Source organism: Triticum dicoccoides, chromosome 2A (genome assembly GCF_002162155.2).
Source record: "Triticum dicoccoides isolate Atlit2015 ecotype Zavitan chromosome 2A, WEW_v2.0, whole genome shotgun sequence".
Lineage (NCBI taxonomy): Eukaryota > Viridiplantae > Streptophyta > Magnoliopsida > Poales > Poaceae > Triticum > Triticum dicoccoides.
In genome coordinates, this window is record NC_041382.1 from 318,692,619 (window position 1) to 318,764,707 (window position 72,089).

General features: G+C 50.0%; 1 protein-coding gene and 1 long non-coding RNA gene across 4 annotated transcripts; one reads left to right on the forward strand and one right to left on the reverse strand.

Moving 5' to 3' along the window:
* The first annotated feature begins 21,005 nt into the window (after positions 1-21,005).
* LOC119354462 lies at positions 21,006-26,281 on the forward strand. Of its 3 annotated transcripts, none has more exons than XM_037621189.1 (5): positions 21,006-21,121; positions 21,371-21,544; positions 24,431-25,102; positions 25,484-25,643; positions 25,726-26,281. In XM_037621189.1, the coding sequence occupies exons 3-5, from the start codon at positions 24,854-24,856 to the stop codon at positions 26,268-26,270; spliced, it is 954 nt and encodes a 317-aa protein (XP_037477086.1). In that variant the 5' UTR covers positions 21,006-21,121; positions 21,371-21,544; positions 24,431-24,853; the 3' UTR covers positions 26,271-26,281. The 3 variants fall into 3 exon arrangements, with proteins under 3 accessions (XP_037477086.1, XP_037477088.1, XP_037477087.1); XM_037621191.1 differs by having other exon boundaries at positions 25,729-26,281; XM_037621190.1 differs by lacking the exons at positions 21,006-21,121; positions 21,371-21,544 and adding an exon at positions 22,492-22,616.
* On the reverse strand, positions 24,112-25,785 carry LOC119354464. The gene is made up of 3 exons (XR_005170948.1): positions 25,760-25,785; positions 24,356-24,513; positions 24,112-24,250 (listed from the first exon to the last, which is right to left on the reverse strand). It is a non-coding gene; the product is annotated as an uncharacterized LOC119354464 (long non-coding RNA).
* Positions 26,282-72,089: the final 45,808 nt, after the last annotated feature.

Here is a 72,089-nt window from a genome sequence, read left to right on the forward strand (position 1 = left end):
ATTGGTCGACGGTTGATTTCCAGCGTCTGGGGAGGGATGAAGAAGTGCCCACACCAACTGACCCTCAACCATCAAACCATCCAGACGAAGCGTCTTAAACCGGTCGACGGTTTACTGGCTACTGTGTGCCGACTTTGTGAAAAACAATTATGCCATTGGAGCCGCTTTGAAAACTTCTTATAATAAGATAGCCAAAACTCCGTTATTTGCCATGCCATCGAGCATGTTTTGTAATGCCTCATGACGACTTTTTCCACCTTTTGAGATATATTTATACATAACCCATGATGAATTGTGTTCCTGGGTACAACAACTCAAAAGTAGCTAGCGGTTTACCGCTAGACGGGTCATAATGTCCAGGAAGTGTATAAGACATAGATGAAATAATCAAAGTGTTTGTACAAAAAAGCAATATACATAACATACCTCATTGGCTGACCAATGGTGTATATGGAAAAGGTGTTAATACCAATCCGGAACGTTGATAACCCCATCCTTGTAATGCCGGTCTATATACTAAACCGGACCGGGATAACTACCGGGTTTTCTTTATAACACTGGTGATCTAGTCAAACAAGACCGGGTCAACAAACACCGGTTTGTAATTGATCATGTGCCGACAACTTGTAGTTGAAAAGCAAGCCGGGTCAAGGACGTCGGTTTATCAAAAAATACTAATGAACTTCAACAAATAAAACTCAAAGAGGAAAATATGCAAGGCTTTTTACGAGTTGCCAGGCTCCAAATCGAGGCTTTTCATGGGCTGCCAGGCCATTGAGTTAAACCATTTAACAAAGCCTTTTAAGATGGGCCTCCAATTAACCAATCATCATTTTAACTTTGACAAGTTCAGGGTCTATAAAAGATTGACATGTCAAACGTTCAATGGGTCATACCAGGATTATCTTGACAGGAGTGGCTTACTTGATGAAGGCAGGTTAACCCGTGTTTTTAGGTGAATACACCAGGCTTCCAAGCCGTGGCTTTATAGCCAATTACAAGGGTCCTTTCAAACTCTTTGTTGCTTTGCAAAAAGAGCCCCCAAGTAACTTTGTGAGCTGTGCTCAGTGTGTGCCCATGTTTGAGTCTATGCTTTGTGCGACACTCTCTTTGGCTCCACATATTTTTCCTTTGTGGCCTAAATGCCTATCAAGAGGTTTAGCTATGGTGTGATAACAACCAAGCCCCCTAGTGATATCCCTTCGTGGCTTCAAAACCGATCAAGAGGTGTAGCTGTAGTTCAAATATGACCAAGCCCCCTAATGATATTCTTTATATCCGTGCAACTGCTAAGACCGGATTAATAAAACTCCGCTTTGTCAGTTTACTTGTATAACACACATAGGATGTAAAAAGAACAAATACCCCGCTTATAACGGAGGCTCCAATTTATTATATGATATATACACTATCATAAATATGTATAGATGAAGAGCCTATGGCTTCAAGTATAGTAAGGCCGAAGGAGAGCTATGTTCCATGGCCGCTTGGTCTCCTCCTCCGATTGACTTGAGTCTTTATGCTCTCGAACATCAATGAGGTAGTAAGATCCGTTGTGCAGATTTTTGCTGACCACAAAGGGTCCTTCCCAAGGTGGGGATAACTTGTGCATATCAGTCTGATCCTGGATGAGCCGGAGCACCAAATTGCCTTCTTGAAAAGTTATGGTTTTAACCCGGTGGCTGTGATAACGTCGGAGATCTTGTTAATAAATTGCCGATCGTGCTGCTGCAAGATCACGCTCTTCATCCAATAGGTCCAGAGAATCCTGACATGGCTTCTCATTCTCAGCTTCAGCACAAGCTGTCACACGAGGCAAGTCGTGACGGATGTCACTAGGAAGAACGACCTCCGCTCCATAAACCATGAAGAAAGGTGTGTAACCCGTAGACCTATTGGGTGTGGTGTTGATGCTCCATAACATAGAAGGTAGATCCTCAACCCAACAACCCGATGTCCGCTTCAAGGGAACCATCAGCCTGGGTTTGATACCTCGTAAAATTGCTTGATTTGCCCTTTCTGCTTGACCATTAAACTGGGGGTGAGCCACCGACGCTAGATTGAGCTGGATGTGCTCACGTTGACAAAATTCTTCCATCTCCCCCTTTGACAGGTTAGTACCATTATCTGTTATAATGCTATGTGGAAAACCAAAACGGAATATCACCTTTTTGATGAATTGAACCGTCATGGCTGCATCACACTTGCTGACTAGCTCTGCCTCCACCTATTTGGTGAATTTATCAACTGCTAGTAACAGGTGGGTCTTTTTGTCTTTAGATCGCTTGAAGGGTCCAACCATATCAAGCCCCCAAGTTGCAAACGGCCATGTAATTGGAATCATCCGCAACTCTTGAGCCGGAATGTGCGCACGGCGGGCAAATTTTTGACACCAGTCACACCTCTTGACTAAATCTTCCGCATCAGCATGCACCGTCAACCAGTAAAAACCGTGGCGAAAAGCTTTAGCAACCAAAGACTTTGAACCGGCGTGGAGACCGCAGTCCCCTTCATGGATTTCTCGCAAAATCTCACAACCTTCTTGAGGAGAAACACAATGCTGAATTGCTCCTGAAACGTTGTAGCGATGTAACTCCCCGTTGAGTATGGTCATGGACTTGGAACGCCGGATTATCTGTCGGGCCAATGTTTCATCGTTTGGTAACTCGCCCCGGTTCATGTAAGCCAGATATGGGATTGTCCAATCCGGTATGGCATGCAGAGCTGCCACCAACTAAGCCTCCGGATCAGGAATAGCCAAATCTTCTTCGGTTGGCATCTTGACTGACGGATTATGCAACACATCAAGAAAGACATTGGGCGGGACCGGTTTACGCTGGGAACCAAGACGACTTAAAGTGTCCGCCGCTTCATTCTTCCACCGGTCTATATGGTCCACCTGATAACCCTTAAAGTGACCAGCCACTTTGTCCACCTCTCGCCGATATGCAGCCATGAGTGGGTCCTTAGAATCCCAAGTGCCAGACACCTGCTGAGCCACTAGATCTGAATCTCCAAAGCACTTAACCTGGCTCAAATTCATCTCCTTAGCCATCCGAAGACCGTAGAGCAAAGCCTCATATTCAGCTGCATTGTTAGTACAAGGGAACAATAAATGAAGGACATAACAATACATGTCACCTCGTGGGGAAGTTAGTATGACTCAAGCCCCCGAGCCCTCCAATTGTCTGGATCCATCAAAATGAATGTCCAATATGTATTGTCTGGTTTCTCTTCAGGTGCCTGTAACTCCATCCAATCATTGATGAAGTCCATGAGTGCCTGGGATTTGATTGCTGTGCGGGGTATATATTTGAGCCCATGAGGTCCAAGCTCAATAGCCCACTTAGCAATCCGGCCAGTTGCTTCTCTGTTTTGAATGATATCGCTCAGAGGAGCTGAACTGACCACTGCGATGGGATGGCCCTGAAAATAATGTTTAAGCTTCCGGCTTGCCATAAACACTCCGTACACCAGCTTCTGCCAATGCGGATACCTCTGCTTTGACTCAATGAGCACCTCGCTGATATAATAAACCGGTCGTTGAACCGGATATTCCTTGCCAAGCTCCTTGCGCTCTACCACAATAGCTACGCTAACAGCCCAAGCATTAGCAACCACATATAGTAATAATGGCTCCTTATCGATCGACGCTGCAAGCACGGGCGGTTCAGCTAGCTCCCTCTTCAGATCCTCGAATGCTTTATCAGCTACCTCGCTCCACACAAAGTTATCTGTTTTCTTGAGCATCTAATATAAAGGGATGGGATTTTCTCCAAGGCGACTGATAAATTGGCTCAAGGCTGTAATCCGGCCGGCCATACGTTGAACATCGTTGATACACGCCGGTTTAGCCAAGGATGTAATTGCCGCAATCTTTTCCGGATTAGCCTCAATGCCTCTTTTTGACACCAGAAAACCCAAGAGCTTGCCTGCCGGGACACCAAAGACACACTTCTCCGGATTGAGCATCATCTTGTAAACCCGGAGATTGTCAAAGGTTTCTCTCAAATCATCTATCAATGTCTCCTCCTTTCTAGACTTTACGACAATATCATCCACATATGCATGAACATTGCGCCCAATTTGCTTATGAAGGAAATTCTGAACACATCGCTGGTAAGTTGCCTGGGCACTCTTGAGTCCAAAAGGCATGGAAACATAGCAGAAGGCTCCAAAGGGAGTTATGAAAGCTATCTTCTCCTGTTCCTTAACTGCCATCTTGATCTGATGATAACCAGAATAAGCATCCAGAAAACACAAACAGTCACAACCTGCAGTCGCGTCAATTTATCTGATCAATGTGAGGGAGGGCAAAGGGGTCTGCAGGGCAAGCTTTGTTTAAATCTGTGTAATCCACACACATATGCCAAGTGCTGTTTTTCTTAAGAACCAGCACCGGATTAGCCAACCACTCTGGATGAAAGACCTCTACAATAAACCCTGCGGCCAACAGATGGGCTACCTCTTCACCTATAGCCTTACGTCCTTCTTCATTGAAGCAGCGGAGAAACTACCGAACCGGTTTAAACTTAGGATCAATGTTGAGTGTGTGCTCAGCGAGTTCCCTCGGTACACCTGGCATGTTAGAAGGTTTCCATGCAAAGATGTCCCGATTGTCATGGATGAACTCAATGAGTATTTGGGATCCAGGTTCGCGCTGATGCTGAACTGTTTGGATGATTCGCTAGGAACAAAGTCAACCATCTTAGTATCTGTGGCCGATTTAAACTTCAATGCTGGATCGTGTTCCGTAGTTGGCTTTTTCAAAGAAGTCATGTCTGCCGGATCAACTTGCTCCTTATAGAATTTCAGCTCCTCTGTGGCACAAACCGACTCAGCATAAGCCGCATCACCTTCCTCACATTCCAAAGCGATCTTTCTGCTTCCATGTATTGTGATAGTCCCCTTATGACCTGGCATTTTAAGCTGTAAATAAACATAGCATGGCCTTGCCATGAAATTAGCATAAGCTGGCCGTCCAAACAAGGCGTGGTACGGACTTTTGATCTTTACCACCTCCAACATCAATGTTTCTGACCTTGAATCATAATCATCTCCAAAAGCTACCTCTAAGGCTATCTTGCTAACAGGATATGCGGACTTACCAGGCACCACCCCATGAAAGACCGTATTTGATGGTTTAAGATTCTTATCTGTCAACCCCATACGGCGGAATGTGTCATAATATAGAATGTTGATACTGCTTCCCCCATCCATGAGCACTTTAGTAAACTTGTAACCCCCAACTTGCGGGGCTACCACCAGGGCCAATTGACTCGGATTATCCACCCAGGGTGGGTGATCTTCTCTACTCCATAAAATGGGTTGCTCAGACCAGCGTAAATACTAAGGTACTGCCGGTTCAACAGAGTTTACCGCCCTTTTGTGAAGCTTCTGATCACGCTTACACAAACTAGTAGTGAAAACATGATATTGCCCGCTATTTAGCTGCTTGGGATTGCTCTGGTAACCCGACTGTTGCTGTTGCTGATGATTCGCCTGATGGTTGTAACCTCCCTGGTTGCCTTGGTGCCCTTGATTGATGTGTCTGGTTTGGTTGCCTTGAAACCCTGAACCGGAACCACCACTGCCGTAACCCAGCCCGTGGAAACCACCTCCTGAACCGCCGGGCAGGCCATTATCATACTGGAACATATTGGAATTCTTGAAATCCCGCATGATATAGCAGTCCTTCCAAAGATGCGATGCTGGCTTCTCCTTTGATCCATGCTTTCGACATGCGCTCCAAATTGGGGCCTGAACCTCCACCCCTCTAGGGCTGCTTGCCATTACGGTGCTGGCCATTCTCCTGAGCATTGGTATTAGCCACAAAGTCCAAGCTGCTGTCGGCCTTACGCTTACCATTGTTCCCATGGCCTGCCGGATTATGCTGCTGACCCTTGGCTTTGCCATTCTTCTTCCTTTTCTCCGGTTTGTCCTCCTCTGAATCCGGGTCCTTGGTATTATCTGAATCGGCGTATTTAACCAAAGCGGCCATGAGCGTTGACATATCGTCACAGTGACGTTTGAGCCTTCCTAATTTCTGTTTGAGTGGCTTGAAACGGCAATTGCCCTCTAATGTTAACACTGCGGTGCCTGCATTGATATGATCTGATGAGTGCAAAATTGCTGAGACCCATTTAACCCAATGGGTCGTGGACTCCCCTTCCTCTTGGACACAAGCGGCCAGATCCACGATTAACATTGGCTGCTTACAAGTATCTTTTGAAATTCTGGATAAACCGGTGCTTCAATTCGGCCCATGATCCGACAGAGTTAGTTGGCAAGCTCTTCAACCAAGTATGAGATGTTCCTTACAACATCATGGTGAAATATTTAGCACATACTGCCTCATCCACATCTAACATCTCCATTGCCATCTCATAGCTCTCCACCCATGCCTCTGGTTGCAAATCGGCGGTGTAATTTGGTACCTTACGAGGTCCCTTGAAGTCCTTGGGTAGTCTCACATTACGCAAAGCGAGGGTGAGACACGGCACCCCTAAGGAACTGAACACCACACCTGGCTCTATTGAAGCCGTAGGGTGAACCGGAGTATGTTCTCGTGCTCCGTGTCGAGCTGCCAACTCGGCCTCCCGACATGCACGACCGTGGTCCACAACATTCTGCGCATTAGCGCCTCCCCCTGCCGGGTTGTTTCCTCGCGGTGAATTTCGGCGACGTGCACTGTTGGACATAGCCGGTTTGTCCTCCACGTGTCTGCTATAGCTTCGGCTTGGACGGGGAGTGGAATGAATCCTCTCATGACTGTGCGAATATGCCTACTGTTGATTTAGCGCTGTTTGAACGAGATCCCTGGCTCGACATGCTTCCACCGCAACTGCTGACTCGCCGTCGGTTGGGAGGGCTGCCAGGCGTGAAGCGGCGGCCACAATATTGTCCAATGGGTTGGAATAATGCCCGGGAGGTGTTGGTACATACTATGGCACAACGTTGTTCTGGCGAGGCGGGTCCATCGTGCGCGGTTGAACCAGCGCTCCTGTTCCCGGTGCCTCCGCCTGGTTTAGCATGTGTTGGTTACCAGCTCCTGCTCCTGGTGTGTTGAAGAGATTCTGCGGCTCATGAACCGATGGGAGACGCGATCGATACCTTCTTCTCATGAATTCCTCTGAAGCATTCTGATCCACCCTAATCCGGTAGGCCTGTGATTCCAATTCAGCCCGCTCCGTAGCCATCCAAGTGTTCTCTGTCGCCAGGTCCGCTTTAGCCTGAGCTATCTGATCTTTCACCTTTGCAATCTCCACATTGTTTTGATCCCTGGCTGCTGCATCCACCTCTGTGGCCATCAATGTTGCCAAAGCGTCGAACAAATCAGACAGGACTCGGGCTGGAGGCGGCGCAGAACTTCCTGCCCCTGCCGGTGTAGCTGTTGTTGAACCGGAGAGTATTGCTGCGGCGGTCGATGAATGAGGTGCTGATTGTGTGCCGGCCATGAAGATGGTGGCCCGGTTTGGCAGATCAGGGGAATCCGTAATACTGTTGCCCTCGGATCCTCCATTAATCCGGGCGTCCTGCTACTGATAAAGCGATTCGGTCTCTCCAGAAGACTCTCATCAGAATAGACCACGGTCTCTCCATCGGACACCGGCCCGTCCTCGTATCTCGATCCATGGATGAAACCTACGAAGACATGCCTTGCCTCGGGCTGAACCGACGAAGAACTTGCACGCCGAGCCGTTTCGATGATGTCGGTGCAGATGACCGGCTCAGGGGCCGGTTCGCCGATCTTGCTGATAAAGACGTGAATCCCACCGAAGGGGACCCGGTACCCATACTCGATTGAATCGTCCTTGGGACCCCATCCTGCATTGTCGATGTAGAGCTTGCCGCGACGACTCTTCGTCATCCAGCCCACATCGTATCACTTAAGTCCTTCAAAGCTGCCCTTCAAGAACTCAAAACCATCGTGCGATAGCCCCACGGTGGGCGCCAACTGTCATGGGTTTGTCATGGCAGATGTCCTTGTGAAAGGACTTAGTTGTGGAGCCATCGCTACAGGTTAGCTCAAAGGGGTTAAACCGGACAAGGGGACACGGGGATTTTATACTAGTTCGGCCCCTTCAAGGAAGGTAAATGCGTACGTATAGTTGTGATTGGTATTGCTAGGGTTTCGAAGGCCAGGGAGCGAATCCGCTTTGTCTGGCTCTTGAGTTGTTGTCTGTCCCTAAACTGCGGCCGGGTCGTCCCTTTATATACATAGGTTGACGCCCGCCGGGCTACAGAGTCCCGAAGCCGGATCATAAACGTATCATGTTCGGTCTCTATCCTTCCTATCTTATAATACAAGTTACATGACTAGGTCGGTTTACATTTACAGGCTTTAACTCGCCGTTTGGGCCTTGGGCCTTCGTGAAGCGCCATCATGCTTGCATCTTCAAGGAGTTAACCTGGCTACACAAGGCCGGTTTACATCTAGTAGTAATATCCCCAACAAGTCCCTTGTACGTTGCTAGGAGAGTCGCAAGTCGGTGGCGAGGTTGTCGATGCGGTCACTCATGGCTTGTTGTTCTTGATGCAAAGCACGTTGTGCACCAAAGAGGTGACTCCTAGTGACGAAGGAGTTCATGTCATCGTATTGCTCCGTGACGAGTGGGTTGGTAGAAGTACTTGGCCTATCCATCATTCCAAGACAAATGGGAGTGGTAGAAAGAGAAGAACAAATACCAAATGTACCTTGACCGAAGTTGAAAGTGGATCGATGATCACTCCAATGTAGGACAAGGAAATAGCACAATTGGTACCAATTCTTGTCGGTTTCTCACACCTACACAAGTAAAAGCTTATGGTGGAGCTTGGTTACGATGGTGGCACAAAATTTGATGCAATTTGTAAGTGAGCTTCAATAATGTTGGAAAAGATTCGCAAGATGCAATATAACAAGTAGACCAAGCATATAAGGTACACAGAAACACACATGCAAATAGATAAGTGGGGTTGGGCAACCAAGGATGAGCCAAAATGTTGAATCCACAAAAACGCTCTTGTTGCACAACACTAGAAAGACGCTAGCACGATTGCCCAATAGGCGGATACAAGAACTTGTGCACAACTTACTTAGCAAAAATGTAACAACTTTTATCCCAAGTATGTTCTATGCAAGGTGTTCCGATGATATGATCCAAGATGATCTAGTATGATAATCTTAATGTTGTATGATGCTATGGTTCTTGCTTAAAAGTTCTTTGCTTATCTTTCCTTTTTGCTTAACAGCTTGTTTGGCTCTTTGATGTTTGAGCTCTTTTTTCATGCAATGCTTTACTAACCAAGATAGCGGTTGCGTATGCGGTAACAACTTTGTGACACAAGGGATGATAGCAATATATGCAACAATGATGTATGTATGCTATGGGAAGTATGATCACTAATGTTCACAAGTCTCGTTGCCGGCAATACTCAATGGCTAGTCTCGATGGGTAAGCAACGCAAAGGAGTAAGGCTATGATGGCTATCAATGTAATGGCAAGAGTGATGTGTCCAATACCAAGATGAGGTTACCGTTCTTGCTTACGGTTGAAGGTCTCAAAAGGATGAGATTGTAGTCGTTGTCGTAGTGCACGGTCTTCAGTACGTTGGCGAAGATGCCGCTGCACCGTGGACGGAGTTGTCGAAGTAGTGGAAATCGTCAAAGATGTGCGAACTTTCTGTCTAAGCCGGAAGGTTCGGGCAAGACGGAAGGTCCGGGGGCCGGAAGGTTCGGGCGTGGACGGATGGTCCGGTGGTCGCGAAACTGGCAAGAACAGAGAATTGGGGATCGTGGACTTGGGCGGAAAAACTTGAGGAAAACCCAAATCCGCTGGGGAAAAGCAAGGAAATTGGTCGAAAAGAAGGGTGGGGAGGCTACATTTATGAGCCACACACAAAATTCATGGATCAAATCCAACAAAACTTCATCACACGAACAAAAAAAATTGGGGCTATTTTTGGTGGGGATTTTCGGATTAGGACGAAAAACAACAAAATTAGGCTAGAAACACAACGGGGAGGCTCCGAAATCATGATCAACGTGTCTCTAGATACCAAGATGATGTAGGGTAGAACCCTAATCGCTCGATCTTTCATGAAAGGAGCAGAATCCTACGATGAACACAAATAACACAAAGGGGAAAACGAGGGAAACACAAGGGAAATGGAGAGGAACACTCAAACCAACAAGATAGTCACACACGTGCTAGATCCCCGAATACATAAAGTAAGATACACGATCCACGATCAACTAGGGACGATACACGGTAACCGGTCTTCTCCGTGAGGAGGTCTTGATGTTCTTCCCTAAAGAGGGGTCTTGAATCCGCTTGGGGAATCTTCTTCGAGGAGGTGCGATCTCCGAGGAGAAGGTAACCAAGTGGATGAGCAAAGCTCTCACGCAAACATGAGCTATCTCTTTGCTAACCCTAAAATGTAGGTAGGAGAAGAGTATTTATAGTCTAGGTGATGAAAGGGTACACGGGCCTCGGCCCAAGTCGCTGCGCTCAGGCAGGGCCGGAAGTTTCGGGCGAGACCGGAAGTTCACGGCACCGGAGGTTCCGGGGAGGGTCCGGCCTAACCCGATAGTTGGCGCGGGTGGAGCTGGGTTGGCATCCGGGGGCCGGAAGGTCTTGGCTGGCCGGAGGTTCCAGGTGTCGGAAGGTCAGGGACGGGTTCCGGGCTAACCAGAGAGTTGGCCCGCCTGGGCTGGTCGAAAACGTCGGAGGCCGGAAGCTCCGGGTCGGCCGGAGGGTCCGGGGGCCGGAAGTTCTGGGCTATTACCGGAGGTTTCGGGCGGTCCAGACTGTTGATGCATGTCTCTTCTTATACATCCCTCGGCTCCGTGTCTTGAGCGTTGTATGATGCGGAGCATCCTACGCACATCACCATGTACATCTTCATAGCACATCAAGCTCCAAGTGGACCTACCGGACTTAAGGTGAACTCCTTCCTACTTAGCTTGCATATGGATACGAATGGAACATTGTTTCTACCTCACCAAGATACGCTATGTCTCATTAGGTACGAAGAGGAACACCACCAAGAGGCTCAGCAGCACCCCGAAGGAGAAGAGGAACCACCCCAAGGCCGCTTCGGACCAAGACGGAGTGCAACAACAGCAAAACTGGAAGTCCCAGGTGACCCCGTGCGCACGGGCCCCCGAGACCCTGTGCCCACGGACTACCCAAGAAGTTGACGCTGGAGCACCCCGTGTGCATGGGCTTGTACCGTGCCCATGGGACCCCCGTGCGCATGGGCCCAACTTACCCCGTGCGCACGGGCCTCCCAGGATGGACGACTGTGATCCCCAATCCGAGCCCCTCTTCGTCTACTTCAACCCCAAGACTATATAAACCGTACCTAGGGCTATGTTTAGGGTTAGCAAAGTATGAGATGAGATATTTGTGAGCTTTGCTCCTTCTACCTTCCCACTTGTGGAATGAAGGCCCCTTTGGAAGAATCCTAGTGGATTTCAAGACCTCCTCTAGGAGAAGACTATCTTCAAGACCTCATCTCCTAGGAGTGGGAAGAACTTTGACATTGTACCTTTCCTTTGATTGTGTTTGTGACTTGTGGATCTTGTATTGCTATTATAGTGGATGTGTAATTGGGGAATTGTTTGAGTGATTTCCTCTTTGTGTTCTTGAGAGTTTTCCCTTTTCCCCCTCCAAGTGTGAAAAGATCCCCCTCTAGGATTTCATCCTATATCATTTTGGTATCATGAGCAAGGTTGATTCACATCTTGGAGTCCCATCCCCCCATTTGCTAGCTTGATTTTGTTGTTTTTCGCCCAAATTTGAAAATCCCCACAAAAATAGCCAAAAAAAATTCTTGCAATTTGTTGGATCTTGTGAGATTTGGTTGTTTTGATCCACGAATTTGGAGTTTGGCAAGTGGATCTACCCATCTTCCTGCTTCCCCACCTTCCAAACCCTCAAAATTGTCCTTATCTTGGAAAATCCCCACGGATCCGGAGCTTGTCATCCGCTCCCAGAACCCCCCGTGCACACGGGCCCTTGAGACCCCGTGCACACGGGAACCCGTCCACACGGGCCTCACTTACCCCGTACGCACGGACCATCCAGGAACTTTCGGCCATCTTTTGTTTGCACCATTTTGCTTCCATACCAACACTCATGTTCTTCCGCACTATTTCTCGTGGTTGTTTGAGTTTCGGACCGCGGTTTCTCTTGTGTCCTAAGGTGTTTCGGCTACTTAGGCGCATTTGGACATCATCATTGCCGCCACTCGATCATCAACTCGGACACCACACCGGCTTCAACGACTTCATTCTTACCGTACGATCGGATGGTAACCACAATGACATCTCACCCTTGCTTTTGCATTGATAGCCATTTCGCGTAGCTTACCCATCGAGACTAGCAAGTTGAGAATTGCCGGGCCATGCTATTGTGCACCGTAGTGATCTTGTTACCATCTTAGTGCCATAAGTCTCTCCCGTGCATATCTTACATACTTGTCTCATATCATACTTGGCTCTTGATAGAGGCTAAGGTGTCCTGATGTTTCGATGAGATGGTGGCTATCGTTTCTGTGGGAGTCGACCTTGACGATCCGACTACGACCATGCGAGACGTTGCGCCTTAGCAAACGTTAAACCAACTTTCGAGGGGTTATTGACCACGCCGGAGCACGATCAACCTGACCACGAGGGTCTGTTTCCTGCGAGCAAACGAAAAACAAGCAAGAAACTGAGATTGCAATCTGGATATTGCGAATATAAGATGAAATCTTTATTGATCAAGGTGGGGTTCTGTGACATCTTGTTCTGGTCGTTGGACACAAACGAAGTACGCGAAGTTGCAGCTATGGCGAACTTTTAATCCAAACAAAACCCAAAGTCTACACGCTGCCCTAAGGGCTGTATATATGGAGGAGAGAGGGGGAATTTCGTGGCCCTTGGTGGAGGGGTCCAAAACCAACCCTAACTCTTGTTTCCCCACACATACGGACTCTAAAAACAGCCTATACTTAAGTACTTCGAAAATACATGGGCCTGGCCCAATAATAAGGTGACGCAGCACCTAGAATAGCCTCTGGACGAAATTTATGAAGTGTCATCTTGTATACTTCGTCCCATGCTTCATGCACTCATTATGGTGGCTTCAGAGTCCTGGAGTCATCACTTGTAACTCCGTTCTTGTTCCCCTTGCGCATGCCATCATCTCCATGCTTGAACTTGCTCCAAGGTTCATCTTTCTTGTCCAAGCTAGGCCCTTCATTTGTAAGCAAAACAAATGTATCCAATTTAGGCAGCATCATATTCTCATGAACATTAGAATCGTTACCAAGAAACGAAAGTACCTGATAATTCAATTGGCATGCGCGAGCTCTACTAATTGGTCCAGTATGTATAGTGTAACGCCCCGAGACCGATGTGCCAGGTGCCTTCCAGTTATTCACTGTTGTTGCCTTGTCATTGCTTGCGTGTCATGCATTGCATATCATGTCATCATGTGCATTTATTTTGCATACATGTTCGTCTCATGCATCCGAGCATTTTCCCCGTTGTCCGTTTTGCAATCCGGCGCTCCTATGCCACCCGGTGTCCCTTTCTACCTCTTTTCGTGTGCGGGCGTTAAACATTTTCGGATTGGACTGACACTTGTCATGCGGCCTTGGTTTACTACCGGTAGACCGCTTGTCAAGTTTTGTATCATTTGGACTTCGTTTGATACTCCAACGGTTAACCGAGGGACCGAAAAGGCCTCGTGTGTGTTGCAGCCCAACACCTCTCCAAAGTGGCCCAAAACCCACCTAAACCCCCTCCATCATCTCGGTCGTTCGATCATGATCGCGTGGCCGCAAACCGTGCTCAATTTGGACTCTCCTAGCTCTCTCTACCTATAAATATGTGGCCTCCCCCGAAATTTTCGCGGACAAAACCCTAGATCCAACTCCCTCCGCGCCGCTGAACATGTCCGCCCGTCAACGGATGCGTCCACCGCCGCCGCCACGTCGCTCCGACCAATGGCGCGCTGCCACGTCACCCCCGCCGCCGCTCCCCTCCACTCATGGCGCGCCATGTGTCCATCCGGCCTCCCCACCATGCCGCGGCCCGCGGAGCCCATCCGGGGCCCGCTCGAGCCCGACCGGGTTCGCCGCCGCGCGCAGAGAGCCCGAGCGCTCCGCCGCCGCCGCTCAAGCTCCCGCCGGCCACCCGTGCGTCGCCGGAGTCCCGCCGCCTCGCTGGACCTTCTCCGCCGCCTCGCCTCACCTTCCTCGCCTCCCAGTCCTCGCCGGAGTCGCCGACCTCGCCCTGCTCCGCCCGTCTCCCCATCGCGGCACCTCGTCCTTGGCCGGATCCGTCGCCCGACGCGGCTCCCGTCGCTCCGGCCTCCTCCGCGGCTCGCCCCGTCGCCGGCGAGCGCCGCCCGCCGCGTCCTGCCTCCCCGATCCGATCGGGCGATCGGGAGGAGGACGACGCCTCCGTTGACCCACCGCATGGGCCGGCGTAGTGCCAAGCCGGCCCAGTCTCCCAGCTCCACTCCCCAGATCCCAGTATTATTTTGCATTTTTCATCGCATCATAACTTCATCATCGTAGCTCCGATTCGCGCGTGTAGCATATCAAAATGTTCGTCTCGACGAGTACATCATTTCAACTCATTGCATTATTTTCATTTGAGCTCATCTTGCGGCCCGAAATGCTGTTGGAAGAGGGCTATGTGCTGATTATGTCAGATCTGTTTCAGCAAATGGCCTTTTCTCATTTTTGCCATGATTAATGTGTGCATGCTATGATCCTAAGCTCTACATGTGTTTTGTTATATGCCATGCCATCTTTACAGGGGTGTATGCCATGTATTTTTGTGATCTTTGTGGTGACTAGCACAAGCATGCAAAGTAGCTTACTCGATGATGCTGATTTCAGGGACTTAGAATTTCACTAAGCCATTGTCCTGATTTTGTTGTTATGCCATATGTTCATGTTGTTTCCTAGTGATCTGTCCCTCTTTTGAGCATGATCAGTAAGGATGTTTTGTTAATATTGTGGTGCTCTATCCATCCATGTCTTTGTTGGCATTTATTGAGCACCCTAGCTTGAGTCAATCGAGCTCTACTTTTGCTATAAATGTTCCTGACAGTTTGTTAACATGTTTAGCGATTTTGCCGAGGTTGTTGCTATTGATCCGTGGATGCTATGATGTTGTTCTTGGCATGTCTACCTTCTATGTCATGTCTTCTTGATGGGTGTATGCTTAGTTTTTCATCCCATGCTCTGTAGTGAGTGCACCGAGCTCGTAAACATGCCTACTCGTTAACTGTTTTGGATGATCCAGTTTTTCACTAAGTCTGAATCTGTTTGTGTTTTTGCTATGTTCACATGCTTGCAATTGTATTTTATGATCTCTTTTGGCTCAAGGCACTAAGGGACTTTTGTTATATGCTTAGAGTAGCTTCCTACCATGCCTTGCTTTGCCATGATATGTTCCTGTAGCATGTAGTTTTCATGCTCTAAAGATTGCTTCCTGCTGATAAATTCCAGACTTGTGTTATTTCACTAAGTCTGAAACCAGTAATCATTTGCACTTTTGCCATGCTTGTTTGAGCTTTCTAATGAGTGAATTAGCCGTAGCTCAGTGTTCATCTTTTATCAAGCATCATGAGTGGATCCCTGACATGTATTTTGTTGCCATGTTTGAGTGCTGTAGCATATTTATCTTGATGCATTTAGAAGGCTACTTGCAGTTAATCGTAGACCGGTGCCATATTTGTTTTGCTTGCCATTTCCAAACCGTGCATCCGATTCCGGTGATATTTATATCGATTTCGACCGAAATCACCTCACCTGTCCAGTGGCACTCTTGGTTTTCCATGTTGAGGCCAGGTTCAATCATTCCTTTCCAAATCATGCATATGCATCACATACCGCATCCCGCATATCATACCATGTCCATGTGTTGGTTGTTTACTATGTTGTGTGCTTCTTTCCGGTGTTGCTTCTTTGGGTTTGTTCCGATTATGTCACGTTTGTGAGGTCCCGTTTGACTACGTCCATTTGTCTTCTTCATGGACTCGTTCTTCTTCCTTGCGGGATCTCAGGCAAGATGACCATACCCTCGAAATCACTTCTATCTTTGCTTGCTAGTTGCTCGCTCTTTTGCCATGCCTATGCTGCGATACCTACCACTTGCTTATCATGCCTCCCATATTGCCATGTCAAACCTCTAACCCACCTTGTCCTAGCAAACCGTTGTTTGGCTATGTTACCGCTTTGCTCAGCCCCTCTTATAGTGTTGTTAGTTGCAGGTGAAGATTGGAGTTTGTTCCATGTTGGAACATGGATATTTTGTTGGGATATTACAATATCTCTTATTCATATTAATGCATCTATATACTTGGTAAAGGGTGGAAGGCTCGGCCTTATGCCTGGTGTTTTGTTCCACTCTTGCCGCCCTAGTTTCCAGGAAGTTGGAGTAAAGGAGCATGTGTCAACTTATCATTCAATACCGTGAAGGCTTCTTCCTGTGCGGTAGCCCAAACAAAAGGCACATCCTTCTTTGTAAGCTCGTTGAGAGGCGCAGCAATGGTGCTGAAATCTCTCACAAAACGCCTATAGAAACCAGCAAGGACAAGGAAACTCCTCACTTATGTGACCGTTTTGGGCTGCGGCCAACTCTCAATAGCTTCAATCTTGGCTTTATCAACTTCAATTCCCTGTGGAGTAACAACATAGCCAAGAAAAGATACTCGGTCTGTGCAAAAGGTGCACTTTCCAAGGTTACCAAACAAACGTGCATCACGGAGAGCAATAAAAACAGCACGTAAATGTTCCAAATGTTCCTCCAAAGATTTGCTATAAATCAATATGTCATCAAAGTAAACTACCACAAATCATCCAATGAAAGCACGTAAAACTTTGTTCATTAACCTCATGAAAGTACTAGGTGCATTAGTTAACCCAAAAGGCATGACTAACCACTCATATAATCCAAACTTAGTTTTAAATGTTGTATTCCATTCATCTCCCAATTTCAAACGAATTTGATGGTATCCACTACGCAAATCAACTTTGGAGAATATTGTAGAGCCACTCAATTCATCAAGCATATCATCTAGCCTAGGAATAGGATGACAATAACGAATAGTAATATTATTAATGCCTCTACAATCAACGCACATACGCGACATACCATCCTTTTTTGGCACTAAAATGATAGGAACAGCACAAGGACTAAGGGATTCACGTATATAACCTTTGTCGAGCAGTTCTTGTACTTGACGCATAATCTTCTTCGTCTCCTCTGGATTGGTATAGTATGGTGCACGGTTGGGTAATGATGCACCGGGAATTAAGTCAATTTGATACTCAATCCCTCGAATAGGTGGTAATCCCAGTGGCACGTCTTGTGGAAAGACGTCAGCGAACTCCTGCAAAATGTTAGTGACAGCAGGAGGCAAAGAGGAAGGCACGTCCTCAAATGAAAATAATGCCTCTTTGCACACAAACGCATAGCAAACAGATTTCCTAAAATCTAAATCATCAATATCAGATTTGCTGGCAAGTAAACATGCACTTTTCAATTTACTTTCAGAAGCAACACTAGATGGTTTATTATTAGGCTGCATTTGTTGCTCAAATTCTTTTGGCACAATCTGATTTTCACTTTTATTTTTCTCCTGTTTTGCTTTATTAGCTCTATTAATATCATCTTTCAAAATGCAATCAGGAGTCATAGGAAGCAAAGTAATATTTTTATCCTTATGAACAAGAGTATATTGATTGTTTCTACCATGGTGTATACAATTTTTATCAAATTGCCATGGTCTACCAAGTAATAAGGAACATGCTTGCATAGGTACCACATCACAATCAACATAATCAGCATATGTAGAGATACTAAAATGCACACGAACAGTACGTGTTACCTTAACCTTGCCACTGTTGTTGAACCATTGGATGTAGTAAGGATGTGGATGTGGTCTTGTGGTGAGAGATAGCTTCTCCACCATCTCCATGCTAGCCAAGTTATTGCATCTCCCTCCATCTATGATGACGTGAACAGAACGTTCCTTCACAACTCCCTTTGTATGGAACAAATTATGCCTTTGATTTTGCTCAGCTTGTGTAACCTACACACTCAAAACACATTGAGCAACTAAACATTCATACCTGCCAGCATCTTCAGCAGCCATGTATTGCGTCTCATGATCAGAATCCTCTCCACCGTGTTCTTCATGTGTAATAAGAGCCAAAGTCTCCTCATCATAGTCACTAGCGGACTCATACCCACCATCCTCAGTAGAAATCAACAAATGCTGAGATTGGCATTCTCTCGCAAAATGTTGTCTTCCCTTACAACAAGGACAAATAAGATCACTTGTGTGCCCTGTTGATGCCATGGAAGAAGAAGAGCTCTGCGTAGGTCCGGTAGGTGTGCTCTTGGCAGATAGTGGTGGTTGTGCCTGCTTTCTTGTATCACGGCTGGAGGTGGCACCTGATGGAGGTGCTGGTGGAGTGGAAGTAGAGGATGCATGTGGTGTCCATGATGAAGATCGACCTGCAGAAAAGTTAGTTCGCGCCAATGCCTGTCGATCCTGCACTTCACGTTCAGCTTTACAAGCAAGATGGAATAAACGAGTGATATTTGTATACTCCTTATACTCTAGAATGGTCTGAATCTCTCTATTTAATCCACCCATAAAATTTGCAAGCATAGCTTCATTCACCTCAACAATACCACATCTAATCATGCCAGTTAGTAATTCCTGATAATATTCTTCTACAGAATTTTTTCCTTGTCTTAAGCGCTGCAATTTTTGAAGTAATTCACGTTGATAATATGGTGGAACCCAACGAGTACGCATAGCAGTTTTCAAAGCAGCCCATGTAGCTGGAATAGGATATAATCTACAATGTTCAGACCACCAAACACATGCAAAGCTAGTGAAAGCACAAACAGCAACAGGAACACGTCTCTCCTCGGGATATTGTAAACATGCAAATCGTTGCTCAGTTTCTAACTCCCAAGTAAGATATATATCAGGAACATATCTACCCTCAAATGGTGGAATATTCAATTTTAGTTTAGGAAGATGGTCATGTACCTCAGCTGGTGGTGCAACCCTACCATTGCGATGATATGCATGAGGATGACCTGGTGGTGGTGGTGCTGGTGGTTGCAGGTAGTTCTGATTTTGATCAACCTCATCCTTGTAATGGTCCTCCACCTCTGCAATAGCAGTCGGAGCGATAGAAACACCAACAGTAGGTACAACAGCACCCGAAGTTTGACCAGGCTCAATGGGAACGCGTTGTGCTCGTCCCACTTGATTTGGAAGATGATGTTGTTGTTGTTGTAGAGGTGCGATAGGTGCAGCGGGCGGTGGAAGACGTGTGAGCAATTCATTAAACTTGTTATCGAGCTTTGTTTGGAACGCCTTCTCAATGCCATCTATCTTTTCCATGGCCTCTTCAAGTCTGTTTAGCACATCTTCACCTGTCCACTCATCATTTGCTGAAACTTATCATGTAACTCTTTGTTCGTCATGTTCTCCCAGTCAATCGCGTCGGGTTGTGATCCTGCCATGGTTAGCAGCAATAGAAACACACAAGAATATGATCCTACAGACTACTAGAAAATGGCGGTGGTGGAGTGTCACAAATCCGTCAAGCAAATCTCAAATTCTTACCAGTTCTTACCCAGCAGTAGGCGGTGATCCGCAACCGTTATAGTCAAAATTCTCAAAGCTTGGATAGAGCGATTACCAGGGAGAGTCAAACGCACGACGTAGATGTATGTGGAGCTGGGAAGGCTTATAATATGGTAGCAAAAAGGGTCAGCAATAATCAATTCAGAGATGCAAAGTTGAATAAACACTCAACGGCGGTACGGTTCTGGTTCTAGGCTAGACCGTACTAGAGACGCGAGCCTAGAACACTAACTAAATCACGGCGCTGCACGTAAACAAGGGAGGAGCACGCTCTGAATTTTTTTCTTTTTTTGTCAATTTTTTGCACTTTTTTTCCTCTTTTTGCTCCGCAACAATTTTTTTTGAAAAAGTCTACAAATGGTCTAAAAACTGCCTAGCCAGAATTTTCCAAACTTAGTTTTTTTTTGAGTTTGGGACTATTTTTCTACTGCGGGTAGCACAGAATCTTAGGAGTCCTACTTTGTCACGACTCGAAGTATCACGTGATCTGGAAATCAAAAACAAAGCAACAATTACTGGACTTGGACTGGTGGCGGAGATGAATCTGGTGGAATCTCGGACTGGTGGCGGCGATGAATCTGGTGGAAATCGGACTGGTGGCGGATATATGCTGCAGGTGGACTCGGATTGGCGTGATGGCGGCGGATATGTGGTGGTGTATATGGACTCGGATTGGTGGTTAATATGGCAGCGACGATGAAGTTGGTGTGGTGGTGGTATATGACAGCAACGATGATGATGCGGTGGTGATATATGGCAGCGGCGACGTGACAACCAATGAACAGAACTCGAAACTCTAAAGGACTACTCCCTCCGTTCGGATTTAGATGTCGCAACGTTTTTTTTGCGAAAACCCCCTCCATCTATTTCCGACCGAACCCACGGTCCTCGACCTCACTCTCTTCTCCGGCTGGCCGCCGCGGTCCGTACGGTGCTTTTCTCCGGCTCGCCGCCGCGCTGCCGCCGCGCTCTCCCCCCTCCCCTCCCCTCCCTACCTTCTATCGCGTCGCCGCGCTCTCCTCCCCCACCTTCGGTGGCCTAGCCACGCTCCTCTCCTCCTTCCCGCGGCGACGGATTGGGTTCAAGCTTCGACCTTTGAGTTCAAGTCGGCGACGGATTCCGTCGATGCGAGGCCTTCACCGCCGCCAAGCTCCTGGCGCCGGTGGCCGCGAGCTTCAGGGGAGACCCCATCCTCTCTCCCTCCCAGATCCACCACGCAAAGCTCGCCTCGCTCGCGCCTGCTCTGCTCCGTGCCCCCGACGCTCCGTGCCCTCGCGCCTGCGCCTGCTCCGCTCCGTGCCCCCGACACCCCTGCTCTGCTCTGCCATGGAGGATGCGCTCCGCCATGGAGGATGCTGCTCCACCCCGCCATGGAGGATGCTGCTCCACCCCTGCGCCGCTCCGTGCCCCCGACGCTATGGAGGACGCCGCTCCATCCCTGCTCCAGCCTCAAGGTACTCCACCCCTGCTCAAGCCTGAAGGAACAACCATGGAGCTGCTTGTGAATGTTGTGCTGCTGTTCATCTCTGAATGTTGGGCTCCATATCTGAATATTGAGTGCTCCTGCATATTCTGAATTACTAGTGCATCCAGGAATCATTTAAGTTATGAACCATTGCATATTCTGAATTTTGTTCTACTCGTTATGGTAGTGTTACTGCTAGATGATGATGCCATGCTCTATGTTGTACTCGATGTTTCAGACTGCATAAAAGTTCTGCATTGCCACTGAACTGGAGCATTTTTTGGTCGCCGCCTTGCTTGCGGGTTGCGCCGGCATAGGGAGGCCACGAGGACCATGTTGGCGACGTCGATCGGTTGGTCGCCCTGCATCTCAAGTAAGCAAGGAGGGAGCTTGCTGCCATCAAGATCACCTGGTACTCCTCCCAATCCTGAATCCAATCTTATTACCTTACCTACAGTAGCAATCTCAAAACTACGTAGTCCTGAATTTTGGCAACTCATCATCTGAAACAATACATACATTCTGTTTTCTTTCTTGACATTACATAACATCCCTTCCTTTAATACCAAGGCCATCAAATACCAACTGAACAGTCACTGCCCAGTTTTTGATGATCAAAAACCAGTCCTCAACCTGCAAGTTTGTTTCATAAACTGGGCAGTGGCTGATGCATTTGGAAGTTTTGACCTATAAATAGACCCCATTTTCATTTGGAACCAGCATTCTTCATAGACATAGGATTCTTGTTACATGAAGACCATCAAATGCCAAATGAACTGTCAATTTTATATCATCGATGATTAATTAAAAACTAGTCTTGAACCTGCAAGTTTGTTTTTTAATTCCCTAAATAATCTCTTCCAACTTGCAAGTTTTGACACATGCAGTACTCCAAATTTAGGAGTACATCTCAAGTAAGCAAGGAGGGAGCATCTCAAGATTCAGTGTAACAAAGATTAGATTCTACAGTACATCAATGTAACAAAGATTAGATTAACTATAATTAGTCAGATATAATTAGTCAAGCTCTCTGTTTGGAGTACATATAATTAGTCAGATGTGATCCAGTAAGTTGAGATACTTGACTATATCCGGTAAGTTGAGAAACTTGAGTAGATTTTAAAAACACTTTGCTGAATCTACTCCAGGAGTATATGCACCATGTAATCCAGTAATCATCTGACTACCCTTGCTTAATTCCCCAATCGAGTCCTGAGCATCTCAAATGGGGATAATGTTGGTGATTTGGGTGACAACATGGGGAGTACCTTCAGAATACACAATATAACCAACAGTAGAGAATAGATGAATCGATTGTCAGTTGATTGTAGCACTAGCTGACCCCAAGTAAAGAAGAGCTGCTCTTTTCCTGCTGCTTGGAGGCTGCTGGTGCTCTTTTATTGCTACTTGAAGGCTCCTGGTTCTCTTTTCCTGCTGCTTGGAGGCTACTGGTACTCGAAGGGTGTTTCTGCCGCTTGAAGGAGGTGCCTGCTCTTTTCCTGCTGCTCGGAGGCTGCTCGTGCTCTTTTCCTGCTGCTTGAAGATTGTTGCTGCTCTTTTCCTGCTTCTTGGAGACTGCTGGTACTCGAAGGGTGTTTCTGCTACTTGAAGGCTCCAGGTTCTCTTTTCCTGCTGCTTGGAGGCTGCTGGTACTCGAAGGGTGTTTCTGCTTCTTCAAGGCTGCTGCGGCTCTTTTCTTGCTGCTCTTTTCCTGCTGCTTCTACTCTTTTTCTGCTGCTAAGATTGCTTCTGCCTCTTTTATAAAGGCTATGGTCTGTTCAACTAGCTCACAGTCGATAGATAGAGCTATAGGAAGTCGTCCTTCTGCCTGCCGGCGTTCCTTGTTCATGTGAGGGATCGAGTAGTTTATCGCTCCCTTGTTTCTCATTACTTCTCGGATGCATGACTGCAGCGTCACGAAGCTTCTAGCTAGCTTATCAACCGGGTAGTTTCGATATTCCTCCTCCACACCTTCTATCAGTTCCCTGATGCTTTGAGGTGCTCTGCTATCAGTGTGGGACTGGAGAGACCTGAATATGCAGAGATCAAGAATGTTCATGTCGGGACTGTTTGGAGGCTGTTGAAGCAACTTAATATCCAAATCAGTTTGTTCTATGACTTGTCGGAAAACCGGGTCATCGGGAAGAATATGTGGCGTGGCATTATCTTGTTGGATATAGATTGTCTGTCCTTCATCTTCGTCCGGCCAGCGCTCTTGGATCGCAGGAATAAGTTTCTCACACATGTAATACCTCATTACATCTCGTGTGACTTTCAATGATTTGAGCTCGAGCGTCCCTTTATCTCTGTTTTCACTGGTTCTTTGAGCAGGAGACTCTGTGACAAAAGCCCAAATGCCGAGCTTTCCATCAAAAGTGACCTCACCACCTTTGCCGTATCTTGGTTTAGCCACGACTGCGAGAAACATCACCTTGGCGATGCTATCCTTATGATGCAAGGTGCGCAAGGGGTCGGGTTCTTCGGGAAGCAAATAGTAGTTGTTCACCTCCCCAGTCATGTTGAACCACTTTTCATCCATGTAGGCTATGTTGTCTAATTCCCGTGTCGCAGACCAATAATCTTCACACATAGCCAAGCACCATTTCAATCTCTTTACAATGTTGGACAGGTTTAAGTGGGGCCTCAACTTATTACTGTGACGCCTCAAATGACCCCACTCGAACCTTGAGTGTAAGGTCGTGCAGCTTACACCCAATGCCTTTGACAGACCTCGCAATGTTCTCCTTCTGTTCAATGGGATTGTCACCACCCTCGACAGATCCAAATCTTTCCGCTTGCGGCCAACTCTACCTGGCTTTTGATTTGAGACATCAACTTTCTCCCCTTTTTCAATCTGTTTAAGAGCTCTTTCCCATATTCTCTCAACAGTTCTTATGGTTGTATCGAGTAGGCTAGCAATGACCTGCTTGTCTTTTTTCAGAACTTGTCCATTTTGGGTGTTGATCACCATGAGTGCAAAAAAAAATACCATATCTCTCCTCATTTGTGAGTTCCTCATGAATTGGTTTCTGTACAGCACTTGCTTCCTCATGAATTGCTTCCTCTACACCACTTGCTTCTTCATGAATTGGTTCCTCTACACCACTTGCTTCTTCCCCTGTCAAATAAGGAGCAAAAGATAAGTCATGTAGCTATTGCAAATAATAGGAGTAGATCATGAAAATGAAATGCAAATGCAAAAGTTTTGGAGGTAGTACTGTACATGTTGCTTCATTATTGACTGGTTCCTCATTGTTGTATTGTTGTTCACTGTTCTGTTCTTCCTGTTGATCTGCAGGTTCTGAGGCATCATCTTGTGGAGGACTCATGTTAAGATCAATCCCAAACATCATTGCGGCGGTGGAGCACTTGCTCAGGTAACTGTTCATGTTCCAATAAGAAAGAACATTCTGGTCAAGTTAAATCAGCTAAATCAAAGAGGCACCTGAAAATAGTTCTCTCCACAAGAATTGTTTGCTAGACTGATGGTTATTGCTTCATTGGTTATTTGCTTCATTGGTTATTGCAGAACAAGTAGGTAGTGATGGGCTGCTTGCTTGAGCCTACACCATGCTGTCTTTTGTTCAGACTTGAGAGTAAACAAAGAGCAGCTGTTAAAAGCTTTGTTTCTTTTACAATTCCTAGATAAGTGGAACAGTGGAATGACATTTGGCATTCAGGACATGTACCACTTATTTTGCATTCAGGACATGTTTGCAAAATGCATAATGCAAAGGTTCAAGCTCTATTCAAGTTCTGTTTAATCCAGCTTCATTTGGTATTCAAGTTCTGTTTAATACCAGCAGCAATTAAGTTCTCTTTAATTCAGTATTCAGTACAGAACATCAAGTATTCAGTATTCATAAACATCAAGGTGGATCCGGCCGAGCTCTGCCGGTGGCTCAAGAGGAAGATGAGTAAGGATGTCAAGATCGTCTGCCCTCATCCGCCGGTTGCGAATCCTAAGCATGTGTGTATCTATCTTGTTTCTCTCTAGTGCTACCTTCAGATTGAAGGATCATGTGTACCATCAGTATTCCGTGTAATATTAATACCCAAAGGAATGCACTTCTGAATTTGTACCATACTTTGGTTGGTATCCTCTGCAAATAGCAAAAAGGAACATACGTACTGTGTGCTTGCCAGAATGATGATACAGAGACCAAATTGCAACAAAAAGTAGAAACCAGGGAACCTATTGGTCTAAGGCCGTTGTAAAAGAAGAGATCAATCTGCAGCTCCAAACAGTGAATTTGATTGACAGATTTTACAACTTCAGAGAGTGATATTTTTTTCCCTGTTTCCACAATTACCTCCACAACTCAGACTAAACCCCGCTTCTTGTTTGCAGAAAATGATACTGGTTCTGGGAAGCAGCTCAAGAACTGGGAACCGGGGACAATCAAGGGAGGTGATCAGCAACAGTAAGAAGGCTCTGCTAGACAATGCCCTGAGCCAGCCCGACGCGTTCAAGAAACTAGAATCACTCACTCAGTGCCCTGATCTTTCAAGTATTAAGCAATCCAGCAATTAAGAACTCATGATCTGAGTAATTCAATATTCAGCTTTACAATCAAGTTCTTTTTAATTCAGCAGCAACAGCAACAGAGGCGGGGGCGGGGAATACCAGCAGCAACAGAGGCGAGGGCGGGCACGACCTTCGGAGGAGGGCCAGCACGGAGAGGAAGACCCTGGGCTTGGAGGAGAGGTTGAGCAGGGCCAACGCGGCGATGAAGACCCTGGGCCAGAGCGGCGACGAAGACCCAGCGCCGCGACGGCATCCAAAATTGTCCGCGGCGATGGCGGCCAAGGCGGACCAAATCGAGGACCTAGTCGTCGATTTACTGCTTCTTGGCACGATTCAGAGGGAGGTGACAAAGAGGAAGAACTTTAGGAGCAATCCCGCTGCTCAGGTAGGCGAGGGCACACCCATGGCAGCTGCGCAGCTGTGCGGCGGCGCAAGGCGCCTCCGTGGAGGTCCTGCGCGTCTCCTCCGCGACGACGCAGGTCGTCTCCTGCACAGGCGGCTTGGGTCCTACGACGCGCGGAGACTCTCTCTGGGTGCTAAGGAGAACGGGGGAGGAAGACGGGGGATGGTGGCCGGAGCCGGCGACGCGCGAGCGACGGTGGAGAAGTGAGGAAGAAGACGGGGGCGTTTTTCAAATGATTCAAAAGTATAAGGACATGTTTGCAAAATGCATAATGTACAGCAGCCGCGACATCTAAATCCGAACGGAGGGAGTAGATGCTAAGACCAGCAACTTGACACGACGATACAACCGCAAATTCAACAAAGCAAATACATAAAAAGATTATGCAAAGGCTCAGATTGGTTCGGATAGGATGAACTAACCCTAAATTTTTTTGGCTTTTTCATGGACTATAGGTATGAAGAAAAGACTCGATCTAAACTATGAAAAACTGTAAAATCTCACCGAGCAACCTGGAAATCTAATACCACTTGATAGAGGCTAAGGTGTCCCGATGTTTCGATGAGATGGTGGCTATCGTTTCTGTGGGAGTCGACCTTGACGATCCGACTACGAACGTGCGAGACGTCGCGCCTTAGCAATCGCTAAACCAACTTCCGAGGGGTTATTGACCACGCCGGAGCACGATCAACCTGACCACGAGGGTCTGTTTCCTGCGAGCAAATGAAGAACAAGCAAGAAACTGAGATTGCAATCTGGATATTGCAAATATAAGATGAAAGCTTTATTGATCAAGGTGGGGTTCTGTGACGTCTTGGTCTGGTCGTTGGACATAAACGAAGTACGCGAAGTTGCAGCTATGGCGAACTTTTAATCTAAACAAAACCCAAAGTCTAAACGATGCCCTAAGGGCTGTATATATGGAGGAGAGAGGGGGAATTTCGTGGCCCTTGGTGGAGGGGTCCGAAACCAACCCTAACTCTTGTTTCCCCACACATACGGACTCTACAAACATCCTATACTTAAGTACTTTGAAAATATATGGGCCTGGCCCAATAATAAGGTGACACAGCACCTAGAATAGTCTCTGGACGAAATTTATGAAGTGTCATCTTGTATATTTCGTCCCATGCTTCATGCACTCATTATGGTGGCTTCAGAGTCCTGGAGTCATCACTTGTAACTCCGTTCTTATTCCCCTTGCGCATGCCATCATCTCCATGCTTGAACTTGCTCCAAGTTTCATCTTTCTTGTCCAAGCTAGGCCCTTCATTTGTAAGGAAAACAAATGTATCCAATTTAGGCAGCATCATATTCTCATGAACATTAGAATCGTTACTAAGAAACGAAAGTACCTGATAATTCAATTGGCGTGCGCGAGCTCTAGTAATTGGTCCAGTATGTATAGAAGCAGGGGCTGTGGGTGTAACAATGGTATTGATGTCCTCATCAGCTCTAGCTTCAAAAAACAAGAAAAGGTTTTAAGCAATAGAGGAGCAACAAAGAGCTCATAAGAAATAGCATCGAGCCATTTTGCATATCATCTTCGACACCTCATACGTAGCATAGTTGGGATTGAAGACGGCACGTTTCTCTTATAGGTTGGTGCACATGCGTATCTAGCCCATTTGAGCAATAGAGCTACTGTCTCTCTAGTATTCGCACAGCAAGAGCATTTTCCATGGTTGCACATTTTGAGCTCACCCCTTGGTTGTGCGGATCCCATCTATCTTCCGTGTATGTGTTCCTAGTGATATGATTGGATTTTATCTATTTGTTTTTACTTGCATTTTTGTGAATCTTGACTAACATTTGCTTGAAATTTTTGCCACCATCCTAACCGAGCTCCTCCATAAGCCTTTTACTTGTAGGTGTGAGAAACAATTCCCGGTACCAATTCCCCTATTATAGCATCGTGAGATCGTACTTGTTACATCTGCAATCTTCGGAAAAGGTAACTTTGGTTTTGTTCTCTCATTTTTCCTACTCACCACCACTTTCTCATGATGGATAGTCCGAGTTCTTCTACCAATCCACTCTTCCTAGAGCAAGATGGCGACATGACAAACTTCATCACCAAGTCGCAACTCTTTGGCGCACGTCGAGCTTTGCATCAAGAACAACTTGCTTTGGGCGACCGCATAGACAATTTCGCCACCGACCTACGACAATCCGAGCAACGTACAAGGGTTACTTCGACACATCATTGAGTTCCCTCAAAGACGATATCCGAACCATGATGGTCAATCGCTCTTCTACAACTTCATCCTCTTCACGGAGGAGACGCTCAAGTCGCAAGTCTTCGTTACGGCCATGCGATGCAAGTACCACGCGGCACCATCATCATCTTCGAGGCGACCGCCAAGACCATGAAGAGCAACCTTCGGGACGAGAGTTGGCTTCTATGCCACCCCCATGCACACGGGCCTTGGACCCCCGTGCACACGGGACCCCGTGCCCACGGCCTCCTACACCCCCGTGCGCACGGGATCTACAGAACAACACCATCGACCCCAAGGTCGCGGCTTCGACAACAATTTTGGCATCATCGCCTTTGGACGTATGACATCTTCGCCTACTTCCCACGAGTACGCCTACTTCGACACCATCAAGTCCAAGGCGATAAGCTACGAGCGAGGGAGACACTTCCATCTTCGGAAGTCCCTCAAGGGAGATGGTCGAGCATGGGAATTTCCCTTCGGTCATGGAGACGATGATGCGGAGCATCCTATGGACATAACCATGTCAAGAGCCACTTTGTGAAGTGACACGTGTGACATCTACTTCATGCTTACAAAGGTGAATCGTCTCCTTTACACGTGTCCACTTGTACCCTTCGAGGATGGTATACTACTTGACCCCTCTCTCGTGTGCATGCATAGGTGTGAGCGGAGCTACACGTTCTTCGAGGAGGAACCCAATCGGAAGAGTACAACTACACAATCCACGAGGAGAACACACGAAAGAAGGAAGCTCGCCGAGTCCAAGGAGAAGGATGGGAAGACTGCAAGGAAGATGGAGGCGAGAAGATGGAAGAAGAAGCACGGTTCAGAGGACCCCGTGCGCACGGGCCCCAAAAGACCCCGTGCCCACGGTCTATCCAAAGAGTTTCTGGATACCCCGTGTGCACGGGCCCGAAAAGACCCCGTGCACACGGGACCCCCGTGCCCACGGGGCTGACTTAGCCCATGCGCACGGGCCTACCTGCGAGTTGGCCGGGAGATGCCCCTTTTGCCCCCTCCACTCATCTCTCACCTCCAGCCACCTATATATTTCCTCCCTAGGTCATTTGTTAGGGTTAGCAAAGGATATGATAGACATATGAGAGCTTTGCTCCTTGTACCACTCCTCCTCTTGAGAGAGAGAGAGAGAGAGACATCTCCCTTGGAGGTCAAGACCTCCTATCGAGAAGATACCTAGTGGATAGATCAAGACCTCCCATGGAGAAGATCCCTAGTGGATAGATCCCCATCATAGGATCACCAAGACCTCATTCCTCATAGGATTGGGATGAACTAGCACCTTGTATCTTTCCTTTGTTGTCTTTGAATCATTGTATCTCTCTTTGTGTGATTGGATCTAGCATATGTGTGATTGGATCTAGTCAATTGAGTGTTTTCCCTCTTGTGTTCATCTTGTTCTTGGGGATTCCACCTCCAATTCATGAAAGATCTCCACTTAGGGTTCCACCTACACCATTTTGGTATCATGAGCCAAGGTTTCTCACGAAATTGGAGCCCCCCTCTTTGTTTTCTTGCCTAGTTTTGTTGATTTCGTCCTAAATTCGAAAAATCCCCACCAAAAATAGCCCCAATTATTTTTGTTATTTGTTAGTTCAGTGATGTTTTGTTGGATTTGATCCATGGATTTGCTTGGTTTCAAGTGGATCTAGCCCTCCCCCATCTTTTCCCCACCACCCATCCCCAAAATCTCCCCAATTTTGCCCAAGAAATCTCCATTTTCTGCCCACCCCGTGCCCACGGACCCCAGACCCCGTGCGCACGGGCCCCCAAAAAGTCTCTGGACACCCATTGCCCACGGACCTGTACCATGCGCACGGGACCCCGTGCCCACGGGATCCTACCCCCGTGCGCACGACCCCCCAGGACAGCCGCGAGTGCTTCATCGTTTTTCCCATAACTTCGACATCCAGAGTCCAATTTTCACGTTCTTTAGCTCGTTGAGTAGCTATTGACATCCCCCATCCACCTATATAGGCTCCAACACCATTTGACTCCATCAAAGTTTTGACATTTTGGCTTCTTTAACTAGGCCTTCCACCATATCATCCGCAAAACCCAACATAGCCTTCCGCAACCTAACACATTTTGCTGCATTTAGCATTTGTGGTTGTTTGAGTGGTGACTTGAGTCTCCTAAGGTGTTTCGGCTACTTAGGGATGGCTGCTTCTTCATCATCCGTCACCACCACTTCCACATTGCCATCTCCGCTACCACCATTTGACTTTTGTCCTTGAGATTTTGAGTTCGCGGTTTTTCCGTTTCCTAAGGTGTTCCGGCTACTTAGGGATGAGTCTCCATCATCTTCGTATCTACATCAAGAACACCGCCACTCACCATCTTCAAGGACGGTAACCTTGACGACACCATTGTCCATTCCCCTTGCAATTGCATTGATAACCCTAGCCCTTTTTGCGTCACTTACCTATCGAGACTAGCCATTTGAGTATTGCCGGCAACGTTACTTGTGCACATTAGTGATCTACACCTCCCATTGCATACACACCATATCATATCGGTATCATATAATCCCTTGTGCCTCAAGTTCAATCTCAACATAGTAGCTATGCATGCCCCATTAAAATCAATCCCATTTGCACTTATGGCATAGATGACGAGATGATGGTCATTGGCTTTTGTTTTTCATGTGATGATATTGCCATGCTTCCTTTACATGATTTGCACAATTCATCTACTATGCCATGCCATGATCACATTGCTCCAAATATGCATTGTTTTGAATGCTGTCAATATTCTCCATGTGATGTTTCCATTAATGCTCATGAGGAGACCCCCATAGTTTCCTCATACATATTAGGAGATTTTGATGCATTCCATACTTTGCATGATTCTCATAATTGCTTGCACCATGGAGTCCCCATTCGAGCCCCGCGGCCTTGGCCGACGGAGATCTGGCTGTGGTCCTCCAATCTCTGGTCGGGGGCGATGTGGCGAGGTTGGAGGGTGCTCCTACGCCCTTGTTCCTCCGCGACGACTGGGAGCAGGTAGTGGAGTCCATGCCCGTCTTCAACGGGTATGGGCCCGTGCCCATGGAAACTCCCGAGGAACCGGTGGACGTGCCCTCCGATGACTCCAACGAAGAGGAGGAAGGAGGGGAGCGGGAAAGAGGGCCTGACTCCGAGGTGACTGACGGAGAGTCGAGGGCTCCCCTCCCCCAGCGCAGGTCCCGCGTTCTCCGCCTCTCTTCGAGCGATGACGACGTGGATGATGACGAGCAGGACGGCGGGAGCTTGCCCCCGATCCTGAAGAAGGACAGGACCGGGCTGATCTCCCGCGGGTCTGCCCCAGCCCCGAGGCGGACCGCACCTTCCGCTTCCAAGCTTCCCGAGGTTGACCCTTCCAGCCGGCTTTCAGGCTTCAAATTTGGCCGGAGGCCGCTCAAGCTCACTGGCGACGACCCGTAAGCGCTTGATTCTTGTCTTTATTTCTTATTCTGCTTCTAAGGCTTGACGTCTGCATCTCTTGGACAGGCTAGCGCCCGCACCAAAGAAGTCGAAGGGAGCTCCTGAGGTTCCATCCGTGGCAGTGCCTCTGCCCGCGAAGGAGGGTGACCGCGACGCACGGGCTTCTCCTGCCCGGTCGTCCTCGCGAGGCCTAGCTGAGCCGGCTGGGGTGAGCTCGGCCCCCACGGCCCAAGTGACTCCCGAGGTGTCCTTGCCTGCCGCCGCCACTACAGCCGTTGGGGCGCAGCAGACTCCGCCTCAGGATGCTGTGGCCGTGCAACCGCCTTCTCCTCCTACTCCACCGACTGTTGTCTCTCCGACTCCTTCTGCCGTTCTGGATCGTGCTGTCGCTGAGCTGGACCGACTGCGGCAGGATCTTCTTGGCGTCGACCCTCGCTTGGTGGCCGGGCGCTTGGAGCTGGCTTCCGGATGGGTTCGCTCCGACGCTTCGATTCAGGCGGCGCTGGTTCAGGCCTCGACGGCTTGTGATGAGGAGAAGCAGGCCGTCCTTGAGGCGAAGGCTGCTCGTGACGCAGCCCTAGGGGAGGTGGTCGACGTCCGTGGTCGCTGCAAGGCGCTGGAGGACGAGATGCAGGGCGTGCGGGACCAGCTCGCTAAAGAGGTCCGCCTTCGCCAAGAGCAGGAAGAAGGTGTGAAGGCTCGCGAGGCGGCCGTCAAGGAGAGGGAGGTCAAGCTCAGGAAGCGCCGCGACCGCCTAGGTGCGCTGGAGCAGGAGTTGGGGGCGAGGAAGGCCGAGCTGGAAGACAAGGCCCTGGTTCGCTCCTTCATGGAGATGGAGGCGAAGGCTCGCTCCTCGCTGAGGACGCTTTACGACAGCGGCCTAGAGAGCCCGCTGGCTGGCGCCGAGGATGGCCCCGCCAAGTTGCTTCCCTTCCTGGTTCGCGCTCTTGAAGATGTCGCCCTTTGCCTTGGCCCCACGGTGGAGGCCGAAGCGCGTGTCCTCTATTCTGCAGCACTGACGCGGGTGCTCACCCACATCTACCTTCGCGATCCCGACGTCGACCTCGACGGCCTGCTGGAGCCAGTAAGCGGCGAGCGTGCCGCTGCCGCTGCCGAGGCTGTGAAGGGTCGCGCGGAGGCTCTGCTGGGGAAGTTCCGGGCTTTCAGCACCAAGCCGAAGCAAGGCACTGCTGACCCCACTACTCCATGAGGCGCACCCACTCCGCAATGCTCCACCGCCGACAAATGACTCCATTGTGGCTCCTGTCCTGCCTTTAATTCCTGCACATGTATCATGCCACGGGGAGGCGTTTAAACTTGCGTTTGGCATTGAGACAACAGTGTGGACTGTAATATTTGCTTTTGAATTCCTTGAAATTTGCGCTTTTCCTTCCTACTTGCTTATGTTCTACGCCGGCAGAGCCCGGCCCCGTGCATACCTCACCCAGCGTTAGTCCCGAGCGGAAACCAGGACGGGGCCAAGGAGTGAGGGGCTACGTGACAAGTTAGGCTCCTGAGTCGCGATGCTCAGGAGTCCCCCTTGGCGCACGAACAACAAGTAGGGAGGTGTGATGTGGGTCGATCTACCGTTATACGTCTGCAGAGCACGGCAGCGCGCATACCTCACCCAGTGTTAGCCTTTCGGAACTAAGGAGTGAGGGGCTACGTGACCAGTTAGGCTCCTGAGTCGCGATGCTCAGGAGTCCCCCTTGATGCTCAAACGGCCTTTGTACCTTGGCTCTGCTCGGGGAGAGACGCGCGACGAACCAGGCCCGGGGGGGCCTGGCTGGGCGGCGTGCGTCTGGGCGTGACCCAGGCGCAGCCCCCGTGCCCAGCCCCCTCGCGCGGCACTCCCGAGGGGAGGCGTTACGATGAGGCTAGACACTGAGCTCTGGGCTCCCTGAGGTTGATGCGGCCCGGGGGCCACCCTTAGTTGTTTATCACCAGCGCGGAGCATAGCGCTTCCGTATGTGTACGGGCATAGCCGCTCCTCGGCAGTGTCGTCAGCCAGCGCGGAGCATGGTGCTTCCACTGGTACGTGGGAGGGGGCCCCCTCCGGGAGGAGCCCCCAGGGCGTGTACAGCCCTGCCTTGACACGTGGCTGGCACGGTAGGGCCTGGCGAGGTGTATCTCGGCACCCGTGGGCCAGCGCGGGACTCACGGGGCCCTACCTCTAGGCGGGTTGCGCCTGGCACTGGGCCTAATCTTGTGATGTGTCCCTGCAAATTTGGTTAGATGCCGGCACTCTACGTCCTCGGGTCCCGTCCCTCGAGCTGGTCTCAGCCATCGCTGGTATGCCAGCTCGCGATGCCGTGGACAAGGCCAGAGGGTGAGGGCTGGAGAGCCAGTAGGAGCCCTGAGTCGCGATGCTCAGGTACCCCCCTTTAACGTGCAAGCGGTCGGCATGGAGAAGAAGAGGTGCCGTGGGCCGGCATCAAATAATCAAGCATGGTGGGTATGCCGCATAACCGGGAATAACTGCAAATGAGATACACGCCGCTGGGTCTGGCCCGAGCGACTTGGGGATCATGCAGCCCGAGGGGTGCCCCCAACAAGGTAAGCTAACAACATGAAATAAAAGGGATACATGCCGCAGGGACGGACCCACGCGGCCTGGGAATAATGCAGCCCTGGGGGGGCGCTCCCAGCTGGAAGTGAAACTTGAAAGATGTCACCTGATGACGTTGAGGACGAAGGGGTGTTGGTGTAGCAGACTCGGTGGGCTGCGGAAGCCGATCCTCACGAGCCCCCAGGCCCAGGGGCCTCAGGAGGCTCCGGAGGCGCTGGTGGCTCCCTGCGGGCCATCTCCATCTCCACCAGGGCTGCGGAACGCCTGGCCTCTTGTGCCTCCATGATGCCTATCATGAGGCGCTGGTACGTGACAGCCGCGTTCGGCAAGCCGTAAGGCATGCAAACGCAGCTGTGGGGTGGACCTCCGCAGCGCCCCACTTGCGAGGGCCAGAGGCGCTCCAGAGAGGCAACTCGGTTGAGCCCTGGTATGTCGATGCAGACGCTCAGCCCACCACCCTCTCCTGGATGGGGAACCACTTCTGGTAGACGGCGGCCGCCTTTCATGACCCTTGACTCCTGTAGCTCTTGAATGGCCTTGCTGACGAACTCCCGAGGGTCTGGCTCTCCTTGCCTTACACCATCTTGAGGGAAACATGCTTCGAAGCACACCTCCATGTGGTGCCCAAGCGCCTCCCTCATGACCCTAGCCAGGTCGGTGGCCCTCCAGGGGAGAGCCCCCGAGCCCTGCCTGAGGAGGGCGCCGGGCGCGCTTTCCTATGCGATGGAAGGAGGTTCCCCCTGGGCAGGCACGGGCCCATCGGGGCCTGCCTCCTGAGGAGCCAGGCCAGACAATGTCTTCTTCTTCTTGGGGGCGGTCTCGGGAAGCCTCCTGCTTCCGCAATCTGGGTCCTCCAGTGACGCGGCCTGAAAGGCTCGTTCGAGGGAACACACCACGTCCTTCTCTTCACAGGGCACCGTGATGACTTCGCCACTTCCTGGCATCTTGAGGATGTTGTAGCCGTGGTGAGTTACGGCCATGAACTTGGCCAGTGCCGGGTACCCAAGGATGGCGTTGTACGGCAGGCGAACGTGAGCGACGTCGAAGTCAATGAGCTCGGTGCGGTAGTTGTTGCGTGCCCTGAAGGTGACAGGGAGGCGGACTTGCCCAATCGGCACCATGAAGCCATCGGTAATTCCGGAGAAGGGCTTGGTTGGCTGAAGCTGGCTGTAGGGCACTTGGAGATTGTTGAATGTTTCCACGGACAGGACGTTGAGCCCTACCCTGCCATCGATGAGGGTCCTGGTGACCACCACGTTGCTGATGATTGGGGAACAAAGCATCGGGAGGACTCCGGCTGTAGCCGCACACTTGAGCTGATCTGCTGAGATGAACGTGATGGCGCACGCCGACCACCTGAGAGGGCCACCCTTGGCGCGGGCCACGGTCTTCCCAGCGTCCTGTGTTCCTTCCTCCTCCTCGACCATAACCCCGGTCACCGTGGTCGGGGCGATGGCCTATCCTTCCTTCTCGCCCGGCTCGGAGCTCTTGACATTCGTTGGTGTTGTGGGTGTGGAGGTCGTGGTACACACAGTATCGGCTGCCCTTGGAAGGTTCGGGCTGATCTCTTCCCCGCTTGGTGTCTGGTTCTGCCGCGAGCACGGCATCCCCCTTGCGCTTCACGTCCTTGGCCTTGGGCTTCTTCTCTTCTGGGTCTGCGGCAGGCAGCTCGAGGAGGGAGAGACGCCCTTCCTCAGCCCTGGCGCACTTGGTCGCCAAGTTGAACAGCTCCAAGGAAGTGCACGGGTCTTCATGCATCGCCAGCTCCTCCTTCATCTTGACATCGCGCACGCTGTCGGAGAAGGCTGGGATGATGGCCTCCTCAGTCACCTTGGGAATCTTGAGGCGTGCGTTGTTGAAGCGCTGGATGTACTTCTGCAGGGTCTCCCCGGGTGGCTGGTCACGAGTACCTTGGAAGTTGGCGATGAAGCGGGTGCGCATCTCGTCCCAGGAGGAGATCGTGCCGGGAGCCAGGTTCAGGAGCCAGGTGCGGGCCCCGTCCTTGAGCGCCATGGGAACCAGTTCGCCATGACCTTCTCGTCTCCGTTGGCAGCTTCGATGCCCAGCTCGTAGAGCTGGAGGAAGTCCGTAGGGTCAGCCGTGCCGTCGTAACGAGGAGGCAGGTCTGGCTTGAACTTGCCGGGCCACGCGACGCTGCGTAGCTCGGTGGTGAAGGCACGGCAGCCTGCTGTGGCCACGGGAGGCCTTGGGTGACGGAGAGCTTGGTCTTGAACGTCCCCACACGCTGCAGCTGGGTCTTGACGTGCGTGAGCAGGAGCAGGGTCGCGACGTGCTGGAGCAGGGAGCGGTCGGGCAGCTTCTTGCGGGCGAGGGACTTCTTGGCAGCTCTGCTCTTGCCGTGCTGGCACCTGACGGAGCGGGTTCCGCCCAGGGGCCACGCGCCTTGGAGCCATGGCGCCTTCTTGTGGAGGAGGCGGCCAGGGCGCCGCCGGAGCTTCGTCGCCTGCGCGGGGCGGGGTGCGGTGCAGCGGACCGGACGGCGCAGGAGAGCCCCCTGCGGCGCGGACGAGCTCGACGACGCGGTCGAGCCATTCTCCATAGACGTCGTCAACGGGACGGTAGCGTAGGAGCTCGTTTGCCGTGATGAGCGCAGCTCGAGCCTCCATGGGTGCGCGGAGCACGCGGGATGAAGAACCAGCTAGGGTGAGCGAGGGAGTAGCGGTGCGGCCGTCTTGCCGCACGGACGGATGCTGAGACGATGCTTGCTGCTCGTCTCCCGCCGGGCCGGTGGCGGCGTTGACGGCAGGTGACGGGGAACGGCGAGGACGCCCGCCGACAGGAGCCGTCTGGGCGACGCGGAAAGCGAGAGCGGCCCGGCGCTCGGCGCGGGCCCGGCGAGCGTCAGACATGGGCGTGATGGTCGGAGAGAACGGGGCGGTGGAAGACGAATTCTGGCGCACCCCTACCTAGCGCGCCAAATGTCGGATTTCGGGTTCTGGCAGACCCTTGAGGTTTGAACACTAGGGTGCGCGCGGAGATTTCGCCTCCTAGCTACCTGCACCCCTCCGCCTCGCTAAGATCTAAGGAATGGAAAGAACAACACGAATGACACAGGGTTTATACTGGTTCGGGCCACCGTTGTGGTGTAATACCCTAGTCCAGTGTGTGGTGTGGTGGATTGCCTCTTGGGCTGATGATGATGAACAATACAAAGTTTGATAGATTTTCTAAACACAAGAATGTCATCGAACTAAACCACAAAAAATATACCAATGTAAGGGCGAAAGACATGATTTATAAGGCGCATAAAACTGCCCGGTGCTTCCGAGAGACCCATAGGCATGACTAACCACTCATAGAAACCAAACTTGGTTTTGAATGTGGTTTTCCATTCATTACCTTCTTGTATGCGGATTTGATAGTAACCACTCTTAAGATCAATTTTGGAAAATATAGTGGCACCACTAAGTTCATCTAGCATATCATCTAGGCGTGGAATGAGATATCTATAGCGAACGGTGATAGCATTGATAGGTCTACAATTGGAGCACATGCGAAAGCTACCGTCACGTTTTGGCACAAGAATGATCGGTACGGCACAAGGGCTCAAACTTTCATGCACATGTCCATTGTCTATGAGATGCTTTACTTGCCTTTGTATTTCTTTGGTTTCTTCGGAGTTAATGCGGTAGGGAGCTTTGTTCGGAAGCGGTGCTCCGGGGATGAGGTCGATGCGGTGCTCAATGCCTCAGAGTGGAGGTAGTCCCGGAGGTAGCTCGTCGGGTAAAATGTCGTGAAATTCCTGCAAGATGTAGTGGTTCGTTCGGCCGTTGTGGACGACTCCTCTATCGAATTGCCATGGCCGTCCAAGGAGAAGATGACAAACGTACATTGGAACGACGTCGCACTCCAAGGTGTCTTCGTAGGCACCGATTTTGAAGGAGACTTGTACTCGGTGCTCGACTTGGATGGTGCCGGAGTCACTAATGCATTGCACTTTGTATGGATGTGGATGCTTCGTCTTGGGCAATTGGAGCTTGGAGCAAAGTTCTTCACTTGTGAGATTATGACAATTTCCTCCATCGATGATGACCTTGACAGATCGTCCATTGATGCTGGCCTTGGTGTGGAATATGTTGCATCTTTGGTCTTCTTCTTGGTGATGTTGGAGGGTCAAGACTTTGGAGACAACAAGTGCGGGACTTGAGTCTTCATCACAAAAGACTTGTTCTTCTTCATTGTTCACTTGACGGTGCATGGCGACTTGCTCAAGGGCTTCCATTTCGCCTTCACTCATGGAGTCATAAGTGCCATCGTCGTTGAAGACCATGCTTTGCTTGTTGGTGCACTCATAGGACTTGTGGCCTCGGCCTCCGCAAGTGAAACACTTGAAGGAACTCGTCTTGACGGTCTCATCGGTTGGGGTTGATCATGATGAAGCTCTCGGCTTGAAGTTGCTCATTGTAGGATGGCTTGTAGTTGATGAAGCTTTCTTGGAAGTCGACTTGTCGATGTTGGTACCAGAAGGATTTGTAGTCGGTGTTGGAGTCGTTGAAGCTTGGTTGTTGGAGAAGTCGTAGGACTTGGATGAGAACTTGGCATAGTTGAAATCATCTTGCACTTGGCATTCTGCTTTGGTAGCTTGGTGCACTAGCTCGATGAGATTTGAGTATGGTTGGAAGTCGGCGATCTTCTTGATGGGAGGATTGAGTCCATTCAAGAAGTGTGCCATTGTTTGTTCCTCGTCTTCCATGACATTGGCTCTTATCATTGCAATCTCCATCTCCTTGTAGTATTCTTCAATGCTCTTGGTTCCTTGCTTGAGTTGTTGGAGTTTCTTGAAGAGGTCCTGGTTGTAGTAATTTGGCACGAATTATGCTCTCATGACATCCTTCATTTGCGCCCAAGTAGTGATGGGTGGTTCACCTCTTGGCGCTCGGCGCTCAACGACTTGTTCCCACCAAATGAGGACGTAGTCTTGGAATTCAAGGGATGCCATTGCGATCTTCTTCTCTTCTTCATAGTTTTGCAAGTGGAAGATTTTGTCAACCTTCAATGCCCATGAGATGTACTCTTCGGGGTCGTTGCTACCGGTGAACTTGGGCATGGTGAACTTTAGCTTGACGTATCGTTGCTCTTCGTTGTATTGGGGTTGGGGATGATGACGCCCATGTCGGTGAGAATTGGCAACCTCATGTTGCTCTTGGAGAGGAGGATTGTCTTCCTCATGTGGCTCTTGGCGAGGAGGATTTCCATTGTCTTCATGCTCTCGATGAACTTGATGGTCTTGGCGAGCTTGTGGAGGAGCTTCTCGAGCTCGAGGAGGAACTTGACGGTGCACGCGAGCTTGATAAATCGTCTCGCGGACTTCTTCGCGAAGTGCTTCGTCATGTTCACGAGCTTGTCGGCCTCGGTCGGCTACGGCTCGACTTGAATCGCGTAGAGCTTGTTGTGCCTCAAGTGCTTGAGTGTCACGGAGTTGTTGTTCTTGACATTGTGCCTCGTCATCTTGTGCATTTTGGTGTAGACGCGCGCATTCTTCCTCTTCATGTTGGCATTGTCGTTGCCGTTCTCGTGCTAGAGCAAAGGCTTCTTGGGTTTGACGTCGTCGGTGGTCTTGCGAGTCGGTGTCGTGTAGAGGATTGAGGCTTGCTTGATGCTCATTGCGCGTGGCACGACGAAGAGTGTTCGATGATGGTGTACTTGAGTCTGAGAGGGTAAAGTCGGAGTGGCGACTTGAACGGCTCCTTCTTGAAGTGGAAGAAGAGCGGTTGAGCAACAAAGCGCGAATCTCATCCATCCTTGCGTCATTCTCTTGCTTGTGATCGTAGAGCTTGTGGTCGAAGAAGTCCCTTGTACGTTGCTCGGAGAGTCGCAAGTCCGTGGCGAGGTTGTCTATGCGGTCACTCATGGCTTGTTGTTCTTGATGCAAAGCACGTTGTGCACCAAAGAGGTGGCTCTTGGTGACGAAGGTGTTCACATCATCGTCTTGCTCCATGACGAGTGGGTTGGTAGAAGTACTTGGCCTATCCATCATTCCAAGACAAATCTGAGTGGTAGAAAGAGAAGAACGAATACCAAATGTACCTTGACCGAAGTTGAAGTGGATCGATGATCACTACAATTTAGGACAAGGGAATAGCACAATTGGTACGAATTCTTGTCGGTTTCTCACACCTACACAAGTAAAAGCTTATGGTGGAGCTTGGTTAGGATGGTGGCACAATTTTTGGTGTGAATATAAGCAAGATTCAATACTATTGGAGAAGATTCACGACTTGTAAATGCAACAAGTAGACCAATAGCAAGATATGGTACGTGGAAACAGAACACACAGAAAGATAAATGGGGTCGTGCAACCAAGGGTGAGCCAAAATGTGGGATCCATGAAAATGCTCTTGTTGCACAACACTAGAGAGATGCTAGCAAGATTGCACAATAGGCGGATACGAACTTGTGCACAACCTACTAAGCAAAAATGCAACGACTTCTATCCCAAGTATGATGTTCCGAAGATATGATCCAAAATGATATGGTGTGTGATGCTATGGTTCTTGCTTTTAAGATCTTTGCTTATCTTTTCTCTTTGCTTAAAAACTTGTTTGGCTCTTTGATGTTTGAGCTCTTTTCTCATGCGATGCTTCATGAACCAAGATAGCAATTGTGTATGCGATGGCAATTTTGTGACACAAGAGATGATTCCAAGATATGCAACACGATGATAGTATGTATGCTATGGGATGTATGATCACTAATGTGCACAAGTCACGTTGCTGGTAATACTCAAAGGCTAGTCTCGATGGGTAAGCTATGCAAAAGTAAGGCTATGGGGTTATCAATGCAAATGGAAGAGAGTATGATGATATCACAATACCAAGATGATACCAATGGGAAGTTGATACCACAAGGGTGTAGTCGTTCGTAGTAGTCCTTGGCGAAAATGAGCAGTGGTGATGATGATGTCGAACCGTCCGTAGGTAGCCGAAACACGAAAGGAAACGGTGAGCCACAACTCAAATTCTCAAAACCAAGTGCGACAAAAAGTGTCGGAGTAGGTAGTGGTCAAGTGGTGGTGTGGGTTGGGGTATTGGAAAGGTTTGCGGAGGGGTTTGCGGAAGTTAGGTGGTGGTGGTCGAAGTGGGTATGCGGAGGCGTAGGCGGCGGTGGTCAAAAACTGCAGGAAATGCAGTTTGGTCACTGGAAGCCGGATGATCCGGGCTAGGAGCTGTATGATCCGGGCGAACAGCCGGATGATCCGGGTGGGTCAATCTCGCTCGGGGATGGCTCGGGATGAACTCGAAAACTGCCACAAATTCGGGGATTTCGCAAATTTTTGAGGGATTTCGAGGTGGAGATGTTGGGGAAGGCTAGATACACTTGCAACACAACAAACTCACGGATCAAAACCAACAAAACATCATCAAAACTCACAAATCACAAGAAAAATTTTTGGGGCTATTTTTGTGGGTATTTTTGGAATAGGACGAAAAACAACAAAATCAAGCTAGAAAACAAAGAGGGGAGGCTCCGAAATCGTGATCAACCTTGCTCATGATACGAAGATGATGTAGGGTAGAGGCCCTAATCACCCGATCTTTCATGAAAGGAGCGGATCCCGTGAAAATCACGAAGAACACAGGGAAGAACAGAGAGAAATCACAATGAGAAACACGAGAGGAAACACAAAACCGACACGAATAAGTCACACATGTTCTAGACCCTCGAGTACATAAGGAAAGATACACGATCCACGGACAACTAGGGACGATACAAGGGTAGCTGGTCTTCCCCGCGAGGAGGTCTTGAGTTCTTCCCTAAAAGGGGTCTTGAATCCGCTTGGGGGATCTTCTCCGGTGGAGGCTCGAATCTCCATGGAGAAGGCAACCAAGTGGATGAGTAAAGCTCTCACACAAACATGAGCTAAACCTTTGCGAACCCTAAAAATGGGGAGGAGAAGGTCTATTTATAGCCCAAGGGGCGAAAGGGTAAGTGAGGGGATGAAACGGGTACACGGGCCTCAGCCCAAGTCACGCACGTAGGCGGTGGCCGGTTGATCCGGAAGTTGGTCCGGATGATCCGGGCTTCAGGGGTCCGGATGATCCAGTTGTGTTGGAGCAGCTGCGGGAGGGCCGGATGTCCGGGACCTGGTCCGGACGTCCGGGTGTGGCCGGATGAACCGGGCCTGGGTCCGGATGACCCAGCTTCATGTTGACGCTTTGGGTGTCGTTGGGCATATTATCTGGATCATCCGGGCCGGGGTCCGGATCATCCGGGCTGAGGATGTCGTCCGGAACGTCCAGGCTTCTGCTGACTTAGCCCTTTTCCTTCTTCGTCTTCACGTCCATCTTGCTCTTCGGATTCTCCTTGCTCCTTGGCGTCTCCATGGCTAACTCCTTGATACCTGAGTATGCACAATGTCTCCGTTTGAGGTAGTAGCCATGTCTCATGATCATCGAAGTGGAATTGTGAGATGAGAGATGTCACCTCGGTCTCGAGAGCTCTTGCACGTGATCGAGTCATGGGTCCACTAGGCACTTGATGAGACGATGGTAGGTCCATGGGAATGACCTTGGGATGCTCCGCATCAACTTGTATGAGCATGATGTAACTTTTGATACTCCTTATGCCAAGTGTTTGTCGCATACATCTTGGGAACGCTATTACATCAAGGATGGATATCTTATGCGAGCTAACAAACTTTGCATCCCCGAGTCTTCTCTTTGTTTGTTGCTTTTGCAGGAATCTCATGGAGGAGGCTTCATGGGACATTTCGGACATGACAAGACGTTCGCCACGCTCTCGAAGATGTTTCGGGACGTCAATCATTTCACCAACCGATGCTCTACATGTCGCAAAGCTAAGTCCAAAGCTTAATCTCATGGCCTTTATATGCCTCTACCAATTCCATACCAACCATGGGAAGACATTAGCATGGACTTTGTACTTGGTTTGCCTAGGACTCAAAATGGGAAAGATTCCATATTTGTCGTTGTGGACCGTTTCTCCAAAATGGCACATTTTATTCCTTGCAACAAGATCGACGATGCTTCACATGTTGCTAATCACTTTTGTAGGGAAATATTGCGTCTAAATGGAGTGAGAAAGACAATTGTCTCGGACCATGACGTCAAGTTCCTAAGCTTTTTTTGGAAGGCCCTATGCGCCAAGCTCGGAATCAAGCTACTCTTCTCCACAACTTACCATCCTCAAACCGACAGCCAAACGGAGGTGACCAACCGCACACTCTCCACTCTACTTCGAGTACTCATCAAGAAGAACATCAAGGAGTGGGAGGAGTGCCTACCTATCGCCGAGTTCGCCTACAACCGAGCAAGACACTCAACAACTGGCAAGTCCCCCTTCCAGGTCGTCTACGGATTCAACCCATTGTCACCATTGGACATTCTGCCTCTACCACTCCAAGAGCGCATCAATTTGGATGCAAGTGCACGAGCGACCCATATCAAGAAGCTGCATGAAGATACAAGAAACACCATCGAGCGCCAAGTACAATGCCTTGCGACCAAGCTCAACAAGCACCCTATGATATTCAACATTGGAGACCTCGTGTGGCTACACCTTCGCAAGGACCGCTTTCCCCAAGAACGCAAGTCCAAACTTCGACCACGCGTGGATGGACCCTTCAAGGAGATTGCATGCTACAACAACAACGCATACAAGATCGACATCCCTCGTGACAAGTACTCCGTGAGCGACGCCTTCAATGGCAAAATCTTGCTCCATACCATGGTGATGAAGAATTTGATCCGAGGACGGATCTTCCCCAAGGGAGGGGAGATGATGCGGAGCATCGCAAGATCATCCCCATGGACGCACCTACACCTCCAACGACACCACTTGGACTAATGACACGAGCGCGAGCCAAGGCTATCGAAGATAAGGTGAACTCATTCCTCTCCGAACTTCCACTTTCTATGCATGAGACATGGCTACTACCTAAGTCCGAGGTGTTGTGCATGATTAGGCACCAAGAGGGCCCTCTCGAAGATGCGCATGAAGATGTACAAGACCCCAAGTCCACAGATGAGGAGAACCAACGGAAGGAGCGAAGAACATCTCCCAGGCCCCGGACATCCGGCCATGACCCCAGACTTCTGGCCCCTGGAGCGTCGTCCACTACAGCAGCTCAGCCGCCAGAAACTACAGGCCCCGGACATCCGACTGTGACAGCCCGGACATCCGGCCTCCCTAGAGCCCCCGGACATCCGGCTGCCAGCCCGGAAATCCGCCCCCTCCGAACCCGAGAGCAACAAATGCCACCACTCCAGCCCAGACATCCGGCGTCGCCTGAAAGCCCGGACATCCGGCCCGACCAGCCCGGACATCCGGCCTCCCCTGTCTGCACAGTGAAGGGCCGAGGCTCGTGTATCCCTTCTCCCCTAGACTATATATACTCCACCTTGCCGAACTTTCTAGGGTTAGCAAAGGTTTAGCTCATGTTTGTGTGAGAGCTTTGCTCATCCACTTGGTTACCTTCTCCCCGGAGATTCCAGCCTCCACCGGAGAAGATCCACCATGCGGATTCAAGACCCTTCTTTAGGGAAGAACTCAAGACCTCCTCACAGAGAAGACCGGCTACCCTTGTATCGTCCTTAGTTGTCCGTGGATCGTGTATCTTCTCTTATGTATTCGAGGATCTAGCACTTGTGTGACTTGTTGTTGTTAGTTTGAGTGTTCCTCTTGTGTTTCCCCTTGTGATTTCCCTCGTTTCCCTCTTCGTGTTCTTCGTGTCCTTTGCGGGATCCACTCCTTTCATGAAAGATCGGCCAACTAGGGTTCCACCCTACATCACTCTAGCAATGTCGCCACCACTGGCGACGTTCTTGTGGAGACGCACGATGGTCAGCGCCGCCAACGCTGGCAATGTTCATGTGGAGACGCATGGCAGTCAGCTTCTCCCACGGTATGCGTATTCTAGACTGAGGCCCCGTGCATGTCGGTGTAGCGCTGAATGTTAGCTGATAGACGCTGTTAATCTCACTATTTGCCGAAGTAGTTTATAGTCAATATGCTCTGCGTAAGAAGCTTCTTTGCCCTATTCTGCACTCAATCGGCTTAGTTGAGAAGGCTTGCCAAGCCCGATTAGTTGCTAACATATCCTGCCATATATCTATTGTGACGTAGATTGCCATGGTCTAGTAGCCAATCTGTTAGGTGAATAGCTCTACATCGTTTTATACATGATCTTTGTTGCTGAGATGGCTTTCGATAGTTTGATGGTTGTGTGCTCGGCCTCATTGACTGCTGAAATAGCCTGCCATAATTTAGCACTCAAATCTGTTTGCTGAATTAGTGTTACATATATTTCGTTACTTAGATCTGCTTGTCCAAATATCTTGCCATAGCTTTAGACATCGACCTAGGTATTTTTTCTAGACTTCATAAAAAAGCATATATGTTTTTCCTGTAATATCTAGTAGAAGAACTAATTTGTATGTCTAACAGATGGACATGACTTGGATAACTTTAGCTCAAAGATTCGCCACTGCATATGTCGAGGGGGTTGAAAACTTCATGAACTTTATCATAGCTGAGTATGGTGGTCCAAAATTAGATGTGCTCTGCCTGTGTAGCAGTTGTATGAATTCAGTTACAAGACTCCAATCAACTATGCAAAATCATCGACACTTGTATGGGATGTTGGTCACATATACTAGGTGGGTTCATCATGGTGAAGCTATGAACGTCAATGTTACTCACTATATGGAAGGAGCAGATCACCATCTTGATCTGCCTGATGCTCAGGTGGAAGAGGAGGAGGAGGTGGTGGTGGCGGAGCCAGTGAGTTTGAACAACATTGAAACAATGCTAAGAAATGCTCGTGTAGTTCGTGAACTTTCCCCTGCAGAAGAAAAATGGTGGGCCCGCATGTTGGAACAATGCAACATGGCTGTCACCCCAGAAAATAAACTATCGGTATTCTCAGCTATGGTCACCTTTCTTCAGGTGAAGACATTTGAGCGGATGACCAACAAATCATTCGATGCGACGTTGGTTGCTTTCTGCAAATCTTTCCTAGATGCATCTGAGCTGCCACACACCTACAGTAAAATGAAGAATTTTCTTCGTGCAGTTGGAATTGGATATGATATGATCCATATTTGTGAGAATAATTGTGTTCTGTTCCAAAAGGATTATGCCAACTTAAGTGAATGCCCAAGATGCAAATCATCAAGATGGAAAGATGGCGATGCTGTGAAGAGGATTCCTCATAATGTTCTGAGACATTTTCCAATTATACCAAGATTGTAGAGGTTGTTTCATGATGCTGAAACAAGAGAGGATGTACTGTGGAATTCTAGGAACCAGGAGTACAGATATTAGAATGTAATGAGCCATCCATCTCATGGTAGCGACTGGAAAAGCTTCAATCGGAAACACAAAAAGTTTGCTGTTGACCCGAGAAACATTAGACTTGGCTTAGCTTCAGATGGATTTAACCCATTTGGCCACTAGAGGGCCACATATAGCATGTGGCTAGTTCTTGTTATCCCTTACATCATGCCTCCAAATGTCTGCACCAAAGAATCAAACTAGATGATGTCCTTGCTCATCCCAAGTCCAAAAAGTCCTGGAAAGGATTTTGATTTATTCATGGAGCCTCTTGTGGAGGAACTTCAACAGCTATGGAGGGGTGTTCTCACTCGAGACCTATATAGCAGCCCACCAGCTGATTTCTTTCTGCGTGCTGTTATAATTTGGTGCATCCATGATTATCCGACTTTGGGCACTATGTCAGGGCGAACGACATATGGTTACAATGCATGTGTTCGCTGTGACAAAAATCCGCTGTCATACGCAATACTTGGCAAGATCTATTACATTGGAGACCACCGTTTCCTTGCCAAGGACAAGCTGTGTCCTACAAAATATCGAAGACATGTGTTCAATGCAAAGCATGAAAACTGTGATGCGCCAAAGAGGCTCCCCGGGGGTGAGTTGCCAGTTAAATTAGAGAAGGTCAGGCATATGACACCAGGAAATCTTCCTGATAATGATAGCGGCAAAAGGAAGCGTGGCAGGGCAGAAGAGAGATTATTTTTTACCCGCAGGTCCACTTGTGGGACTCAGAGTATTGGAAAGATTTGGATCTGCGGCATAATCTTGATGTGATGCACATCGAGAAAAATATATGTGACATCATTATCGGCACACTTCTTAATATTGAAGGCAAGACAAAAGATACTTTAAAATCTAGGACTGATTTGACACACCTGGGTATCAGAAAGTATTTGTAGGTGGAAGATGAAGTACCAGCTGTGTACGTCTTGGAGAAGGTAAAAAGAAAAGAATTCTGCAAGGTCATATCACGTGTGAGATTATCACATGGATTTACTTCCAACCCTAAAAGGAGAGTCAGTGCAGATGGAAATAAGGTACAAGGGTTGAAAACTCATGACTGGCACGTCCTACTTCAAAGGGTTTTACCTGTTATCCTTCGAGGATTGGGCGGCCCTGACTTTTACAGAGCAGTTGCAGAGTTGGGACAATTCTCAGGGAACTCTGCAGTAGAAATATCAGGATAGAAGCTTTGGAGCGTCTTAGAGACTAGATACCAACTATCCTATGCGACCTTGAGAAGATATATCCTCCATCCTTCTTTGATGTGATGGCACATTTGACTGTTCATCTACCTGATGAGGCACTACTTAGAGGTCCAATTGTCACATCCCTAGCTTTACCCTGCCCTTGGACAAGCTTGGTTGTTGCATCATGTTTAAATTGAAGAAATTTGAAATGAGGGAGATTTCCACAATCTCAGAAATCTTTAAAAAATTGAGCAAGTTAAAAATTTCTTCAAATGAGCCCCAGAAAATGTTCCTCTTAATCTCTGAAAATAATGGCAAGAAGTAAAACTCAGACCAATATTTTTGGAATCACAAAAATATTTATTTTGGACATTTGAGTCAATTCAGTAATTATTTACATTGGATATGTATTTGTTATATATTAAATATAACTCCAATAACTCTGGATGTTTGCAAGTGGCCTTGAATACTTTTTAACAGGCCACATAATAATTTTCAGAAGTTTATGAAATGGTCTGGTATTTAAATCAAATCAAAACCAATTGCAGAAAATAGAAAACACAAATAAATAGAAAAACCAAAGAGAGAGAAAACCTACCTGGCGCCTACCTGTTTGGCCTGCTGCTGAAGCCGGCCCAGCCCATCTCCACCTCCCCTTTCGTCTTCCTCCTCTTGCTAGGAGGACGAATGATAGGGCGAGGGTCCCAATCTTTCGATTAGATGATAACTATCGATTTGGTGTAGTCGACTTTGACAATCCGACTACAAACGTGCACGACGTTGCGCCTTAGCAATTGCTAAACTAATCTCCCGAGGTTACTGATGATGCTGGAAGCACAATCAGCCTGACCACGAAGGTCTATTCCTGCACGCAATCGAAGAACAAGAAAGAATATGATAATGCAATCTGAATATTGCAAATATAGTTGAAGTATTGATAAATGTGGGGATCCGAAAGCGATCTTGGTCTGATCGTTGAACACAAACAAAGTACATGAAGTTGCAATGGCTAACTTTTAACTAAACAAATCCCAAGCAAAAAGCTACTAGATGGATCTACTTATATAGGAGCAAGGGGTGGTGGCCAAGGAGGTGGGAGGACGTCCCAAGGCAGCCTAAAACTAACCCTAGGTCGTACAAGGCTCATGGGCCCAAGGGGAGGTGATGCAACACCTTTGGGCTTGTAGTTCGATTCGGATTCTGCTACAACGTCAGCTTGTTTTGTCCGTATCTCAATGCTCCGGACGAATTTGAAGGTGAATCCAATTGGGTTGGAAAGATCACAAAATCTAGTTTCCAACAAAAAAAGGATCACCCAGTTCGGAGTCCGTATGAAAAAGTTGTTGGCATTTTGAGTCAGGTATGTTTGTGCAGTCCGAATCTGAATCAAGAACGTGAGAGACTTGGACTCTATCTTCTCTTGGCCCAGAAGTGACATGAAAGGAATTTTTGAACATAACTTAAACTTTTCATTTTCCCTTATCTTCATATGTGAATTGTTCAAATGTCCCAAACACTTGCAATTAGACAAAACGCAAAAGTGTGTGAAATACTTTTGTTCTGGATAACATAAATAGATTGTTGAATAGTTTGCACTAGAAATCACCTGACAAATATGCATTTATGCAATATTTTTGGTCGTATCCAAGGTAGACATGTCCTCATCATCCTCTCCTTCTTGAAAACAAAGCCATCCTCGGCATTGCTTAATCTGAAATGTGGCTAACAAAAGGGACAAGGTGTACATGTTGTATATGTATATGCCATCCATTTTTACTTCCCTTGATTTTTGCACATATGACAAATGTATACATGAGTAACTTTCATAGATCATAAAATATAAAGCCAAAATATTATCATAAATAGAAGACATGAAAATATTGCAACTCAGTTTGCACAAATAAGTGAAGCTCTTATTCATATCAAAAGATTGACAATATTCATCATTAAACCATGCCAACATTGGTGCATAAATCTTACTTGCATCAAATTTACATGCGACAACATGCTTAAATAAGCAAACATACAAGAAGTCATTGGACATAGAATCATCACCAAGATTAGAGGTCATATCAAAATGATTAAACATTGGTTCTTTTGCATCAACAATTAATTCAATGGGTGCACTCAAAATTGTTGGTATTTCAGTTGTTTGATCACATGGCAAAGTCAAATCATCAACATAGTCCTCTAAAATAGGTGGTACGATCAAAGTAGTGGGTAGCTCATCAGATGGTGCATTCAAATTGACAAGGCATTCATCCCTCTCATGTAGAGATGGAAGATCAGTACCTTTGTCATTACCTCTTATGATCAACTCAGATGATGTAGCGACTCTCGGGGGCGATGTGTCACATGGTGGAGGTGATGTAGTCCTCACAACAACAGATGTGGTTGTCATAGTATGCCTAGTAGTTGAAGGAACAATCATATCAACTCTTGGAATGTGCACCGTGCGCTTGTTCTCCTTGTGGGCAACACGTCGTTTTATTTCCTGTTCAGCTTTGCAAGCAAGACGAAACAAATGTTCCATAGGATAACACTCTTCATGAATTAATATCTCTTGAATATCACAGTTTAATCCTCCCCAAAATCTATCCATAAAATCATCTTACTTTCTTCTAAAGAGGAATGCAAAAAGGTAGTTTGTAAATCATCATAATATTTTGTTACAGTGTCACTACCTTGTTTTAAATGTTGCAACTTTTTAATCATGTCGCGAGTATAATAAGCGGGAAGAAAAGTATGTCGCATGGCAAGTTTCAAATCATCCCAAGTAGTAGGTATATAATCAGGGTGTAGCCGATAATATTCACTCCACCAAACAAAAGCATAACCAGTGAAAGAACCAACCGTAACCTTAACCTTTTTATGTTCATCAAAATTATGGGAAGCAAATATATTTTTTATGTTGAACTCCCACTCAATATATAAAGCAGGTCTAAAACGGCCATTAAATGGTTGTATAGATACATTAACCTGGTCATGTGCATTTGGATGTTTTTGCACCTCTTGTGATGATTGTGGTATTTGCAAAGGTGGTGGCACGTCTCCCATGATCGACAAAGCCCATGAATTGACTCTGGATCCTGTCATGATTAGTACAAACAAGAAACAGAATCCAAAAAATGTTCCTATGAACTACATGGAAGTGGTGGTAAAACGCTCATAGTATAGAAAATCTCAATATCTTACAAGTTCTTACCATGTAGCAGGTGGTGATCGACAACCAGCAGTGTCAAATAACTCTGAAGATTGAGTAAAGCGATTGCCAGGGTAACGTACGTATAAATGGTGTAGAAATATGTGGAGCTGGGTTGGCTATATATGGTAGCAAAAGATTAGCAATAATCAATTCAAAGATGCAATGTTGAATAAACGTTCAACGACGGTACTGTGTTGGTCCTAGGCTAGACCGGACTAGAGACTTTTGCCTAGAACACTAATGAGGTCACGCCGTAGCACAACTAGCATCAATAAAAGATATGAAGTAGCTCTGGACAGAAAAATATAAGTGAAGATAACAATAGCCGTAAAGATAATGATGTGAAACAACAGCCAAGCAGGATATATCAACAACTTTCTCTCCAACTTTCCTCTGGAAAAGTTTGTGCCAATTTTTGATTAAAAAAAATTCAACAATGGTTTTGACTCAAGATTTGGAACGCAAAAGGAATCACTCAATTCCGAGTTGATATGAGGAGTCAAAAAAATTCTAAAACTGGTCTGTAAAACTGGAATAAGCTATGTTCGTGAACTTCAGAGGGCAAAAAGACCTATTTAGAAGCCGATTTTGAGGTGCCAAATATTGAACTAGCTTCTGCAACTATTTAGATATGGCTCGTCGCTAGCTTTCATTTGAGTACACGCGGAGCCCAAACGGACTTCGTATGAGAAAGTTATGTCTGTTTTACTGAACAGTGCACAAAACAGATTCCAATCCGAATTCAACTACGAGATTGAGTCTAGATAGATCCGAATTTTGTTTTTTTTCTCTCTCATTTTTTCCTCACACTTTTTTTCTTTTTCTTTCTCTCTTTTTTTTCTCTGACTTTTTTTTCACTCTCCCTCTTTCCAAAACAATCTAGATAAGATGCAGATTGGATCTAGCGAAGATGTGAATGACCTCAACTATGATTGTGACAATGAACGACGGGTAGCACGTGGTGGAAATCGATGGATGGGTGGTGGACAGTGTAAGGGATAATGATGCTGCGGCGGCGTGACTAATGTGAACAGAACTCGAAACTCTAAACGAACTAGACACTAAGACAAGCAACTCGACACGACGATGCAACCGATAATTCAACTATGCAAGAAATGAAAAGAAAATTGCAAAGGCTCAGACTATCTTGGACAAAGGATGAATAGATCTAGCTTTTTTGTGGATTTTTCTTGGACAATAGGTAAGAAAATAAATATAATCTAGAAAAAACTAGAAATTCTCACCGAGCAACCTAAAAAAATTATACCACTTGATAGGGGCGAGGTCCCGATCTTTTGATGAGATGATAACTATCGATTTGGTGGAGTCGACTTTGACAATCCGACTACAAACGTGCATGACGTTACGCCTTAGCAATCGCTAAACCAATCTCCCGAGGTTACAGACGATGCTGGAAGCACGGTCAGCCTGACCACGAAGGTCTATTCCTGCACGCAGTCGAAGAACAAGCAAGAATATGATAATACAATTCGAATATTGCAAATATAGATGAAGTGTCGATAAAGGTGGGGATCCGAAAGCGGTCTTGGTCTGGTCGTTGAACACAAACGAAGTACACGAAGTTGCAATGGCTAACTTTTAACTACACAAATCCCATGCAAAAAGCTACTATATGGATCTACTTATATAGGAGCAAGGGGTGGCGGCCAAGGAGGTGGGGGACGTCTCAAGGCAGCCTAAAACTAATCCTAGGTCATACAAGGCTCATGGGCCCAAGGAGGTGATGCAACACCTTTGGGCTTGTAGTTCGATGCAGATTCTGCTACAACGTCAGATTGTTTCGTCCGTATATCAATGCTCGGGAAGAATTTGAAGGTGAATCCAATTGGGTTGGAAAGATCACGAAATCTAGTTTCCAACAAAAAAGAAGCACCCAATTCGGAGTCCGTATGAAAAAGTGGTTGGCGTTTTGAGTCAGGTATGTCTGTGCAGTCCGAATCTGAATCTAGAAGGTGAGAGATTTGGACTCTGTCTTCTCTTGGCCCAAAAGTGACGTGAGAGGACTTTTTGAATAGAACTTAAACTTCTCCTTTTCCCTTATCTTCATATGTGGATTGTTCAAATGTCCCATACACCTGCAATTAGACAAAACACAAAAGTGTGTGAAGTACTTTTGTTCTGGATAACATAAATAGATTATTGAATAGTTTGCACTAGAAATCACCTATCAAATATGCATGTATGCAATATTTTTGGTCGTATCCAAGGTAGTCATCTCCTCATCAATGAAGGGTGTGTGCCCGCGGCGAACCAGCACGCGCACGGCTACCGACGGCCACCTCCTGCTTGCCGCTTCGCCCTGGCCTTCCATGGTGCAGCCACGCCACCCCCTCGACCCTCTCTCGCTCTCCCAGTGCCTCTCCCCCTCCTCTTGCTATCTCCCGCACATCACCCGAGAGCCGCTGTCGCCACCGCTCACCATTGTTGCGCCCTGAGCCACCGCCCCGCCTCCCCGACATATCCCTCATCTCCGCCATGTCGTCCTGAAGCTCCACGCCTACTCACGCAAGCCAGGGAGCCCCGCAACATCACCGGCGTCGTCGTGTTCATCCTCGGGATCTGAGATCGTCATCGCCGATTAGTTGTCCACAACGCATCCCCGAGCTCTCTGGTGACGCCTTTGGATCCGCTGTGAGCCACTGCGTTGATCCCCCCTCTCCCCTAGCTAGTTTCCTTCCCCTAACACTGATGCCCATCGGAGCCGAGAGCTCTTTGCCGCCATTCATGTCACCGCCGTGGCCACTGTCACCTAGGGCCGCGACGTAGCACACCACCGTTCTTAGTGCAACGCCAGGACCCCAAAAGCGTCACCTGTTTCTCCTGCCGTGCACCGCAGCGCCGAAACCGCCAACTCCCGAACTCCGACAGCCGCCCCGAGCTTGTTTCCGATGAGCTCTGGCCGCCCTAGCTGCTGCTGCCTGCTGTGCTGGATGCGGGCGAGCTCCGACTCCCCATAGCCGCTCTCCTCCATCCATTTGGTCGCCGGAGAAGCGATGATGTAGGGTAGAACCCTAATCGCCCGATCTTTCACGAAAGGAGCGGATCCCGCGAAGAACATAATGAGGACATAAATACCATTGTTACACCCACAACCCCTACTGCTATACATACTAGACCAATTACTAGAGCTCGCGCACGTCAATTGAATAATTAGGTACTTTCATTTCTTGGTAACGATTCTAATGTTCATGAGAATATGATGCTGCCTAAATTGGTACATTTGCTTTGATTATAAATGAAGGGCCTAGCTTGGACAAGAAAGATGAACCTTGGAGCAAGTTCAAGCATGGAGATGATGGCAGGCGCAAGGGGATCATGAACGGAGTTACAAGTGATGATTTCAGGACTTTGAAGCCACCATAAGGAGTGCCTGAAGCCTTGGACAAAATATACAAGATGCCACTTCATAAATTTCGTTCAGAGGCTATTTTAGGTGCTGCGTCACCTTATTATTCGGCCAGGCCCATGTATTTTCGAAATACTTAAGTATAGGCAATTTTTAGAGTCCGTATGTGTGGGGAAACAAGAGTTAGGGTTGGTTTCGGACCCCTCCTCCAAAGGCCACGAAATCCCCCCCCCCCCTCTTCCTCCATATATACAGCCCTTAGGGCATCGTTTAGACTTTGGGTTTTTTTAGATTAAAGTTCGCCATAGCTGCAACTTCGCGTACTTTGTTTGTGTCCAACGACCAGACCAAGACGTCACAGAACCCCACATTGATCAATAAAGCTTTCATCTTATATTCGCAATATCCAGATTGCAATCTCAGTTTCTTGCTTGTTCTTCGTTTGCTCGCAGGAAACAGACCCTCGTGGTCATGTTGATCGTGCTCCGGCGTGGTCAATAACCCCTCGGAAGTTGGTTTAGCGATTTCTAAGACGCGACGTCTCGCACGTTCGTAGTCGGATCATTAAGGTCGACTCCCACGGAAACGATAGCCACCATCTCATCGAAACATCGGGACACCTTTGCCTCTATCAAGTGGTATCAAATTTCTAGGTTGCTCGGTGAGGTTTTATAGTTTCTCGTAGTTTAGATCGAGTCTGTTCTTCATACCTACAATCCACGAAAAAAGCCAAAAAAATTAGGGTTAGTTCAACATATCCGAACCAATCTGAGCCTTTGCATAGTCTTTTTAGTAGTTTGCTTTGTTGAATTTGCGGTTGCATCGTCATGTCTAGTTGCTGGTCTTAGAGTCTAGTCTTTTAGAGTTTCGAGTTCTGGTCATAAGTTGTCACGCCGACGCCGCACCATCATCATCGGCCCTGCCATCTACCACCACCGCTTATCCGCCACCAATCCGTCTCCATATACCATCACCAATCCGTATCCATATACCACCACCGCTTATCCGCCATCGATCCGTATCCATATACCACCACCAATCCATATCCATATACCACCACCGCTGCCATATCCTACCATCATATATCCACCACCAATCCAAGTTCCTTTCATATTAGGTTTGTTTTCGAAGTCCGTCTAATTTCCGATTCATGTTTCCTTGCCTGAGTAGATTTCGGAAAAAAAGAATCTGGAGACCCCCGGGCAGTTTTTAGGCCAAAATTTTCGGAGGCAAAAATATTTTTCCCTATCCTACTTTTAAGATTTTCTGAGTCTTTTGAGCCACGTGCCATCATAGTGATTTTTTGTTGCACTTTTTCGTCGTCGCTGCCCTGATTTCCGAAAAAAAAGTAAAAAAAAATTCCGTGCCCATCCTGTCAGTTTGACGAGGGAAGAGTTTTGAGACACTCGCCATTATAGTGATTTTTCACAAAAAAAGAGGAGCACAAAAAAAAGAGCGAAAAAAAAGTTCCAGAGTGTGCTTTTCCCTTGTTTACGTGCAGCGCGTGATTTTGTTTGTGTTCTAGGCTCGCGTCTCTAGCACGGTCTAGCCTAGGACCAGCACAGTACCGTCGTTGAGCGTTTATTCAACTTTGCATCTCTGAATTGATTATTGTTGACCCTTTTTGCTACCATATTATAAGCCTTCCCAGCTCCACATACATCTACGTTGTGCAATTGACTCTCCCTGGTAATCTCTCTATCGAAGCTTTGAGAGTTTTGACTACGACGGGTGCCGATCACCGCCTGCTGCTGGGTAAGAACTGGTAAGCATTTGAGATTTGCTTGACGGATTTGTGACATCCACCACCACCTCTTGTTAGTAGTCTGTAGGATCATATTCTTGTGTGTTTCTATTGCTGCTAACCATGGCAGGATCACAAGATGTCGGTGTACAAAAAGAGGGGTACACTTTTTGTACCCCTATAACTGTGCACAGGCAGTCTGAGCCACGGGCACCACCACACCAAGCAAGGCAAGGGAGGTGATCCACGGTAAGACCGAAGATCAAGAGAACTACGACGCCAAGGCCAAGACCACGAAGAGAAAAGGGGACGAAGCGGACTCCCTCGGCAAGATCCTTGCCGGGAGACAGTTCTAGCAGCCCCGGCAAGACCCTTGCCGCAGTGACTCGTCCCACGCCTACGGAGCAAATCGCCCTTGAGTGCACTGCCCCCAAAGGGCATGGATTCGGGAGACATCCCCATGGCGGCATGCAGATCTTCGTGAAGACATTCAAGATCAGGTATGCACTAAGGAGACGACAACCCTTGGCGGGATCCCAGCCGAGGAAGACCACAAGGCCCCCGGCAAGCGCCTTGCCGGGGATGACAGCAGGCGCCCCGGCAAGACCCTTCCCGGGGCCCCGGCAAGGTCCTTACCGAGGACATCCGCAGGGCCACCATCAGGCCCATGCCGACTAAACCTCCACCGCCGTTCGCATGCAGCTGCCGACCCAACCAGCTGGGCAGGCACCTGCGTGGCGGCATGCAGATCTCCATGAAGACTCACCACTGCGCCACCTCAACTGCCTGCCTACCTACGTGGCATCACAGGCGTCGTTGGCCAGGGCACGCGTCGACACAAGAAGGAGCGGCAACGGACGAGACAGGTTTCTCCCCCGTCCCCGATAAAGCAAGGACACCTAAGCAAGACGCATTAAATGCGCCTTGTCATGTAATGCGAGGGATAACCTCACATCACTGTACCCTTTCCACCTCCTGTGTGCCACTGTGGCAACCCTTTTTTTCTATAAAAGGAGGCCCGAGGCGACCAGGAGAAGGATTCGGCTTTTTGGAGCTCCTCACGCCCCATAGCTAGCTCAAGAACACAGATATACAACCCACCAAAGCAGGAGTAGGGTTTTACGCATCCTCGCGGCCCGAACCTGGATAAACGAACCGTGTGCTACCTGTTAGATCCGCTCTTCTCACGACCCCGCGCCCCGCTAACCGTAGTAGGGATTCTTGTGATCCCATAGGTGTCATTCCCACCGACATCTCTGGCGCGCCAGGTAGGGGGCGCAGTTGTGAGAATAGGCTCTAGCAATCAGCCCAGCACTCCTTCGTCTTCGTGGCTCTTGGAGAGGGAAGGAGGCCGCAAGATCAGCGCTCGAGCGACTACAAACAGAAGCTAAGTTGCACTGAACCCTTATTTGTTCTATCCTTCTTATATGTGGTTATTCCCCCCGGGGATGTCACGCCTTTGTATGAGAAACCTGCACGCCAGGGGGCTCTTCTACGATCGGCAACGCCCTTGCCCTGTTTCGAGTCCGCTCAACAGCTCAAGCGGCTGCGTCGAGAATGGCAGAGTAGCCTTCCGCGATCAACAACGCTCTTGATTCTGACTCGAGTCAAGCTCGACAGTTCGAGCGGCCGCGTTCAGAACAGAAAGGTGGCTCGTCCGGCGGCACGTGTACCTGGCAGGCCCATGGGGATCCTGTCGGCGTTTCTGGGAACGGGGGTCCCCAGACTTGCCTGCTTGCGGCCTGCGGCGTGGCTCAAAGGGGGTCCCAACACGGCCCATCTTCACCAACACAGACCCAAGACCATCGCGAGGGGCCAAGCCTCGCGGGGCGGACGACGTGGAGCTTCCTCAGGCACGGCCTCATCAGGCTGGCTCGCGAGGAGGCGGAGAGATCAAGGCGGGGTACCTCACGAGGTGCCCGTGACGCAAGCCATGATGACCAAAGGCGCCAGGAGGGTGCCAGCCCCCGCAGCGTCCTCCTTTCCTCTTTTGTGCAAAGGGAGCAAGCGCAGCCGCAGAGTACCGAGGCATCAGGCAAAGGTTGCCATTTCGGTGCAACAAGACCAAGACCAGGAGGACTGCAAGACGGAGGTCATTGTGGAGCCCGAGACGGCGTCACCACCAGAGCTTTGTGCAGGCGAAGACTACTTTTGTCAGGATAGCTGGTACTAGTTGCCCCCCTTCAAATTATCCCGCCATTGTTGGCTCCCTTTCCACTCGATATTTCGGAAGAGGACCAGGGCCTCTATAAATAGGACCAACCATCGACAGAACGAAAGAGGGGAAGAGAAAGGGAAGAACAAAGGAAGAGAAAAAAGGACGAGAGAAAGAAAAAGAGAGAGAGAGAGAAGGGCAACTGAACTCCTCTTAGCAGTTCATCGCCCTAGCCAAGAGCAGACCCTCGTGAGGCTGTTCTTCCTTGTATTGTTCATCATCATCAGCCCAAGAGGCAATCCACCACCACACTGGAGTAGGGTATTACACCACAACGGTGGCCCGAACCAGTATAAACCCTGTGTCATTCGTGTTGTTCTTTCCATTGCTTAGATCTTAGCGAGGCGGAGGGGTGCAGGTAGGTAGGAGGCGAAATGTCCGCGTGCACCCCAGTGTTCAAACCTCAAGGGTCTGCCGGAACCCGAAATCCGACATTTGGCGCGCCAGGTAGGGGTGCGCCGGAATTCGTCTTCCACCGCCCCGTTCTCCTCCGACCATCGCGCCCGTGTCTAACGCTCGTCGGGCTCGCACCGAGCGCCGGGCCGCTCTCGCTTCCCACGTCTCCCAGATGGCTCCTGTCGGCGGGCGTCCTCGCCGTTCCCCGTCACCTGCCATCAACGCCGCCACCGGCCCGGCGGGGGACGAGCAGCAAACATCATCTCAGCATCCGTCCATGCGGCAAGACGGCCGCACCGCTACTCCCTCGCTCACCCTAGCTGGTTCTTCGTCCCGCGCGCTCCACGCACCCATGGAGGCTCGAGCTGCGCTCATCGCGGCAAACGAGCTCCCATGCTACCATCCCGTCGACGACGTCTATGAAGAATGGCTCGACCGCGTCGCCGAGCTCGTCCGTGCCGCAGGGGGCTCTCCTGCCCTGTCTGCTCCGCTGCACCGCACCCTGCCCCGTGCGGGCGACGAAGCTCCGGCGGCGCCCGGGCCGCCTCCTACACAAGCACCATGGCTCCAAGGCGCATGGCCCCTGGGCGGAACCCGCTCCGTCAGGTGCAAGCGCGGCAAGAGCAGAGCTGCCAAGAAGTCCCTCGCCCGCAAGAAGCTGCGCGGGCGCTCCCTGCTCCAGCACGTCGCGACCATGCTCCTGCTCCCGCACGTCAAGACCCAGCTATAGCGCGTGGGGACATGCAAGACCAAGCTCTCCATCATGCAAGGCCTCCCATGGCCACAGCAGGCTGACGTGCCTTCACCACCGAGCTACGCAGCGTCGCGTGGCCCGGCAAGTTCAAGCCGGACCTGCCTCCTCGTTACGACGACACAGCCGACCCTGCGGAGTTCCTCCAGCTCAACGAGCTAGGCATCGAAGCTGCCAATGGAGACGAGAAGGTCATGGCGAACTGGTTTCCCATGGCGCTCAAGGACGGGACCCGCACCTGGCTCCTGAACCTGGCTCCAGGCATGATCTCCTCCTGGGACGAGATGCGCACCCGCTTCATCGCCAACTTCCAAGGTACTCGCGACCGGCCACCCGCCATGAGCGACATGCGCCGCATCAAGCAACAACCCGGGGAGACCCTGCAGAAGTACATCCAGCGCTTCAACAACGCGCGCCTCAAGATTCCCAAGGTGACTAAGGAGGCCATCATCTCAGCCTTCTCCGACGGCATGCGCGATGTCAAGATGAAGGAGGAGCTGGCGATGCATGAAGATCTGTGCACCTCATTGGAGCTGTTCAACTTGGCGACCAAGTGCGCCAGGGCTGAGGAAGGGCGTCTCTCCCTCCTCGAGCTGCCTGCCGCAGACCCAGAAGAAAAGAAGCCCAAGGCCAAGGACGTGAAGCACAAGGGGGCTGCCATGCTCGCGGCAGAACCAGACACCAAGCGGGGAAGAGATCAGCCCGAACCTTCCAAGGGCAGCAGGTACTATGTGTACCACGACCTCCACACCCACAACACCAACGAATGTCAAGAGCTCCAAGCCATGCGAGAAGGAAGGATTGGCCGTCGCCCCGACCGCGGTGACCGGGGCTATGGTCGAGGAGGAGGAAGGAACGCAGGACGCTGGGAAGACCGTGGCCCGCGCCAAGGGTGGCGTGATCAACCTCGCGAGGATCGCTGGCAAGACCCACCTCGCGAGGGAGACTGGAGGGATAAGCCTCGCGAGGATCGCCCACATGGCAACGCCGGCCTCCCTCCGCTGCCGCCGCAGACAAGGAGAAACGAGGACCGCCACCAAGACGAGGGGGCTGGGGGCTTCCAGGAGCCGCGCGCGATCGCCTGCATCCTGGGCGGGGCTCAGGCCCCAGCCTCTCAACGCATCTTCAAGCAGTTCGCCCGCGAAGTGAATGCAGTCCTACCCAGGCTTGAAGACACGCGCCCTCTCAGGTGGTCGGCGTGCGCCATCATGTTCAGCTCAGCAGATCAGCTCAAGTGTGCGGCTACAGCCGAAGTCCTCCCGATGCTTTGTTCCCCAATCATCAGCAACGTGGTGGTCACCAGGACCCTCATCGATGGTGGGGCAGGGCTCAACGTCCTGTCCATGGAAACATTCAACAATCTCCAAGTGCCCTACAACCAGCTTCAGCCAACCAAGCCCTTCTCCAGAATCACCGACGGCTCCACGGTACCGATTGGGCAGGTCCGCCTCCCTGTCACCTTCGGGGCACGCGACAACTACCGCATCAAGCTCATCGACTTCGACGTCGCTCACATTCGCCTGCCGTATAACTCCATCCTTGGGTACCCGGCGCTGGCCAAGTTCATGGCCGTAACTCACCACGGCTACAACGTCCTCAAGATGCCAGGGAGTGGCGGAGTCATCATGGTGCCCTGTGAAGAGAAGGACGCGGTGTGTTCCCTGGAACGAGCCTTTCAGGCCACGTCGCTAGAAGACCCGGATCGCGGAAGCAGGAGGCTTCCCGAGACCGCCCCCAAGAAGAAGAAGACATTGTCCGGCCCGGTCCCTCAGGAGGCAGGCCCCTCTGGGCCCGTGCCTGCCCAGGGGGAACCTCCTTCCGTCGCATAGGAAAGCGCCCGGTGCTCTCCTTAGGCAGGGCTCGGGGGCTCTCCCCTGGAGGGCCACCGACCTGGCTAGGGTCACGAGGGAGGCGCTTGGGCACCACATGGAGGCGTGCTTCGAAGCACGTTTCCCTCAAGAAGGAGTAAGGGAAGGAGAGCCAGACCCTCAGGAGTTCGTCAGCAAGGCCATTCAGGAGCTACAGGAGTCAAGGGTCATGAAAGGAGGCCGCCGTCTACCAGCAGTGGCCCCCGATCCAGGCGAGGATGGTGGGCTGCGCGTCTGCATCGACATACCAGGGCTCAACCGAGTCGCCTCTCTGGAGCGCCTCTGGCCCTCGCGAGTGGGGCGCTGCGGAGGTCCACCCCACAGCTGCGTTCGCATGCCTTATGGCTTGCCGAACGCGGCTGTCACGTACCAGCGCCTCATGAGGGCATCATGGAGGCACAAGAGGCCAGGCGTTCTGCAGCCCTGGCAGAGATGGAGATGGCCCACAGGGAGCCACCAGCGCCCCCAGAGCCTCCTGAGGCCCCTGGGCCTGGGGGCTTGTGAGGATCGGCTTCCGCAACCCACCGAGTCTGCTACACCAACACCCCTTCGTCCTCAACGTCATCAGGTGACATCTTTCAAGTTTCACTTCCAGCTGGGAGCGCCCCCCCAGGGCTGCATTATTCCCAGGCCGCGTGGGTCTGTCCCTGCGGCATGTATGCCTTTAATTTCATGTTGTTAGCTTACCTTGTTGGGGGAGCCCCTCGGGCTGCACGATCCCCAAGTCGCTCGGGCCAGACCCAGCGATGTCCGCCTTCCCAGCATCTATTTGAATGACCTTCGCGGCAAATGTGTTCGACCTAGCTGCCTGCTCAACTGACGCCAACTGACGGAACTGCTCTCAAACGGCACGACGCTTGCGCATGGGTCCGTCCCTGCAACACCGACAAACCTGAATGGCTGAGCTCTGGCCGCGGCAGCCCCGCATGGCGCCACCTTGTCAAGCCTTCAGTGCCTCGTACCCCTCGGAAGCAACCAATAGCTGACTGTCAATTGTCATGGCAGCCCCTCGTTTTTTCTATGATGGGTCTACAGGATCTCCTGAAGGAGCTGCGTCAGGCGAGGCCCTTGCGGTGTCTCCTTCGCTCTCATCCACGCGAACCGCTTGCACGTTAAAGGGGGGGTGCCCGAGCATCGCGACTCAGGGCTCCTACTGGCTCTCCAGCCCTCACCCTCTGGCCTTGTCCACGGCATCACGACCTGGCATACCAGCGACTGCTGAGACTCACTCGAGGGCCGGGACCCGAGGACGTAGAGCAGAAAGGGGAGCAAAGGCGAGAGGGGAGGGACATGCGAGGACCTCGCCGAGCAACCTCGCGCCTGCCGATGCAAGGACCCGGCGACACGCTAGAGAGCGACCCCTCATTGTCAAGATAAGTCACCACCCGAAAGCACCAGCTACCGTGGCACCACCCCCGCACCTAATGCAATCCCGTGTTAACGACGCCGCTCTCCTTTCTCACTGAACAGCGGCTGCTTGAGCGCCAAGGGGGACCTCTTGAGCATCGCGACTCAGGGGCTCTTACCGGACTCCGGGTCGCTCACCTCCTGGCCTTGACCACGGCATCGCGACCTGGCATACCAGCGACGGCTGAAGCCGCCTTGGGACTGGGACCTGTCGGCGCAGAGCACCAAGCCCTCGTGAGGTTCGGAAGGGAGGACAGAGCTAAGACGGAATGGGCAACTCGCACAGTTCCACGACAAGGGTTGTATTAACAAAACAGGATCACAGGCACCTTACAAGCCCCCATGGGACGCGTCTTTGATTCCTCGCAGGGAACAGATCCTAAAGGGACACTAACTACACGCGCCCCTGTAGAAGATGCCATCATCAACAGTGGGCCGTCAAGCACCGGCGCCAACCCCATCCAGATTAGAGTCGGCGGCGGCCTGACGAGCCCGCCCTGCTCCAGGAGCGGCGCTGGCTCGGGGGCTCGTAGCTATCGTCGCTCGTCTCCGGAGTCGCCAAGAGCTCGGCGGAGTCGCTGGAACCTCCGACGCCTCCACCACCTGAGGAGCCGCCAAGGGAGCGGTCGGCAGGCCCAGTCCTTGCCGCAGCATGGTCCCGGCCACCTCTCCCGGGACAACACTCTAGTCGGCGCCCGTTCGCATTGAAGACCTTGAAGAACATCACCGAAGCACCATCATACTCCAAGTGGATCGCGAAGGCGCCTCTTGTCCTGCAAACCCGGGCGATTTCGCTCCAGCCTCGAGTCATGAAGACCTCGCCCGGGGCAACGACCGCGACCTCTGCCTCGGTCGCGAGGGTCCTGCAGCCGGCGTGCTGCAGCCAAAGCTCCAGGGGCTCCCCCTGCGGGATGATGGAGGCAAAGAAGGGACGAAGGCGAATCCAAGACTGAGGAGGCATGGCGACATGGAGCACGAGCTCTCGGGAGGAGCCCTCGGTGTGGACCCCAGGGGGGACGACCCACACCTTCGTGACCTGTCAGCGCCGACGGCGGCGCCGCCCGTGGCGATCCGCATCAGCTCCTTTAGGGCCCTCGATGTGGGCATACAAGGGAAGTGGGAACCCCGGCAGTGCCCGCTCGGACCAAGGCCTCTGCACCACCTGATGGGCCCCCTCGTTCGGGCCACGGGGGACGAGTCGTTTCTTCGGCGGGAGCGGGTCAGGCTCCTCTCGGGGAGCCTTTCCCTTCTCTGCCGTCAAGAACCGGCGGATCGGAGACATCGCAGCAAGACGGAGCAAGGACCGGGAAGAAGGAGAAGCAAGGGGGGGATGAACTGGAAGGGCGCATGTCGTTCCGTACTTATGGCCGGCAAAGGACAACCGTCGACCTCCATGATCGCAGGTAATCATGACCCGCTTTGCATGCAGGGACTTGTCCAATCTGTGCAGTTGCGGAGGCACCAAGGGGAAGTGGAGACGCCCATGTCCAATCAACCGCCACGCGACGCCCAAGGCCGCAGGATGTTAGGGCCCGCGATGCTTCGCTCTTGCCCTTCCGCCTCCCTACACGGCCAAGTACGGACGCACCTTGGGCCCGGGGGCTACTGTCGGCATTCTGGGAACGGGGGTCCCCAGACTTGCCTGCCTGCGGCCTGCGGCGTGGCTCAAAGGGGGGCCCAACACGGCCCATCTTCACCAACACAGACCCAAGACCCTCACGAGGGGCCAAGCCTCGTGGGGCGGACGACGCGGAGCTTCCTCAGGCATGGCCTCATCAGGCTGGCTCGCGAGGAGGCGGAGAGATCAAGGCGGGGTACCTCACGAGGTGCCCGTGACGCAAGCCATGACGACCAAAGGCGCCAGGAGGGTGCCAGCCCGCGCAGCGTCCTCCTCTCCTCTTTGGTGCAAAGGGAGCAAGCGCAGCCGCGGAGTACCGAGGCATCAGGCAAAGGTTGCCATTTCGGTGCAACAAGACCAAGACCAGGAGGACTCCAAGAAGGAGGTCATTGTGGAGCCCAAGACGGCGTCACCACCAGAGCTTTGTGCAGGCGAAGACTACTTTTGTCAGGATAGCTGGTACTAGTTGCCCCCTTCAAATTAGCCCGCCATTGTTGGCTCCCTTCCCGCTCGATATTTGGAAAGAGGACCAGGGCCTCTATAAATAGGACCAACCACCCACAGAACAAAAGAGGGGAAGAGAAAGGGAAGAACGAAGGAAGAGAAAAAAGGACGAGAGAAAGAAAAAGAGAGAGAGAGAAGGGTGACTGAACTCCTCTCAGCAGTTCATCGCCCCAACCAAGAGCAGACCCTCGCGAGGCTGTTCTTCCTTGTATTGTTCATCATCATCAGCCCAAGAGGCAATCCACCACCACACTGGAGTAGGGTATTACACCACAACGGTGGCCCGAACCAGTATAAACCTTGTGCCATTCGTGTTGTTCTTTCCATTGCTTAGATCTTAGCGAGGCGGAGGGGTGCAGGTAGGTAGGAGGCGAAATCTCTGCACGCACCCCAGTGTTCGAACCTCAAGGGTCTGCCGGAACCCGAAATCCGACAGATCCGTCCCCAAAACGCTGCTAGGGGCTTCCACGCCGGCGAGCCTACCCAATCGACATAGGGCGCGCATACAAAGAGGAATTGAATGGGGAAATAACGTGCATGAAATTAAGAGTACTGCAAAGTTATATTACATCACATCATTGCTGCGGTTCTAACTAAAGATGAAATTTGTCTTGGTCGTGAACCTGCAGCGGCGGTGAAGAACGGGATGCGTAATCCCGGCGCTGGCCTTCCACCCTCTTGATTTCGTCGATGCTGCTGATGACGGGCTTGATGCGCTCCTTGAGCACCGTGAGGTCAATACCATCCGGCAAGCTATCCATCGCGGCATCGAAGTCGAGGGCGCTCCCCTCCTGCAAATCCGACAAGGTCAACACCATAGCATTGAACGCCTACCACATGTCGAATAAGAGGAGGGTGACGAACTTACGCTGGGGGCTGTGCCGGGGGCTGCTGTCTGGGCTGCTCAACACCACCAGTGGCATCTTTGAAGCCCCAGCTGGGGGTTGACTGCTCGCCGAGGCGTTCGCCCTCTTCACCCTTTGGGCCAACGTCTCTGCATCCCTGCAAAAGCAAAAACGGATCAAGATGAGTGACTTAATTCAGAGGAATGGAAATGGCAGTAAGGAACGGAGTACTTACTCGTCATCCACCTCCTCCTCTTCCACCACTTTCCTTTCCCTCTTCGGGCTGAGAGGCCCGAGATCAAAAGTGACCTCCGCGTCAACATCCGAGTCGACATCTGCCGGAGGAGGCGAAGACGGCGGGGTTTGCGCGCGCCCAAATGAGGAAGAGGCTGTTTTCTTCTTCTTCCCAGCGGCCTTCGTCAGCCTCTTGGCTACCGTGGCCCTCGTGTGACGCCCAGACCCCTCCAGGGTCAATTGAGGCCGCGTAGCCCTGCCGGGCCGGACCGGCTCGCCGGAGCCAACCCGCCGCAGGATTCGCCCTCTTCCCCTAGTTGGCGTCGAGCCCGGCGCCACGTCCTCCTCCTCCGACGACTCGTCGGCCGCGTCTTCGACGAGCGGAGCTCCAGTGTCGGCGCTGCTGACCTCCCCGGAGGCCGCCGCCCACCGGGTGAGCTCCTCTTCCTCTGCAGCCGTTGCGGCCTTGTCCTCCACACCCCCCGGCGCTGCCGGCCTCCATGGCAAGCTGTGCCTACCTCGCCCTAGTGGATATGTAGTCCAGCTCAGCCTGGGTGGTGTCCATGACAAGCCACCGCTCGGCGTCAGCATTGACATATACCTCAATCAGGGTGTCAAAGAATTGTTGCACATCTGCATCCTCCGGCTCCTTCCAGCTCGGGACAGGGCCGAGCGTGTTACAGTTCGGCATCATAGCGATGATCTCGGACCGACGTGAATTGTTGCACAACAGGACCACCCCCGCTGGCAGCTTAAAAAACGGCCCCTTGAGGGCCTTGCCAACCTTTGCGGCAGCCCTCGCGGCCTTGCCGGTCCGTTCGACCTCGCCATCGCGACCGACATCATGCTGGAAAAGCCACTGGCAGAAGTGGGCATGCGCCAGCACTGTGAAGTTGTGATCGAGGCCAGGGCGGAGTCACATAATGTCAGCCGGATTCGTAAAGAGCCAAGCTGGCCTCCCCTTGTTGTGCAACGGGGCGATCCGGCGGCGAATGAAGTCCGCCCCGATCATCTCCAGGGTGAGTCCGGCCCGGGTGAGCCGAAGAATCCTAGTAGTGGCAACAGTGAGCCTCCCGTCGGCAGCGTCGACATCGCCCCAATCGCTGCCACGGACCGGCGGCACTCGGGGGACCTTGCAGAATTCCGGCGGGTTTTCATCCTCAATCCAGCACCACCGGCCACGCCATTCCTCCCACCTCTCCTTCACGGCAACGTCTGGGTACGCCCCCTAGGATCTTGGGATCCAGGTGACACAACGAGATACGGCACCTCCTGGCTGGATCCGAGGGAAGATGTAATGGCAGAAGAGCGCCGTGTTGGGCTGCACCCCGGCAAAGCCTTCGCAACAATGCACGAAGAAAGCCATGCACGACACTGCATTCGGAGTAATATCCAAGAGGCGAAAGCCGAAGGTGTGCATAATGTCGCAGAAGAAATTGGAGAAAGGGGGGCATAACCCGCAAGAAAGATAATCAACGAAGAAGGGATACCGATTTGGAGCGGGATCGGTGCAAGCAGCAGGAATGACGCGCGTCGCTAGGGGCCTGAAGGAGGCCCGGAGCTCTTGAACATCAACCATCGAGGGGAAGAAAAAGGCAGACTTCCTCCGGTCCCCCGAAAGCGCGCTCTCCGGCGGCTCCACAGTCCCAGTGCCCTTAGCCACCCCCTTGCCCTTGACGGGTTTGGGCGCCATGGCGACCAAGAACTTTAGAGGGCTGACAAAGGGGGATGGCGAAGCAACGACGACGAGTGACGGCGGAAGCTTAGGAAGGAAGGAAGAGAGGAAACGACGGCTCTGAGATTGGAAAAGGCATGAGGAAAGAGGAGAAAGTGAGTAGCGCGCCCGCCGTTATTCCTTTCTTATGGGGGAAAACACGGGCGGCCTCCTTTCACACTAACTGTGGTGTGACGCATGACCGCGGGAACCAACCCCACGCATGCTGCCCACGTCACACGCACCTCCCCACGCCGCGCCATGCGCTTGAGTCGTGGGAAGCGCAGCGCGCGGAGAATCTTACCGCGGTAAAAACCGCCCGCCTGCCCGCGCATCGTTTTTGGGCCTAGCCCAACAACGCGTTGCGCTTATGTGTGGCCCGTGCCCGGGGGCTCCTGTTGGTGTACAAAAAGAGGGGTACACTTTTTGTACCCCTATAACTGTGCACGGGCAGTTTGAGCCACGGGCACCACCACACCAAGCAAGGCAAGGGAGGTGAGCCAGGGTAAGACCGAAGCTCAAGAGAACTACGACGCCAAGGCCAAGACCACGAAGAGCAAAGGGGACGAAGCGGACTCCCCCGGCAAGGACCCTTGCCGCGGCGACTCGTCTCGCGCCTACGGAGCAAATCGCCCTTGAGTCCACTGCCCCCAAAGGGCAAGGATTCGGGAGACATCCCCGTGGCGGCATGTAGATCTTGTCATGTAATGCGAGGGATAAAGCAAGGACACCTAAGCAAGACGCATTAAATGCGCCTTGTCATGTAATGCGAGGGATAACCTCGCATCACTGTACCCTTTCCACCTCCTGTGTGCCATTGTGGCAACCCCTTTTTTCTATAAAAGGAGGCCCGAGGCGACCAGGAGAAGGATTCGGCTTTTTGGAGCTCCTCACGCCCCATAGCTAGCTCAAGAACACAGATATACAATCCACCAAAGCAGGAGTAGGGTTTTACGCATCCTCGCGGCCAGAACCTGGATAAACGTACCGTGTGCTACCTATTAGATCCGCTCTTCTCACGACCCCGCGCCCCGCTAACCGTAGTAGGGATTCTTGTGATCCCATAGGTGTCGTTCCCACCGATACAAGCCGATGAGACTGACTGGGAGAACATGATGAATAAGGAGTTGCATGATAAATTTCAGCAAATGATGAGTGGACAGGTGCAAGATGTGCTAAACAGATTTGAAAAGGCCATGGAGAAGATAGATGGCATGGAGAAGACGTTCGAAACAAAGCTCGATAACAAGTTTAATGAATTGCTCGCGCGTCTTCCACCACCACCACCGGCTGCCCCTAACGCACCTCTACAACAACAACAACAATGTCGCTTTCCAAATCAAGTGGGACGAGCACAACGCGTTCCCATTGACCCTGGGCAAAATTCTGGTGCCGCTGTTGATGCTTCTGCCGCTCCTGCTGCTACTGCAGAGGTGGAGGACCATTGCGAGGATGAGGTTGACCAAAATCAGAACTACGTGCAACCACCAGCACCACCACCACCAGGTCGTCCTCATGCATATCATCGCAACGGTAGGGCTGCACCACCACCTGAGGTAAATGACCATCTTCCTAAACTAAAATTGAATATTTCACCATTTGAGGGTAGATATGTTCCTGATATATATCTTACTTGGGGGTTAGAACCTGAACAATGATTTACATGTTTACAATATAGTGAGGAGAGACGTGTTCCTGCTGCTGTTTGTGCTTTCACTAGCTTTGCATGTGTTTGGTGGTCTGAACATTGCAGATAATATCCTATTCCAACTACTTGTGTTGCTTTGAAAACTGCTATGCGTACTCATTGGGTTCCACCATATTATCTACGTGAATTACGTCAACAATTGAAACGTTTAAGACAAGGAATTTTTTTTGTGGAAGAATATTATCAGGAATTACAAACTGGCATGATTAGATGTGGTATTGTTGAGGAGAATGAAGCTATGCTTGCATGTTTTTATGGGTGGATTGAATAGAGAGATTCAGACCATTCTAGAGTATAAGGAGTATACTAATATCACTCGTTTATTCCATCTTGCTTGTAAAGCTGAATGTGAAGTGCAGGATCGACAGGCATTGGCGCGAACTCACTTTTCTGCAGGTCGATCTTCATCTTGGACACCATGTGCATCCTCTACTTCCACGCCACCAGCACCTCCATCAGGTGCCACCTCCAGCCGTGATACAAGAAAGCAGGCACAACCACCACTATCTACCAAGAGCACACCTACCGAACCTACCTAGAGCTCTTCTTCTTCCATGGCATCAACAGGTCACATAAGTTATATTATTTGTCATCGTTGGAAGGGAAGAGGACATTTTGCAAGAGAATGCCAATCTCAGCGTGTGATGATTGCTACTGAAGATGGGTGGTATGAGTCCGCTAGTGACTATGATGAGGAGACTTTGGCTCTTATTACACATGAAGAACACGGTGGAGAGGATTCTGATCATGAGACGCAATACATGGCTGCTGAAGATGCTGATAGGTATGAATGTTTAGTTGCTCAACGTGTTCTGAGTGTGCAGGTTACACAAGCTGAGCAAAATCAGAGGCATAATTTGTTCCATACAAAGGGAGTTGTGAAGGAATGTTCTGTTCGCGTCATCATAGATGGAGGGAGCTGCAATAACTTGGCTAGCATGGAGATGGTGGAGAACCTATCTCTCACCATAAGACCACATCCACATCCTTACTACATCCAATGGTTCAACAACAGTGGCAAGGTTAAGGTAACACGTACTGTTCGTGTGCATTTTAGTATCTCTACATATGCTGATTATGTTGATTGTGATGTTGTACCTATGCAAGCATGTTCCTTATTACTTGGTAGACCGTGGGAATTTGATAAAAATTCTGTACACCATGGTAGAAACAATCAGTATACTCTTGTTCATAAGGATAAAAATATTACTTTGCTTCCTATGACTCCTAACTCCATTTTGAAAGATGATACTAGTAGAGCTAATAAAGCAAAATAGGAGAAAACTAAAAGTGAAAATCAGATTATGGCAAAAAATTTGAGCAACAAATGCAGCCTAATAATAAACCATCTAGTGTTGCTTCTGAAATTAAATTGAAAAGTGCATGTTTACTTCCCACCACATCTAATATTGATGATTTAGATTTTCACAACTCTGTTTGCTATGCTTTTGTGTGCAAAGAGGCATTATTTTCATTCGAGGACTGCCTTCCTGTTTGCCTCCTGCTGTCACAAACATTTTGCAGGAGTTCGATGACGTCTTTCCACAAGACGTGCCACTGGGATTACCACCTATTCGGGGGATTGAGCATCAAATTGACTTAATTCCCGGTGCATCATTACCCAACCGTGCACCATACCGTACCAATCCAGAGGAGACGGAGGAGATTATGTGTCAAGTACAAGAACTGCTCGACAAAGGTTATATACGCGAATCCCTTAGTCCTTGTGTTGTTCCTATCATTTTAGTGCCGAAAAAGGATGGTACGTCGCGTATGTGCGTTGATTGTAGAGGCATTAATAATATTACTATTCGTTATCGTCATCATAGGACTAGGCTAGATGATATGCTTGATGAATTGAGTGGCTCTACAATATTCTCCGAAGTTGATTTGCGTAGTGAATACCATCAAATTCGTATGAAATTGGGAGCTGAATGGAAAACAGCATTTAAAACTAAGTTTGGATTATATGAGTGGTTAGTCATGCCTTTTGGGTTAACTAATGCACCTAGTACTTTCATGAGGTTAACGAATGAAGTTTAACATGCTTTCATTGGACGATTTGTGGTAGTTTACTTTGACGACATATTGATTTATAGCAAATCTTTGGAGGAACATTTGGAACATTTACATGTTGTTTTTATTGCTCTACGTGATGCACGTTTGTTTGGTAACCTTGGAAAGTGCACCTTTTGCACCGACCGAGTATCTTTTCTTGGCTATATTATTACTCCACAGGGAATTGAAGTTGATAAAGCCAAGATTGAAGCTATCGAGAGTTGGCCGCAGACCAAAACGGTCACACAAGTGAGGAGTTTCCTTGGCCTCGCTAGTTTCTATAGGCATTTTGTGAGAGATTTCAGCACCATTGCTGCACCTCTCAACGAGCTTACAAACAAGGATGTGCCTTTTGTTTTGGGTACCGCACAGGAAGAAGCCTTCACAGTATTGAAATATAAGTTGACACATGCTCCTTTACTCCAACTTCCTAATTTCAATAAGACTTTTGAGCTTGAATGTGATGCTAGTGGAATTGGATTAGGAGGTGTGTTATTACAAGATGGCAAACCTGTTGCATACTTTTCTAAAAAATTGGGTGGGCCTAGTCTGAACTATTCTACTTATGATAAAGAATTATATGCTCTTGTTCGGACCTTAGAAACATGGCAACATTATTTTTGGCCAAAGGAATTTGTTATACATTC

Coding starts and splice junctions, on each gene's coding strand:
- LOC119354462 (XM_037621189.1), top strand. CDS start 24,854: ATGCATAATGCAAAGGTTCAAGCTCTATTCAAGTTCTGTTTAATCCAG. Junction 25,103..25,483: donor CGGTTGCGAATCCTAAGCAT/GTGTGTATCTAT, acceptor TCTTGTTTGCAG/AAAATGATACTGGTTCTGGG. Junction 25,644..25,725: donor TCAGTGCCCTGATCTTTCAA/GTATTAAGCAAT, acceptor TTTTTAATTCAG/CAGCAACAGCAACAGAGGCG.